The sequence below is a fragment of the Ylistrum balloti genome, unplaced genomic scaffold (genome assembly GCF_031769215.1).
Source record: "Ylistrum balloti isolate Yb309-2 unplaced genomic scaffold, AGI_CSIRO_Ybal_v1 Utg369962, whole genome shotgun sequence".
Classification (NCBI taxonomy): domain Eukaryota; kingdom Metazoa; phylum Mollusca; class Bivalvia; order Pectinida; family Pectinidae; genus Ylistrum; species Ylistrum balloti.
In genome coordinates this window covers 136,293-202,500 of record NW_026782059.1, presented here as the reverse complement: position 1 = coordinate 202,500, position 66,208 = coordinate 136,293, and the positions used below count along the sequence as shown (strand labels likewise).

At 36.7% G+C, this 66,208-nt stretch overlaps 2 protein-coding genes across 2 annotated transcripts; both read right to left on the bottom strand.

The window, feature by feature from the left end:
- Positions 1–30,007: 30,007 nt before the first annotated feature.
- Positions 30,008–31,802, bottom strand: LOC132547561 (uncharacterized). Its single transcript, XM_060211335.1, has 2 exons — positions 30,289–31,802; positions 30,008–30,041 (listed from the first exon to the last, which is right to left on the bottom strand). Exons 1-2 carry the CDS (start codon positions 31,800–31,802, stop codon positions 30,008–30,010), a joined length of 1,548 nt encoding a protein of 515 aa, XP_060067318.1.
- Positions 31,803–38,221: 6,419 nt separating this feature from the next.
- LOC132547560 (uncharacterized) lies at positions 38,222–40,016 on the bottom strand. Its single transcript, XM_060211333.1, has 2 exons — positions 38,503–40,016; positions 38,222–38,255 (listed from the first exon to the last, which is right to left on the bottom strand). The coding sequence occupies exons 1-2, from the start codon at positions 40,014–40,016 to the stop codon at positions 38,222–38,224; spliced, it is 1,548 nt and encodes a 515-aa protein (XP_060067316.1).
- Positions 40,017–66,208: the final 26,192 nt, after the last annotated feature.

Here is a 66,208-nt window from a genome sequence, read left to right as displayed (position 1 = left end):
GTATATTCTCTTTAGTTAAATGTATGTTATCTCTTTTAGAAATAAATGTGTTATATTCTCTTTATAAATGTATGGTATATTCTCTTTAGAATAGAAATAAATGTATGTTTTAATCTCTTTAGAATAGAAATAAATGTGTTATATTATTTTTAGAATAGAAATAAATGTATGTTATAATCTCTTTAGAATAGAAATAAATGTATGGTATATTCTCTTTAGAATAGAAATAAATGTATGTTATATCCTCTTTAGAATAGAAATAATTGTATGGTATATTCTCTTTTGAATAGAAATAAATGTATGTTTTATTCTCTTTAGAATAGAAATAAGTGTATATTTCAGTGCTAGTTAGCGATTCAGAAACAAACAGAGTCCTGAGAGACAGGATTAGCTGGTTAACCAGAGTGTGGTAATACATAAGCTTTAAATGAGTTATAAGACCTCTGTCTGTCTGTCTGTCCAGCCGTCCGTCTGTCTCTCCGTCTGTCTCTCCGTCTGTCTGCCATGGATGGATAAATGTAATCTTACGTGAGACAGCAGCCATGGTGTATTGCCTTGTCTAGAGGGATATCTTCGTCATACATCTTCTGTTTAAAGTCATCCACAAAATAGCCAGGGAATCTCTGCAAAAGACTTAAAGTAGCAAAGGAAGTCAATTAATAAAAACCGTGAAAGGGGCATTGATTTGACAATTTGTCTTCTTCGAAAATGCGAACAATATAAGAAGAATAATCTTCAAGTATGAGATTTACGATGTAAAAGATCGTACTGAAACACACACAAGTTCATAGCACCTTTCGATAGAAATTTGGAACTGGATACAAAAGAGCTAAATAACGAATGGTACTTCATCGTGTAGCTGTTTTGTCCTACTACAACTCGTCCATAATGTTAATGGTCTAAATTTTGAGACTTAAGAAGACCTACAAGTATCGTATTTAATGTCTTAAAGTTTACACAATAGACACAAAAAGGGAGATAAGCAGATTTCATTGAAATTATTAATACAGAGAAGCAGTGAAACATTGAAATAAACTACGCATTACAGCTATTTTGTCCTTCCTAGACTAGTCAGTGATTATGACAATGGTAATTCTGAGATATCAGAGGAACAAGCCCAAATTAATGTCAAATTTTGATCGGGATGTGCACCAGCCTTATGTTTCTGATAATTTCAGATGAATGCAAGTACATGTGTATATTCTGAGAAGTGTCATGCAGGTTACAGAAAACCTTAGCAGTGTATGTCGTGCAAATGACAATTGAAATATTATATAATATATTTATCTTAAATAATAAAGGATACTTAAATCTTATCAAGGTAGAGATTGTATAAAAAAACTATGATACGAAAACAACAACGCTATGTTAGTTTTTACATTGCAAAGAAATTAAAGATTGCACAAAAAACTTAGAAAAAAATCGTTATTGACTAAATCATCGCTCTCCACCAGACATCATTTTTGATATTACAGACTATTATCGATATTGTGATCCTAATCTATGTTTTACATACACTGTTATCTTTAAAAACATCACAGACTAAATGATACGGGTGTAAGATATAACATATGCATCCTATCTGTTAAAACATTCAGTAAAAAACAACATCTTAATTACTTTGTTATGATGCAATTTAATATAAATGTTTATGTAATTCAGTGCTTGCGACTTTGCGATTGGCTGCATCACTTCCGGTTTACTAGTCTTATCACCAAGACAGAGAGGTATATCACGGTTATTTTTACTCTTTTATAAATATTGATTCATACTTGCAGTCATCCGGCAAATCCCCGTGAATGTCCTGCAGTTTGTAAAACGCAACTACGTTCATCGACAATATAGCTGCCAAAGATAGGTACATGCCTCCAAACTACAATAAGACATTGAAAAGTCACCATAAACAAAAGAATATATACTGAAAGGATAACGAAACGCAACTTCTTTAATTTTTAAATATTCTGTACAGTTGTCTAAACAGCAAGAGGAATATCATGGCACCTTGCCTAATCCCCCAAATGAATGTTAGAATTCGTCATTCGTGACAAAAAATATACCACATCCGGTACTCCTAAATTACCAAAATACTATTATTGTACAAATCAGTGCTTTCTTTTCAGTTCTATCTAGTGTTGATTTCCTTATCATCACCAAGACGCGTGATCGCCAAAATATATTAAGAATTGTTTTCACAAATATGCCACCGCTATCACAACTTCACAGAGGCCGGGCTACTGCAATGCCCATGAGAGGTAACATTCAACGGCAGGTCGCTACTTAGCTCGGAGTCATAAATCGATTAGTTTTTACGTCTCAGTGACAAGAGAGCTGATAACAAACCGAGGTCCGAATGTCCAAGTGTGACGTCACAACGTCAAATCGTTTCAATAGGCTTGCGTGACAAGAGATTGACAGCGGCCAAAACGACACGAAATACAATTGGTAATTCAAAGCGTCGAATCCACCCAAAACTGTGTGAAAGTACAAAGAAATCTCATTGACAAATACTCTATTACTTAGTGCGATATGAAGCTGGACGTCTTCGGTGCTCGTTAGTTTGAACACCGTTGTCGTACACCGTGTTCTCATTTGAAACTCGGCATTACTTACTTTATTGACCAAGATTTACACGGCGGGTGTCGTCAATGAAGTAGAATACGCTTATTCTTCTGGAACAGCTGGTCTAATTCTCCTTGTACTCTGTGTAATGTTTTCGTTTGGTATATAAGCTTCTTCTACTTCATTGACGACACCCGGCGTGTAAATCATGGAATTTGTGTTTGGATTATGATTATGTTAATATGTCTATATTTTCCTGTTTTTTTTTTGTTTTTTTTTGCCACTGACACTATTGAGATGTGATCCTACAGTGTCATGTTGTGCCTTTCATTAGGAATACATGTTTATACATAAGACTCGAATATATTTGTTATGTACAATGTAGCAAAAATGCCACGAAACCCTTCACTATCAACACTAGTCTTAACGAAATAAAATGGCGACGAAATAAGTTTCGCTTATATAAACCGCCGACTTGGAGATCAAATAAAATATGCTTTTACAGTATCATATCGGAAGACTTGCATTTGCTTGTATCAATCATAACTTACGACAACGAGGAGCAAACGTCGTCCAAGACAGTTGGTCGATGTTCCAGCAGTCATCTCGAACGTCTGTGTTTCCTATTTTTAACTGTAAAAAAATATGATATGTTTTACTGTAATCAAGTAAAATGCAACAGACAATATCAAATGTTAAAGGTGAGGATTCAGTCATTAAGAAAACGTTTGGTAGCAAATAAAATAAAAAAAATCAGTATGGAACAAATAGAATCGAAAATTTCATTTAGGAGGTTTACAACTTTGGTAGCAAAACGAATAGAAAATTTCATTTAGGAGGTTTACAACTTTGGTAGCAGAACGACTAGAAAATTTCAATCACTAGGTTTACGACTGTGGTAGTAAATAGAATAGGAAATATCAATTAAAAAGATGTCTACTGTGGTAAACCTTTAACATGTGATTCTTATTCCGTTCGCTTTAGTTTGATATAATTTCAGTGCTTTCTCATCATGAGATGCTTACATACAGCGGTTTATATGGCAGTTGCTTTTTATTATCAATAACATCAATGATATGTGCCGTGTTAATTTCAAACGGAAAAAATCTCACAACACGGTACTTCGTTTTAATTAGTTGGATCGTCTTAGCTTTTTTTTTATTATAGTGTGTTCGGCAAATGTTCTAATTCTCGTTGTTATAGCAACATTGATGAATCGATGTGTCTTAGTATTCGTTGGTTTCGTAGTACTTGACCTGAGTAGTGCCATATTTTTCGTCAATCTTTCCGAAGATAATATTTTACCGTCTTTGTTATTTTGTATTTGAATCGCTGTGTTCCCTACATGTATGTTGTATTCTCTGACGATAAAACAGCTGGAATGAGCGAAACGATGGCATCATTATCTTATAAGAGTTACCTCCCTTACACCACATTCTTGTAATACTTGTATGCATGCGTGTACATCCGGTAGCATTCAATAGCCATTAATACAACGATTTTGTTGAAGTTACTTTAGATTTCTTACTACGAAACAACTAATGTTATAATGTAAACTTAATTTGCTGATTTGAAATATTTGCTATCATTTTTTTTACTCCAAAAAATCATTTAAACCATCATCAATTTTCACAATACTAATTTCTTACTGCTGTCTCGTTCTGTTTTTTTGATCGATCTAGATCTAGCTGATGAAAATGGTGTATGGTATGTGAAAACCAGTTTAAGATATATCTTCAGATGTATGAGAGTATACTTCAAGTAATGTAGATAAATACAGGTTAATCAAGAACAGAGTATAACTACTGTCACAACGTTACTGCATCTAGCTTTTTTTTCAAAAAGTGGGAGAAATGACTTTCCGATGTCTACCCTTGAATGACGTCAGACTAGACCTGGAATCACGCATGTTCACGGTATCAGATTCGTTTTACTAAATATACATATTCCAGCTCAAAACCCAAATAATAAACATTCGTAAATACTAGTATATCATGGCTTAGGGCTTTCAACTCTAACGCACCTTTGGAGGAGAGCGGATTAATCAAAGTCTTCAAAAATAATCAATAACATTTTTGTCGGGAAGTTGACTTCCACTCTATCAACATTTGAAACAAACGGAAAGACACGTGATCACAACTATTAGAATGTCGCTGTAACACAGAACTATGACAGAACTTTTTTTTACAGTTGTTGATATGTTGAATCATCTGCCTACACAAAGTGTGAACGTAAATACAGTTAGATCATTGGAACATCTGCTGACTATACACTACCAAGAAATCATATATGAATTCTGAAACTATAACTATTTTGAGTTGCGAGTCATTGATATTATAGATATTTATTTGATACGAACGCAAATGCGTTCACCCCAACGTCCTTAATTTTACTATGTGATTATTGAAAATTTCAATAATACACAAGTTTTTACTAGTTATTCACTAATCTCGGTAGTGTATAGTCAAATGAAGGAATAGCGACAGTACGGACAAGCGAATGGTAATATTTTCGCGGCAACCCGCCCCTTTATCAAGTCACAAATATTACATAAATTACATCACATACATAGAACATAAAACAAATACAAAGTTATAAATCTAAATCGAAAGCGGTGGTGTAAATTTATGTGTCTCGATAATCCCTTCGGCCGATGGACGCCGTAGGCCCTTTATAACAGACAAAAAGCAATCCCAAGTTGTTGTGTGGAAGGTTGTGATTAAAATGGCTCATTCTCCGAACACCAACTCCGCCAACTTGAAAGGAAGGTGTTTATATAGGGAACCTTTGAAGCTAAAGTTATAGTCTGTTTCAACTAAGAATGTCAACTTATTTTGTAAATAGGATACTTACATATCAATTATGAAATAGATAAAGTTTCTGTTTGTTTTATATAATTGTAACACAATTTTTAGCATATAAGAATATTATAAAATATCTATTAAATATTAATATTTAATATCATTATTCATTAGTTAATGATTAAATAAGGAAAGATAATGTTAAATAAATAAATATCATCAAGTCACATTGATATACTAATGTCAGCAATTAAATTGAATTTATATTTATACATGCAAGAGTTAATCAATACGTACATTTTAGCACTAAAATAAACTTATTTAAGATAAACAGTAAACCCTTAAATGAAGCTGAATTAACACTGACTAGTTTAACTATGACAATACATTATCCACTTAATCTGTATTTCAAGTCCTTTTGCAACCTTTGATAGTCAATTACTACACAAGTCTCTACTAGAAAACACAAAACACTCTATCCAAGATGGAGAAGCTCGGATGCTGAATCAGCATAGGTCATCAGGTCGATCGTCCCAGTCTGATAACGTTCATCAATGTGGCCAGGCGTCTGTCAGTGTTCGCGTATTTCTTCTTCCGGGTTGAATGGGGCCTCCTGCACATCTCTGAACCCGGTTGATGTCATTCATGTTCTGTCCTTCAGTGTCTGGATGATGGTGTAGATGTTGGGGTGGGCATGCAGTACCTTCTTCAGTTTCCCGTTCCAAGCTTCAAGATGGTTAGTAGTCCGGGGTTCTTCTTCCAGGTGGTTCGATCTCCCTCTTTCCATTGCTCTGTGACGTAATCTGTGAATGACAACACGGGATGTGGGATGTCAGCATCATCAGCTTCTTCAAGGGTTTGTAACCAGACGTCCTCAATGCGGTTTAATAGGATGAGTGACAGAACAGCAGCTCGGCGTAATGTAGTTTGACGTCATCGTTGTCACGGTACATGGATAAATCTGGTGAAACATAGTTCGATAGGTACAGAATGTGCCACCACAGAAGAATATGTCAGATGCTGCAAGTTCGGCCAGGTTCTCTGATGTAGCGAATGCGACCATCCTGTTGTTCTGTTCAACGTCGTCAAAGAGGAGAAATGGTTCGCCTGTAGATGTTTCTGCCCATCTTCCATCCAAGGTGATGTCGGCCAAAGTCTTTGGTAGTGGAGGAGTCTGCTTGCGGCGAGCACGGTAGAGAGACGCTGTGTAGAATGTTGGCAGTCCTGGACCACGGCCTTGGAAGTGTCATCCCATCGTTGTCTCGGAGTTGGTTGAGCTCCTCCTCAAAGATGAACGGAATGGGTTGGACAGATTCTACGCATTTACTGGTAATATGGTTAATGATCTGTTTGACTACAACACTGGCTGGGTCTGAGGGGTTAGCTGGTATGTTGGCTACTGTCGAGAGGGATGCTGAACATCCCCAGAATGTCCTGTTGCCGTTCCTTCGAATCTGTCTGTAGATGAATCCATTATGCGAAAGGTTCTGTCCGCCTCTTCTGTTGGCAATGAACTTAACGTTGATCTGAGCGTTAGCCATCCTGTACTTTTATCAAACCACACACATAATATCACTCAAATTAAACACACTTTACACTACGCTGAAAAAAGTACAACATTAACTTACATAGGTGAAGTAATAAATCAAGCAATGAGATGTTGATGCTTCAAAGCGCAGATTGAAATATGATAATTCTCCAAAATGTAATGGGCCTTTATTTTTCCTATTGAACAGCTTGGGATTGGAACAGTTTTGTATTTGATTCCTTTATTGCACAGTTATGAACAGATTTCTGAACAGTTATCAGAACTTGATTATCCGATCTACCTGTACAAGTTATATGATCTCGCTTTTAATGTACGCGGACGATATCGCGCTACTAGCAGCGGATGAACTCTCTCTTCAACGGATGCTCCAGTGCCTAAATCACTGGTGTAGAAAGTGGCGACTACTGATCAACAAGGATAAAACTAAAGTGATCCATTTCAGAAATCCTTCATCTCAACGTTCTCTCTTCAAATTTAAGTGTGGCGATATCGATATTGATTATATTGATCGGTACCGATACTTGGGATTCTGGTTTACAGAGCACCTGGATTTGTCGATATCTGTGCGCGAACTAGCCAAATCAGCAAATAGATCATTAAGTGCAGTTATAACGAAATCAAAATTCGCAGGAGGGATGTCACTAGCAGTTTTTAGACAACTTTACAAGTCACTTGTGGAACCTGTACTCTTCTATTGTAGTGCGATATGGGGACATAACAAATGTCGCTTCGTTCAAACAGTTCAAAACCGAGCGTGTAGATATTTCCTCGGAACTGGGAAAAACGGTTCTAACATCGCCGCACGAGGCGACCTTGGGTGGAACTCTTGTGAAGTGAACCAAACTGTTGAAGTCTGTAGACTGTGGATAAATTTAAAAATTCTTGGATGAGGTTAGATTACCCAAGAAAATACATATTTGGTCTGTTTCTGTCAATCGCAGCTGGGAGAACAGAGTTATTAAACTCCTAAGGGACAATAACTTATATAATCTACTTACATGTTCTACAATATTTGCCAAAGAATGTATAAAGGCAGTCAAGAATCATTTTATAAATGTTGATAATCGTAATTGGTATAGAGAACTATATGATGACCGTAGGTGTAATAACGACAATAAGCTAAGAACGTATAGGTTATTTAAAGCTAGTAATTATACGGAAAAGTATGTCTCTAGTATTATGGATTTCAGATATAGACAGGCTCTAGCGAGACTTCGTAGGGGTAATTTAAAGCTTAATATTGAAACAGGTCGGTATTCTCGTCCTAAAATACCATTAGAAAATAGAACTTGTACATTGTGCGATTTAAATTGTATTGAGGACGAATGCCATTTTTTAGTTGTATGTGATTTTTATTCAGATATCAGAGTTCATCTTCTTACAATAGCTGAACTGCTCAATGTTTTAATGAATAAACCCAATTTGCAATACCTTGTAGCAAGTACTGTACACAAGATGTATCGTAGAAGAATGTACTTTTAATACTTTGTTTTCTTACGATATTCATGTAGCTATACATTGTACTAGTTTAGCCATGTTGGTACCATATTTCATACTATACGGTGTCTCATAAGTCTTAATAGGCTGGGTGTCAATTTCATCAATGTCGTTAATTTTAGATGCTATTTGTTTTATTTTATATGTGATGTGAATTGACATGTGACACTTCTTTATAAAATAGTATTGTATTGTATTATTGTAGTTACCTGTACAACAATTCTGCACCAGACTATAACTCACTATCATCACAACTGACTTCCTACGTAAACATGTTGTCATAGGCAGAGTTGGTGTTCAGGGAAGACCCCATTAAAATATCAAAAAATTTTGTATCAATCTCGGTATGTTTTGCACTCTAGACACTGAGTGTATATGTGATCGCAACGAAAACAATTGCACGTCACACTCTGAGGAAAGTAGTCTACCGCTACATCTCGGCCACATTCTAAATGAGGAATTGTTTTATTAAAAATAAGAAAATTTATTGAAAAAAAAAGATAAATGTTTGTGTAGTTACAATAAAAAGTAATTCGATAAAAAAAAAAACCCACCAGCTAAATGTACAAATATGTATATAAATATATTATTTTGCATATAGTCAAATAGTCCCCAGATTCGTCAAATTACCCAAAGTATATACAGTTGTATACTGTAGAAATACGACCTTTTCTATGTGCGTACATAACAGGTTAGCCATATGCGCATCCTCTCAGACACTATGTAGAAGGCAAAGAAAGATATAGAAAAGATATAGAAAACAATGCACAAAAACATTTTTCTTTAAAACAGAGAAAAAAGATATCACCAGTTTCGAGTTTTATTAATATGCTCAGATAAACTTCCTACCACCTAGACCCAGAAATACCAGAGAATAACTACAACGAGCTGTCACTAAACTCATTGACTTTTACTAGCTGTTCAACAAGTGATACTTACCTTTTGTATGCTTGAATCGTCTGCCTGTTCCTTCTTACGCAGCTCTGTTCATCTATCTCTACGAACGGTGCATTTTCCACCCGTTTAAATATCGCACACATGAATAAAACTGCCATGCGCAGAAGGTAACATTCCAGAAGAACAATATAGCACCGTATGTTGTAAAAATGAGAATCGTGTTTCGTAATTTTATTCGTTTTTTTATCTACTTTCATGTGAATTAGAACGGTTGGTTACGCACGGCTGCATCAGCAAGAAGTATATTTAGGTCATTTAAATTCACCTTTTTTTACAAAGTAAAATATTGTGTACAAGACTTACAGGTGAAAAACTTCTTTCAAGGAACTCAAATGCATCTTACAGCTGATTCGTCCTTACACTAGTTAGTGATGCGAAGGGCCTAGACTGAGAAAAATAATTGATCAAACGTGATTTAGAAATCTATTTAGGGAGGTACTTAACACAGATCATGTAATACATGTCCTAATGTTCATATATCTGATCGTTTTGAATGAACGCTAACAATTCTAAGGTATGCCACTATTTGAATGAATTAAGACGTGGCATGCAGGTGCAAAGTATGGATTATCAGTGGTTGGGGATTTTTTATTGAGTTTTTCTTTTATTATTTCTTTTTGAAATTTGGGGAAAACAGAAAAAAAATTATCGTTTGTTTTCGCGCTAATAGATGTATCGAGGGGACAATTAGTGAAAGTTACTAATTTTTAAAACATAGATAAGTAACTGCAGCTTTATCTAACTACATAAAGATAATTTATTTAAAGACTTCATATTATAACGAAAACAATAATGGATTTTATATTACATAAAATGTTTCAATCTGTGAGTTTCAAAAACATGTTAAATGTTTATACCTGTCTTTGTTACACCCGTCACGTTAAAGTTATTTTAGGGGGTACCTACATCCGTTACTGTCAAATATCTGTTAGCAAGACTTAATATAATACACGGAAGTTGTAACGCTATCGCCCTCTCTACGATTGGTTATCTTACCAGGAAGGACAAATACCTTCAACGCATGACAGCAGTAGGCGTTGGGTTGACATGAAGCTATACCTAACCTTGTGAGAACAATATACATTTGTTTATCGTAAAAGGGTAATTCCGGATCAGTCTATTTCTGTCGCAGGGCGGAACAAACCCCGGAGGTTTAAATTACTCTCACGCTGTTTCCTAATTCACATGGTTTTTGTGATCACTGAAGCGACACGAAATTTTAATACTGAACTAAAGTTTTATTACTTCGGCTCAAGTTTACACATATCTTTCGCATCTTTATTCGTCACTCCAGTGATGAATTTGATAGCACCTGTTTATTTACAAACACTTAACACTGTATCAATGAATTAATTAAGAGATCTGTTTTAACTTAAAACCGTCCTATTTTGTTTCTTATAAAGAAGATTCTGGTTTAAACAGCATGTTAGGTAAATGCTGAAAAAAAAGTTTATCATTAACATCGAAGGACACCATTGGAGTTATATCTATCACAGCCACACTGTTGTCCTGGTTAATATAGAGGTATATCTATCACAGTCACACTGTTGTCCTGGGTTATATAGAGGTATATCTATCACAGCCACACTGTTGTCCTGGGTTATATAGAGGTATATCTATCACAGTCACATTGTTGTCCTGGGTTATATACAGGTATGTCTATCACAGTCACACTGTTGTCCTGGGTTATATAGAGGTATATCTATCACAGTCACACTGTTGTCCTGGGTGATATAGAGGTATATCTATCACAGTCACATTGTTGTCCTGGGTTATATACAGGTATGTCTATCACAGTCACACTGTTGTCCTGGGTTATATAGAGGTATGTCACAGTCACACTGTTGTCCTGGGTTATACAGAGGTATATCTATCACAGTCACACTGTTGTCCTGGGTTATATAAAGGTATATCTATCACAGTCACACTGTTGTCCTGGGTTATATAGAGGTATATCTATCACAGTCACACTGTTGTCCTGGGTTATATAGAGGTATATCTATCACAGTCACACTGTTGTCCTGGGTGATATAGAGGTATATCTATCACAGTCACATGTTGTCCTGGGTTATATAGAGGTATATCTATCAGAGCCACGCTGTTGTCCTGGGTTATACAGAGGTATGTCACAGTCACACTGTTGTCCTGGGTTATACAGAGGTATATCTATCACAGTCACACTGTTGTCCTGGGTTATATAAAGGTATATCTATCACAGTCACACTGTTGTCCTGGGTTATATAGAGGTATATCTATCACAGTCACACTGTTGTCCTGGGTTATATAGAGGTATATCTATCACAGTCACATTGTTGTCCTGGGTTATATACAGGTATGTCTATCACAGTCACACTGTTGTCCTGGGTTATATAGAGGTATATCTATCACAGTCACATTGTTGTCCTGGGTTATATACAGGTATGTCTATCACAGTCACACTGTTGTCCTGGGTTATATAGAGGTATGTCACAGTCACACTGTTGTCCTGGGTTATATAGAGGTATATCTATCACAGTCACACTGTTGTCCTGGGTTATATAAAGGTATATCTATCACAGTCACACTGTTGTCCTGGGTTATATAGAGGTATATCTATCACAGTCACACTGTTGTCCTGGGTTATATAGAGGTATATCTATCACAGTCACATTGTTGTCCTGGGTTATATACAGGTATGTCTATCACAGTCACACTGTTGTCCTGGGTTATATAGAGGTATATCTATCACAGTCACACTGTTGTCCTGGGTTATATAAAGGTATATCTATCACAGTCACATTGTTGTCCTGGGTTATATACAGGTATGTCTATCACAGTCACACTGTTGTCCTGGGTTATATAGAGGTATATCTATCACAGTCACACTGTTGTCCTGGGTGATATAGAGGTATATCTATCACAGTCACATTGTTGTCCTGGGTTATATACAGGTATGTCTATCACAGTCACACTGTTGTCCTGGGTTATATAGAGGTATGTCACAGTCACACTGTTGTCCTGGGTTATATAGAGGTATATCTATCACAGTCACACTGTTGTCCTGGGTTATATAAAGGTATATCTATCACAGTCACACTGTTGTCCTGGGTTATATAGAGGTATATCTATCACAGTCACACTGTTGTCCTGGGTTATATAGAGGTATATCTATCACAGTCACATTGTTGTCCTGGGTTATATACAGGTATGTCTATCACAGTCACACTGTTGTCCTGGATTATATAGAGGTATGCCACAGTCACACTGTTGTCCTGGGTTATATAGAGGTATATCTATCACAGTCACACTGTTGTCCTGGGTTATATAGAGGTATATCTATCACAGTCACACTGTTGTCCTGGGTTATATAGAGGTATATCTATCACAGTCACACTGTTGTCCGGTAATATTGTGAGGTGTGATAGATTACAAATGACTAGTTTCTAGGTTTATGATGATAGTTTACTTGTATTGTGCCTAAGTTATTATTAACCCTCCACTCAGATCAAAAGACTTTTTCATCTTTTGATTTCTTGAAGGCGAGAGGAACGCGAGTCATGTTTAATATGATTTTTTTTACATATGTTTTTTTTTTCGTTTTACAAAATGAATAGATCCGCATGCCACATTTATCACTATTTTTGTTTTCAGATGTTTTCAGATAAGATAATTTGTTACCAGCAAATGATTTTTCGGTTGTATACACGAGCAGTTAATTTCTGCATTATATTAATGATCAACTGTGGTCTTGATGTAAATACACACGATGACCTTCGAAGACTCGCATCTAAAAACCCTTGTCACAATGTTGCCTAGTACTAGTATATATGTAAACATATTTTTTTTGTTTTTGTTTCATCTTTGTATGTTTTTGTACTTTCCATACATAATGATATTGAAGCATTTTTGACATGAACTGGTTTGTAAACAATATCTGAGATTATCCGATAAAAGCAAAATTTGATCTCAGTGGCTAGAATTGATTTGGAATTGGTACAATGAATATAACGTACGACCAGAAAATTATGAAACAAACAAGTAGATTGGCGAAGCGGTAACACAAACACCTTTCATTTTAACATTTACGGTTCGATTACACGAGTAATTCAGTTTCCTGACAATAAGACGTGCTTATATCCGGGTCAACAAGAGTTAATAGTAAAAGGTGGATAACTTGTTTCGCATTGTTGTACAAGAATATTTTTGTACTTTTCTTTGTGCAGTATAATGACATAATCTTTTAACGTTGAAAGGTAACTTCGAAAGGTAGCCCGCACTCATGCAAGTTGTTAGTATGAGAAAGCCATCTTGTTGAATGACATGTTTATGCTGAACAGTTTAACTTCTTCAATTTTGACCGTAATTGTTCAGTATGAAAGCCATAGCAGATTTGGACGGACAGACGTCTGTAAGTTACGAGATTAAAATGACGAGTCATGGTGTTTCAGACAAACGTCCGTCCTGATGAGTGAATGAGAAAACATGGGTGTGGCACAACTATGTACATGACCATTTCTGCCATTTTCTATGATGTGGTGTATTGTGGCCACGACATCCGAGACAACAAAAGACAAACAGCAATTCTCTTGTCTGTTGTCATCTTTGTGTAATATGTGCTAAGCCATAATAACAACAAACGACGGCGGCAACAATAACAACACCTCCAACTCTATCTCAATAAGCCGCTTATACAGAACACTGTACAAATACTCCAGCACTACCTCCTACCTTCCGCTTCCTCGTAACAACCGAAAGACATTACCTATTATATACAGCCTATCCACAGGCATGCACTCCGCCATCGCATCTCTCCCAAACCAATGATGTCCATCAAATATCTCTTCGTCAAGACCCAGAGACTTGTAGAATCTAACAGGGGTAGCGCTACCCCGTTGTGAGTAGAGTCATAGCGCGCGCGCCAGCTGTCTCTCCTTACTCCTGAATTACCCCATGTCTAGCAGACACGTGGTCATCCTTTGAAGTATGTGAGAAAGTGTTGAGAACCACCCGTGACTTTGCACCGCCGTTTTCATCACTGATTGCTTGATTGTGAGCTTACAGCCAAAGAAAACTTCCAAAATGACCTTTGACGTGACGTGACGTGACATGACGTGACGTGACGAAAGACGCCATTTAAACTTCTATTGTTTTTTTTTCTTTGTTGTTGTTTTGTGTTCTTCTTTTCTTTCTCTGTATTCCTTATTTTAACAGGTATGAACATTTAATACAACAGAGCGTAAGAAGAAGTCTTTTTTTTTCTTTTCAAATATTGATATTGATTTTTTTACCTTGAAAATTACCTCTGGTCGTATTGTGATCTGTGTGCACTGTTTTTAGTTCCTTCTATTTTTTTCGATGTTTTAAACTCATACGGAGTCACTGGCGTCGGAAATGTTCAATCCAGTCATGAAGGAGGCAATGCTCAATATGGCAATGCTTAATCTAGCCATGTATCCTCTGTTTCTGGGAACAACTGACTGACCGCAGAGATTGGTTCTCAATCTCATGCTACTTGCCATAACTGGTATTCAGTGATTATCGTTGTTACTCGTGGACGGGTCACCAAACGGTTTTGGTAAATAAGTGTGGATCAGGAAGTTACTTCAACAACCGGACATGTAGGCGTGACCTACCTACCAGCTCATTATAGTACGATTCAGCACCAGATAACATATACAGCTAGGTATGAGATAATGTTTACGGTATGGTATATTCTCTTACCTACAAATTCAACGAACAAACATCAGAATATTTAAAACAGGAGTGATTCGATCTAGCCCCATTTTGACTTTATACTATACAGCACTATAATGCTGAACATATTTGATGCTCAGTCGTTTGCTTCTTGGTTTCGTTGCTGTAAACATTGTGAGCTTAAGTACTTACTTATAAGCCTTGCATGCAGTTACCCTGTATATAATGTCTTATTTCTGACGATACGATTCAGAATAGAGTTAAATGTTATTGAAACATAAATCAACAGCGGTGTTGAGTTAGTACAGCTCTAGTTCAGTGCGAAATATCTGTTTAAAATTTTGATTTTCGTGTCTTGTTCATAGATTTGATTAAGGAGTTAATATCATTGACAAGTCCTAGAAGGACACAACAGTAATAGAATTCCAGATTTTCTCTGTACAAAGTAACATATTATATGGCTAAAACATAACTGTGATAATTGGTATCTCAATCATTACTATTGTTATTATTATTATTACAATCTAATTACGGCCCAACAACACATAAAAATGTCATTAGGGCCATCAACCGGTGAAACACACAGCAATACAAAAAACAAATAACATCAAACAAAATAAAAGATAAAAAAAGCAAATGCTGCAAAAATGGTTATTTATCACAAAAGATTAAAATGATAAGTCATGTTTTATAATATAGACCAATATTTTTCAGCTATCTCAAAATAGGGCCTTCTTCATATAGTACACAATGCATAGCTGTACACTTATGGGCATAATGATATTGTGTGTTTTATCGAAGTTACGAATAATGTAAATGATAAACAACAATAAACTTAGACTTGTATCCTTCTGAAATAAACATTCCACTATAGACACTTTCATTTTAAATATCTTAATGTTACTTAATGTTTAAGAAATGAATAAAATGGCCTTCGGGGGATAAAAAGCTATTTGAGAAACACAAAAGTTAGCGTTTGTTTTTTTATTTCATAAACGCTTATCGGTTAACCTAACTGATGTATAGTTTCAGTTTGAGTGCTTTTACGTCTTAGTTCAAATAATATCTATGAAACCCAGTGACATCTTTGATCTTCGTACGAGAACCGGAAGTGGGCGGTGTGGAGCCCCGCTTGAAAATAAATCTCTGATCCGTATATTGTTGAAATTTCATGGCTACAAAACTATGGTTTGTGATTTTGTCACTTACGAGAAAAAAACAATTTTCTTACATTCGACTCGTCTGTTTTATACGATAGATAATAGAATTTAAAGAATGAAACTTTTTGATATACACGTTTTAAAAGAATCAACAAAGAAGGTTTTCTTAATCTGTTTAACCCGTCCCTAAATACACAAAGATTGTGTCGCGACACCTTTTATTGTTTATAACGCTATTAACTCCCCTTATATTTTAACAATGACATTAAGTCACAATGTATTTTGCTATGTAACGTAATACCATCGCCTGGAGATTGCCGCGAGGCCTGAAAATGTTAGCGAATCTATTTGCCATGTCAAGTATTTGATTATATATATATTGTGTTTTACCTATATTTCAAGGGATGACGTACGTGTTGGGGTCACTGTCTCCAATCGTCGACTTGTATAAGTCATTTTCTGTCCACTGATTTACTTTTCCCTTGGAACTTCACGTCATGCTTCTATGGGTAAGTATCTGTCACGTGTTATCATTCAAATGCTTATATATATACAGGTATGTTTATGTTTGTATTGCTTTATATCTAATCCGTTAATGACGTCATAAATACAACGGATCGATCACACAAGTTTTTATTTCATATCTTATTTTGTCGAACGTATCTTATCTTTTTGTTTTCAATTTATCGAACCTCTGGCGAAAATGGAAATAATCTTGAATGAAATGAAACGGATATATGATTATATTTGTCACATACTTAGATATGTTTGTAAACGTTCATGTTTTTTATTATACTGTTACCGAATCTGAATTAGCAGTGATCTTACTATGTATTTTTGGAGATATCATAAAGGCATGTAAAGTCATTATTGAATGTGAGATAAGTTGTTGGAGTTTCTGCCAATCAACGGGTCAGAGGTTCTCAGGCCGCCCTACAACTATTGAAAATGATACAACAGAGTTAAACTAATGGCGCATTAAATACTCCGGGAAACATACATCTGTTTTTCGTATTGATATTACATGTAAATGAAAACATGGAACACAAATACATTACGTAATACGTCATGTATAGTCACCAGAAAATATATTGAAATAGAATATATGTTGATGTTTTCAAAGTTATAGAAATAATTGTAAATACATTTAAGACCTAATTCGACCGTACAGGTTTCACTGGTGAATGGATAGAGAGACGTAACTAGAAATGAAGGGATAGACAGAAGATCATATAGGTCACGTCAATACTCTCTAAGTCAGAATACAGATGAGAATCGTTCTGCGGACATCCTAATATTTTTGTCTCGTTATATATCCTGCAGCACATCTTGTACTTTCATTTTCTCGAGTCTGTTTATAAGTCATCACTTGCAACATTTACATTACATTGCTAAATACATTGTGTTAGGGCAGCTTTTTTCGATAATTCAAATTTTCGCGCCGATGTACTTTCTGGGAAGTCTTGCTAATTTAGGTATTGACACTTGGTTAATGTGAGATATCGGGTCACACTGGTAGAAAGTCAGGTATAAGGACACACTGATTGAATGTCTGGTAACTGGACACACTGGTAGAATAGCAGGTAACTGGTCACAAGGGTAGAATAGCAGGTAACTGGTCACACTGGTAGAATGTCAAGTAACAGGTCACAATGGTACAATGTCAGGTAACAGGTTACACGGGTAGAATGTCAGGTAACAGGTCAGAGTGATAGAATGCCAGGTAACAGGTCACACTGGTAGGATGTCAAGTAACAGGGCACACTGGTAGAATGTCAGGTAACAGGTCACCCTGGTAGAATGTCAGGTAACAGGACACACTGATAGAATGTCAAGTAACTGGTCACACTGGTAGAATGTCTGGTAACAGGTCACACCAGAAGAATGTCAGGTAACAGGTCACACTGAGAGAATTTCAGGTAACATGTCACACTGGTAGGATGTCAGGTAACAGGGCACACTGGTAGAATGTCAGGTAACAGGTCACACTGGTAGAATGTCAGGTAACAGGTCACAATGGTACAATGTCAGGTAACAGGTTACACGGGTAGAATGTCAGGTAACAAGTCAGAGTGATAGAATGCCAGGTAACAGGTCACACTGGTAGGATGTCAAGTAACAGAGCACACTGGTAGAATGTCAGGTAACAGGTCACCCTGGTAGAATGTCAGGTAACAGGACACGCTGATAGAATGTCAAGTAACTGGTCACACTGGTAGAATGTCAGGTAACAGGTCACACAGGTAGAATGTCAAGTAACAGGTCACATTAATAAAATGTCATGTAACAGGTCACACTGGTAGAATGTCAGGTAACAGGTCACTCAGGTAGAATGTCAGATAACATGTCACATTGGTAGGATGTCAGGTAACAGGTCACAATGGTAGAATGTCAGGTAACAGGTCACAATGGTACAATGTCAGGTAACAGGTCACAATGGTACAATGTCAGGTAACAGGTCACAATGGTACAATGTCAGGTAACAGGTTACACGGGTAGAATGTCAGGTAACAAGTCAGAGTGATAGAATGCCAGGTAACAGGTCACACTGGTAGGATGTCAAGTAACAGAGCACACTGGTAGAATGTCAGGTAACAGGTCACCCTGGTAGAATGTCAGGTAACAGGACACGCTGATAGAATGTCAAGTAACTGGTCACACTGGTAGAATGTCAGGTAACAGGTCACACAGGTAGAATGTCAGGTAACAGGTCACATTAATAAAATGTCATGTAACAGGTCACACTGGTAGAATGTCAGGTAACTGGTCACACCAGTAGAATGTCAGATAACATGTCACATTGGTAGGATGTCAAGTAACATGTCACATTGGTAGAATGTCAGGTAACAGGTCACAATGGTACAATGTCAGGTAACAGGTCACCATGGTACAATGTCAGGTAACAGGTCACAATGGTACAATGTCAGGTAACAGGTTACAATGGTACAATGTCAGGTAACAGGTTACACGGGTAGAATGTCAGGTAACATGTCACATTGGTAGAATGTCAGGTAACAGGTCACACTGTTAGAATGTCAGGTAACAGTTCACACTGATAGAATGCCAGGTAACAGGGCACACTGGTAGAATGCCAGGTAAAAGGTCACTTAGAGGTAGGATCACAGGTACAACGAAATAACAGAAATGAACGTCAATGAAGTATATGGTCAGTATGAAAATTACTGTAATTTGTTGCCAACGTCTTCATAAAACAACACTTTCCTTGTTTTTTGTTTTTGTTTTTTAAGGAAAGAAGGTTTTTAAAATGGGCAAAGCAAGAATGCCCCCAGATGCGTATTACTATCAAGATGGTTAATTATCTGTGTTACTCGTCGAAGTTGACGATTCTGTTATCCCGGCCCCACTTTACAAGTAAGAAAAGAATATCTTTAACTCCGTGTTGAGATACGTGTACCATGTTACAGACCCCCTTGGTAATTGAAATTTGATAACATCAGGAGTTCCCTGTCCTTGTATTCGCTTTTTCGTCTCGTTTTATTTCATATCTGTGAATACGGCGTATTAAGCTCGCTCACTTAATTTTCATATCCGCCATCTTGTTTTTTATAGTATATAAATGTATAAGCAGGAGAACATAGAACGGGTGCATTCTTAAAACTAACGGGACCGGGCTCATTATCAGTGGTCAATTTTACACCAGACACCGTTCCGTATTCATTGATATAAAAAATCATTATGTTATTTTTTCGAGGTTCCCATAAGAATCACAAAACTGAAGCGGTAAGCGCTAAATAATATTTGTCGTCATGTTACAAAATGACATGATATCACCGCTTTCGATGACTTCCTATGACATTACTGGGTTGTAATAGACATCATTATTTTTTAAAAAAAAAAAAAAAAAAGCAAACAAAAACACAAATCTCGGCGCTGCGCCCGCAAAGGCATTGTTTGTATATAATATCTTAAATCGAAGAATGATGATGATTTCTCAAGAAAACACTGATTTGATAAAAAAAAAAAAAAAACCCAACGAAACATAACGTGATGTGGAAAAACAGGGCTTCCATATATATAGTGAAAAAATGGAAAAATACTTTTAGATCGGTTGTCGACCTTACTTATGCTACTCTCCGCCAGGGCTGTCAATTACCGGATATACGTCAGAAAACCGGAAATACGTCACGTTGCTTATGACGTCATCTGTTGATATCACGTGTCTTCTCATATCAACGGGAAACACGACTGAGTTCGGTCACGTTAGTTTTCGCTCCCGCATTTTTGTGTTATTTCTCGAGTTCTACGTTCAACAACTTCTCAACTTTTGTCACAGATATAACTTATAAGGTGAGTGACCTGTTTATACACTTTTTGAACATTTTCCCTTTGAAATGTTGCCAAGAAATTTCTTTTTGTGAGAAATTTACTTGGTTTCCTCCGAAAAAAATGGCGACTGGAGGGAGGGGTTATTTTAGCAGGATCATTGTTTTAAATACTTTTCGATAAGTTATTAAACATGTACAAGATTTCAATTCCAATTCTTTTCAAGACATAAATGTACTACACCAATTAGGAAAAGTACAGGTATTAGCCTCAGAACTGGTCTGATCATTAAATTGATTAAAATTGATTAACGACTGATCCCTGACCCTGGTCAATTCTCAACATTTTTGTGACTATCATTAGGGGAATAACATTTATATAAGAGTCATTAATCCTGTGTCATTTATATTCTTTAACAGCGATATACCAGATTTGTTAGGTGTTATTTCAGTGGTTTACAACAAATCATGGTTTACGATTTAATTATTAAATTTGGTTTAGATTGAAGGTCATATTATGGACCAGATACGTACCAAGAAAAGACAATGGCAACCAAACCGGCCAAATGACCACCAACCATTGGAGTGTATTCAGATTCGCTTCACCAATCTGACTGACACTTCGGTGAGTGTAGAAAACGGAAAACTCATTTAATTTCCGTGTAAAGTCAAAATGGATCTTAAACGGATGATTCAGGTTACTTTTTACTTAATCTTCTTTTCTTTTCCATTTTTTATTAGAATCATGATAGTCACCGACGGGTAGTCATTTATAATCAGAGCCAATGGTCAGACTCAAAAACAAAATTGGACAGGACAGGAACAGCCAGACAGGTACGTATGTGAATTATTGATTTACTTGAATTGGAACTGTTAATTATATCACTAAGCTGCAATTATTGAGAAAAACAAATTATTTTGTATCAGACTGAAATTACTGGATTTAAAATTTGAAATCAAATTTAACTTTTTTGAAAAGTTACTGCTTACATTTCTTATATACATTGTAGGTCGCAGTAATATTATGCGATGTACATATAATTTATAGATATGAACAAACTGTTTCATTATTTTGTGTATGTCGTATCTTAATTACTGTCAGTTATTAAACTTTTCAGGTATTTGTTAGCACTAGATGTATAGTGTTAGCAGCAGACAGGGGATATTTTTGACCGTCAATTCTGTGTTATCGATATATTTTTCCTTTTCCGTCAAATTCATAGATTTGTCCGATGTTATTTCAGTGGTCTAAAATGAATTCTGATTTGTGATTTAATTGATTTTGTTTAGATTCAGAATCATCAGATGGACCAGTCACGTACCAAGAAGAGACAGTGGCGACCAAACTGCCCAGCTGATTATAAGCCAGTAGAGCGTGGTCAGCTCCGCTTGACCAGACTACCTACCACTTCGGTGAGTATCTGTATGTATTGGCTAAAGATTCCTAGCTGGACTCTGTTATGACGAGGGGGAGAGCGCTCTAGTTTGAAAGACTCTCCCTTGGTGTTTGAGACAGTAGTGATTTCTAGATGGTTCGCACAAAAGAGAATATGTGTACTGTTCAGTTTTTCATTTCTATTTCGTTTATCTTTTTATTAGAAAAATGACAACTGCCAGCGGAAGGTGATTTCCAGAGATAGCCAGCGGTCATCGTTACATCCGAGACCTACAAAAGTCTTAGACGACAAAATGAATTGTTTAAAAGCAAAACTGGACGAGACAACAACAACGATAGAGGTAAATTGCAAAACTTGAAACTGTAATTTATACATTTGCAAAGCTACAATTGTCGACACAGTCAAATTATTTTATGATGATTGATGAATATTTCAGTTTATAAATCATTGCGTCTTCTTTACATTCTGAAATTTAACCAATGACAATTTGATGTATGGATATGAAATGTACTTGTCTCAATTCCCTAAATAATAACGGACTGACTTGCACAATATCTTAAGAATCACCATTATTCATGAAGGTAACTGTTTTCTTCGAATTATTTTTACCTCGGAAAATGATGTCAATTGCTCCATGGTCTTCCGATTCTCTGAGAAATAAAATCGAATCTGCACAAGGTTGCTGTTAATAATTTTCAAGTCCGTTTTTTCTTTTTTTTCTTTTGTCGGTTCATATTTAAACAGTAATTATCTTCATCAACGACATGTTTTTTGTGTTATTGAAAACGTGACAATTAAACTTAAAACTTTTTTTTCCAATTTCAATTAATGACTTTATACAGAGAAAGATATATAATTGACTTAATCGAAAAAAATAATGCGTTCCTATTGTTTTGTTTAGAAGAATCGGTTTTCCCAAGAAGTTGCTATGCCAACTAAGAAAACAAAACCTACCTGTAATACTTATGATGCTTCTGTGGTTACCGTGACAACCGAAGAACACAACTCCAGTGATACGTACAACAGTACTGTTAAGGTATATAGATTTCTACATTTTCTTGTATTTCATTTTTGTGTCACATGATAAAATCTTTTATATGTCCACTTGCTTTTTTGAGTCTTTCGAAGTTAGTTTCCAATTTCAGCATTCTAAGAAAGACACCTTTTATTCTCTCCATTGCTTTTGTTAGAAGAGCCCTGTTTTTATGTGTTTCTTTCGTCATCTTTTCTTATAAGTCGAGCTCTGGTGTCCAAAGTAGCGTCCGGTCTGATATTAGACACGGAATTGACCTTGGTCCAGACACCAGACCTGTTTGGTAAGAGTCAGAGATGGTATGAGAGATAACATCAAACATACTTGTACTAATGATATGGTAGTTTTATTTCTTTCTTTTAATTTAAACGAGTTTGTACAAAACAGGGAGATTTCTATTTTGTACAAAGTCATAAAAATACAAGTTTGTGTTTCTCTTGGTATTCATACTTTGTATTTCCTTTTGCAGTGAAACAGCTGATAGAAAGTCATTTACACAGATCGATTTCGGCGATGGTTTGGACTGCAGTGTCGATTTTTTGGTGAGTATGATTTTTTCATTGATCTTTCTTATAAATAGTTGGTTTTAGAACCAAACGCGAAGATATTGATTTATTACCTCTTTATTTCCCATCTTAAATGTTCATTAATTCCATTCCAGGATGATGATATACTTGATTTGAACGAGTTCTCCAGCCAATCAACCTCATATTGGCTCAAGACTGACCACAAAACTACCAGTGACAAACAGGTCACTCCGGAAAAGATTAGGACTGACCAGTGTGGTCACGTCCACGTAACATCCAACACCATCAACAACAAACCGGTCAAACATTTCACTCCTAAGGCAGACCTGGACGTTCTCCAAGATAATTCCATTCGTCAGAAATCGCCGGAGGTCAAGGAGTATGATACTATTATGAACAATGAGCGTGCCTACACCTTCAGTAGAAATAACAGACACAGGGGCGCCAAAAGAAAGATGGATTTTGATGATGATGATAATGACGTAGTTCCGTGTAAAAGGTTAAGACTGTATTGATCCTAATCTAGTGATAGAGAATGTGGGTGGTTGTGTGAATGTGTGTGTGGTCGATTTAATATTGACGTGGATAATGCCCCATGCAGGTATGTCACTAAAGCTGGCTTTAAATCTACGTATTAGTGGCCTATCTGTTGCCTGTTTTTTTTTCTTTTCTTTTTTTTTCTGTTTGTGTGTTTAGAAAAATTGTCATATTTGTTTGTCCCGTTACATGGCCAACGGAGCTTGTATCGTTTTGACTGTCGGCACGCTCGCCATTTGACGAAGCTCTTTCTTATCTTTCTATAGTGTGTGATGTATTTTTTTAATCTATTTTCTTGTCTGTCCATTCGTCTGTCTACATGTTGTACTCTCCATTTCAAAGAAAAATGCTTGTGAACGTTTTATTATGGTTGTTATCGACTTTTCTTTATCGTTTTGACTGTCACAACGTTCGTCATTTGACAAAGCACTTCCTTATCTATTTTATATATCCGATATACTTCTATCATGAATGTCTGTCCATTTGTCCGTCTGTTTGTCGCTTGGATGTTTTATTGTTCTGCAGTATGATGTATGTTTTTGTATACCGTATTGTTTTGTTTGTTATGTTTTTAACTTGACATGGTCAAGAGTATTGAGAGTGTGTGATATTGTGGTGTGGTAGTGTTGATTTTGTGTGAAAGCGATCATTTGTTGTATACATTTATCGTCTGCTGTGCTGACAAATTTTTTACACTATTTTGAAATAAAATCTTTGCATTGTTACTTTGTCGTATTTTGTTTTATTTTACACTTAAGTTACACGTGAAGGCTAGTTCGGGAAAGGAGATGTGACGTAAACAAATGTTATTACATTCGTCTGTCTGTTCGTCGTCTGCTTTGTACAAATTGTAGATCCAGTACAAAGGATATATTGCAGAAATTTCGAACAAATATTGTTCTCTAGTCAGGCTTATTATAATGGTCAGAAATAAGTTCAATGTACACAACAGCTTAGCGGAAATATTGAGTGTCCGAATTTGTTTCTTTCCTTTATAATACACTGTTGTCATTTGGTACAATCCTTGGAATATCGTGTTAATTGAGGTATGCAAATAATGATAATAATGTGAAAACCGGGGTGAATTATCTCCCCTGGGTGTCACCGCTGACATACGATGACATTGACATCGCGAGATCTCGTGGAGCTCCTGTGACAGTTTGGCGCGAGACCATCGGACAGCCTTCTCTTGACTCTTGACCATCAAACCGAACGGACGTGATTCACAAAACATGAGTAACCTGACTGTACCATTTGTTGGGTTTGGGAGCTGGAAGCAACCATAGTGGTTCCTGTGTGTTATATACACATTGGACATCACTACAATAATAATAAATATAGGCTCTATGAACGAAAATCACGCGAACTGAATTTCATCTACAACACTCATTTTGTTTAAAACAGGTAATGATTTTAATCACCTGATCAATTATTCGAATAGTATTAAGTATACCGATTTCATAGGATATATCTATTTCCGGAGATACGAAGCTATTTAAGGTCAAGCCTTCTCGTATACTTTAACAAGAACATGAAGATATTGAAATCGAGAAATATACCTATTTATCTTGTAACCGGCGCTGCCTTTGTTGGAATGCTCTAGTCACATATATTTTTACTGTATTCGGCAGTGACGGAAAAACAAGCACGTGTATCAATTCAAAAGAAATGCTCCCTAGATGTACAGTTGTGGCAACGCACAACACACCAAAAACTTCCTGCGCACATCGTGTGCATACATGATTTTGTGCGGTTTGGTAAAAATGGTTGGTTAATATTACAGATTGAAAACTAAACGGAAAATTCGTGAAGTTATAACTAAATTGCGATCACAGGAACATTAAAATTGATCGATGATTATAAAAACACTATTTGATTCGACAATTTTCGAATAACACTGGACTTGCATGAATTAGTGTTATCCTATATAGTTTTAGTGGTGATTAAGTAGTGCCTCGGGCAACAAAAGTTTACCTGTATACGGGTATATATGTGACAGGTCCGGATCCATACTGGTTGGGTCGCCCGTGTAACAAACTCAACACTTAACAGTAACCTGAGATTATATTTTTTGTTGACGAAATTATTGAAAAATGAGAGTAATACAGAAGTAATGAAAATAAAATTTCCTCTCGGACGATATGGTATTCCTTGCTGTGACAAAGAGACGTCCATTTAACATTTATCTCACTAATCATTGTGTATCTGATAAACCTATAAATCCAGACACTCTCTCTCTCTCTCTCTCTCTCTCTCTCTCTCTCTCTCTCTCTCTCTCTCTCTCTCTCTCTCTCTCTCTCTCTCTATCTCTCTCTCTCTCTCTTCATTTCCATATAAGATAGTTTAATAATAAATGGCGTAAATTGCCCTATCGATCTATTGCTTGTATCTATGATGTATTTTCAAGAAAAGTACGGTGATGAAATGTGAAAACTTATGTCCAATTATTTTGTAAATAGATATTTGAGAAGAAATATGTTTAAATCAAATGGTTGTTTTATTAACTTTTTATTCGAAACTGGATCTATACTGACTTTCTTCCACTATCCGAGATATCTAGCTGTATTAGCCGAAAAAACAAATAATTGTCCCGATCGTCAATTTCTCGAGGTTACGTTATATATGTCTGTACAAACCAGTCTGAATGACATAACCCGACATTCATTATAAGGGACACTGGCTCATACAGCATATCGACAGTATGCAATTTACGACAGTTAATTACAAAATTAAATAAACGTATTAGCAGACGGACCTTTGTGGAATTGCACATTTCCTGTAGATCCTCAAGATTGTTTATAAATAAACTCAGCAGACCGTAGCGGACATGCTATCGCCACATTCATAAAAGCGACTAGGAAAGGGGATAAGGAGAGCACTATTTTCGGGAGCTTTGCTCACGTGGCAGCCCGCGCTTGATTGCAAAGTCACACTTGACTTCTTCACGAAGGCATGTTCTGATCTCGCTTTTGTATTCTATATATACAACAGGAAAAAACTTAAACGCGGTGTTTCAAATCTATTCACTTCAAAATACACGGATTTAAGAATACCAACGAAATCAGACATTGAAGTAATGTCGGGCATCACATCTTGTAAATTGTGAAATTAAAGTTCGATCCCTACCTCCACTTACATGATTTTATTTAATATTTTTACCTGATATCCTTTGTGTATCACGGTATAGGTAACGTATATTGAACGTATGTAAAACAGATCCGCTGCACCAGTACCCAATAGCTTCAAAATCTCACACTATTTCATTTTTTTTTCGTAAAAATATTGCTACGTAAAATAACCAAATGGTTATTATAAACAAAAAAACTCTCTCGGTAAGTTTGGTTTTATAAGCTGCATTAAATTTTAAGTGAAACATCACCACGTATGTAAATGAGTGTACACCCACACAGACGACTTCACGAAACCCGTATAAGAAAAACACTAAAGGGTGGATGGTGGGTGTTTTTCCACCTCAAAAGGAGGACTTCAAACATATCTCCAAATATGAAAATTGGATTTCTGTCCATATCTCCGCTTTACGCTTGATCAGGAACAAGGGATTATACAATTAGAATATCCAGTAATAATGAGTCGTTACCAAATAAGTCAATATTTCATTTCAGACGGTGGAAATGGGAGTCAATAGTCGGACCATATATACATGCAACGGTATACTTTTTATTCTGAATCGTAATGTCAAAAATAATAAAATTACCACATTCATCAAATTACAATGATTAGTATATTTAATATTTTTTAATGATATAACAATGCAACGACTTTTTTCCTGTGTGTGAGCAAAAATGGCAATCTAAACCCCATTTATGGGATCCATGCCTTTTCTTACAATAAAATATACAGCTGGTGCAGCTACCTTTGTATTGTTCAGTGATAAACAATACCAGCTCGGGTTAACAACAACTAGATATAAACGCTATGAGCTTGATACTCTGGAATATCGTACGGCACTTCCGCTAACTAGAGAAAATCACTCGATGTATGATACAACGGAAAGTTATTTTACAGTATATCATAAATAATTAGATAGCTTAATAACTGATTACTCGTGTTGCTGTCCAGGGCTAGAATGACACTCTAATTACCTGGTATACACGTGTACATCTTGTGGTCACATTGCGTTGTGCTCGTGCCAAGTACTTTTCTCACCATCATCATCATCATCATCATCATCATCATCATCATCATTTCTTTATTTCCTCCAAATAATGAAGAGTAATTACAATGACAAATATTGTAAATTTAGGTGAAAATTAAAGAAAAAAGTGCAAGAATATATGTATATAAATATTGAACAATGAATGTGAATAACCAATCCATCAATAATGGAGATTTCTAGCAGAACACATCAAACATTAGATAGGAGATGGCCTTTACTGAAAAGTCATATTGTAGGCCTTTTCAGAAAACATTAGACAATCTTTAATAAAAAATGTAAACAAAGATGAATCGTCATAAAATGATTCATAAATGTCCTCACTGGGGGCACCCAACAGAGACGCTATCTGGACATCTCTGTCCGCCTGGTCAAATGATACATACACATTAACTGGATATTTGTCCACAAAACTGGTAAAAAGATTATCTCGCAGAGACGTTAATATGGGCTCTTTGCAGTCAAGTAAACAATGGGCGACTGCGTCTTCAAAAGTGCCTTTACATCGAGCACATAAAAGTTCACAAGTAGGAGGGGCAATCCACATTTTTGCCATAGTTTTACATGTCCTGTTAAAATTTGGATGGCGTTTAGAAAATGACCAGATTACTGCAGGAACCATATCAGGATGAAGAATTTTGAATCTATGAAATTCTAACGAGCTGTTTATACGTAAACGCCAGTCATCAGATTCTTTACACAGAAGGACATTCTTTACAAGATATTTCCAGCCAAGTTTGGATGGAAATTTCCCAGAATTAAGAAAATCAAGTAAGATGCCTCGGAAGTTGTATTTGTGCAAAGCATCCCAAACTTCGTTGATGAAACCTTTCTTAGCGTTATTTACCCCAAGATGTTTTTGATGTAAACGCAACAAAAAGAGTTGCTTTGAAGTACAAGTTGTTTTGATATTACACAAAGCCCCGAAAAAACGAAGCTGACATTGCTCTACGTAAAGATGTATAGAAGATAAACCTAACATTCCCAATGCTACACCAGACCTAGTACGAAGTGGGAAATTTTGTATTAATTTTGCACATAAATGATGGACTGATTCTAGGCGATGCCAATCAGAGTTGGAGAGAGAGTTCCAGAGCTCACAACCAAACATACCTCTAGGGAGTACAACAGACAAATATAGATGGACTCCAGTCAAGGGATTGATACTAGGACCAAATAAATTACAATTTAGTAGAACAAAACACTGACCTCGTAGTTTGTGGATAACATCGTCAACATCAGGCCGACCTGATTTAAATTTATTCAAATTAATACCCACGTGTTTAACATTTGTGCTTTCATTAACAACATTGTCACCTAGATACCAAGTACGATACGATTGTGAGCGAACATTGCTACTTTCATTGAAGACAATAACTACTGATTTGGAGGCATTATATTTAAATCTCCATTTACAACTATACTTGTAGCAAATATCTATAAGCATATCTAAATTGTGTTTGGTAAGTGAAAGAAGACAAATATCATCTGCTTGCGTAGGGCACGTGACATTAACATCAGATATAGCTAGCGAGTATACAGAACTACAAAGATCATTCAATAAATCGTTGATATAAACAGAGTAGAGCCAAGGGGAGATAATACTGCCCTGACGTGTTCCCTGGCTTATCTCGAACACTTCAGACACAAAGTTTTGATACATAACAACACTATACCTATCCTTGTGTAAAGACATAATCATACTAACAATTTTTCTGTCAAAACCCAAATGTGATAGTTTTAAAAACAGACCGTCGAGCCAGACACAATCAAAGGCTTTAGACGCGTCTAAAAAAGAAGTGAACAATTTACTATCATGTTCAGAAGCGTACGCAATTGTTTCTTGCACGATATATGAAGTCATAGAGCTGCTAGCTTGTTTTTGAAAACCATGCTGTAATGAATTTATATGAAAAAGGTTCATGGACTCTAATCTTTTCAAGAGTAGTTTTTCATACACTTTTAGAATAACGGGTAGAAGAGAAATCGCTCTGTAGCTATTTGGGTCATTCTTTGGCTTATTATGACCTTTATATAACGTGCAAATCAAACCATGTTTGAGTGACACAGGTACATATTCAAACCTTATGAAAGCATTAAATAATGTACAAAGACATACATAGAGTGAAGTGCAAGCATACTTTAGGTGTTCGTATACAATAGAGTCAATGCCAGGAGCTTTTCCAAGAGGAAGACTTTTACAGGTAAGGTTAACTTCATCCACTGTAAAAGTTATTTCGGAAGAGCTTGTTGCTGGAGCATCATGGCTTAGGAATTCTGCCAACTCGGATTCGACAGACGACTTAAAGTCATTGTCAAAGAGGCGGTCAGTGTAGTGGGAGTAAATACCGGAGAAATACTCCCCCCAGTGTAACGCTAACGCAGCAGGGTCTCTGACAGTCTGGTTCCCAAACATTACTTCAGCTCCCGCTGAACCACGAGATCCACCACCAGCACGAGATCTCACCAAAGACCAAAACGACTTTTGATTTATATCCGCCGCTTCTTCGATGTCGGAATTCAGAGTAATAAGATGGTTCTCTGATAACTGGCGGCGTTTACGCCGGAACTTACGTTTCGCGTCCTTGTATAAGCAAAAGGACTGGGAGTTAGGATCACGAGGACGACCTTCGTCATCCCAAATGCACCTCAACCGCCACATATCGCGATGTAACTCCTTCAGCTCTCCTTTCCAATAGGGTTTCAAGAATTTATTAAACTTCCTCTTTTGGAGAGACGATAAGGCTGTGTCATGAATACCTTTAGTCAATAGGTCTGTATAACTGTCGATGTCTGAAATATTGTTTAACCGAAAACTGATGAGATTGGACTGCGTTATAAACTGATGAAGGTTATCGTGATAGACTTCAGTACCTGAAGAAGTGCCATCTGAAGGCCACTTGAAAACACTGCGTTCAATCTGAGGAGATTTTACGGCCGATGCGGTGGGAAAAAGAATATCACAGAAAATTGGTCTGTGACTGGATACGTCCAAATAAGGTTGGTCGCCGATATAACAGTTTGATATGAGGTCAGTTTTTGATGAATCGATTATCACATGATCAATAAGAGATGAAATGCCGTGATCAGAGTGTACATAGGTATATAACGGTCCAGAGCAAAAGAAGGAAGTAGTCAGAGCACTCAACTGATATCGGTCTAAACATCGTTGGAGACGGAGACCTCGATAATTTTGATAGTTTGGTATGCGAGGGCCACTGAGGCGAGCGTTAAAATCTCCCATGATGATGACAGAGCCTTGTAGGGAAAACGAGGCACACAAAGAATCTAACTTGTCAACGTAGTCGTTAAAAATATCTGAACCGTATCTCGTGTTAGGTATATACACTTGTATAAGATGCCAAACGCTAGAATTAGAGACCAGCTTCAAGATAACGATATGATCGTCATCTGAGTCAACGACAGTCACACGACTCGAGATGTTCTTTTTCCACAAAAAGGCAACACCACCCTTTCTGGTTTTATGATCAGATAGAGCGTGCGTCGAGAAGTCACAAACTGCGAAATACAAGTAGTTTGGATGTATACTGTTAAGCAGGTGAGCATTTTCGTCAAATAACCAGTGTTCGGAGATTCCACAGATGTCGACATCTTGCTTCTGCAGGGCATCATGAAGGTAGGAGGCTGACGACATGATACCGGTCACATTCCAGGTCATCAGACGTAGAGAAGCCATGAAAAGGACAACTACTCGCAGAAATATCGAAAGATCGCTACTGTTCATCAACAGGTTCAACGTTATTACCGTTCCCATAATATTTGTTATACGAATACCATTTCCTGCAGCGAATACCTTTGGGCCAGAAACGATCTACCTTGATTTTACCAACATCGGACGAAAGAATATTTACACGACTAGAGACGGAATCAGAGTTCCTGCTTTTGAGGATACGGACGAAAGTAGCAGCCACGTTCCTTTGCTCGAGATAAGAACGGATATCATCGGCTGTACAACCGGAGGACATACCACTCAGAAACAGACGTGTGGTCTTTCTCCTAGAAACAGCAACAAAACCGCTAGCATTGTCATCACTCCGTGAATATGAATCCTTAGACAGAATAAGCTTAGGCTGGGGAGCATGATTATCCGGCGCAGTACGTTGATTTCTAGTAACGGTATGCTTATCGGACTGAATTTCCTTAGAGTGTTTTGGAATAATAGTGACAAGTTGATCAGACGGACCAGCGGGGACTGGTGGCACAGACAAAATATCAGCAGAACACACCTTTGCATAGGAGTAGGACGAAGATGATGGACAAGCAGGTGGTTGAGGTGCCGATATAGAAGGGGACGAATCAGGCGAATGTGAAGATAAGTTCACGCCTAGTTTGATAGGAGGCGACGAGGAATATTGGCCATGCATATCAGGGTGATACGTAAGTTGAGAGGTCTTGTGAACAATGGATTTCAGGCCAGATAGTTCTTTGCCTATTTCCTGTCCAAAATCGCGAATAATGGAATCCGTTCTCAAGCGAGACTCCGCCATAGAGTTCACAAAGAGTTCCTCGGAGCTCTGGAGGCTGGAGCGAACCGACTCCTCAAGTGTACTGACTTGGGATAAAATGTTGGACCGAAATTTGTCAATAGACACCATTTTCGAAGAAAGTAGGTGAATACGGTCATTGAAATTCTTTGGTGGGGAACCATTCGAGATTTCATTGACGAAGATTTTGTCGACTGTATCACACGACATTTTAAGTTCTCGTTTAATGTCAGCAACATCTGATTTAAGTTTAGAGTTATCTTCCTTTATCAGTCTAATACTGTCTCTTATTTCATGAACGTTCTTCACAAGTTTAGCAATCTCCAGCAGTATCGACTCGATATCGAGCGAAGGAGCGTGTGCGACGTTAACTTGTTGGGAATCGGGAGGATTCCGTGATTTAAGGGAAACTGCATCACTTAAACAAACATCTGTGTCCCCAGCTATGAACTGTTCGAGTTGATAGCAATCGCGGGCGTACTTACATTCAGCAGTACTTTTTGTGGTAGACTTTCTTGTCACTAGCCTTCCAATAGGACAGCCATGTATCTTACTTGCACGGTCGTATAAATCTGAACGGTACCATTGCAGCTTCGATTCAGACATGTTAGTTATTTTCAATAGTTTGGTCACATATGCATCTTTTGGAAGGGAATTCAAAACTGAGAAGTCAATGTCACTGTTACCTAAGCCATTAGCATCAGGTGTCAGATCTGATAGCGTTGCATCAACAGACCCGAAAGAGTCATTAGAAAACAATTGGCTCGAATCCATAGTAACGTATACGTAAAACAGCACAGTTCATGTATACTCAAAGTTCACCCCTGTATGCAAATAATGATAATAATAATAAATATAGGCTCTATGAACGAAAATCACACGAACTGAATTTCATCTACAACACTCATTTTGTTTAAAACAGGTAATGGCTTTTATCACCTGATCAATTATTCGAATAGTATTAAGTATACCTATTTCATAGGATATATCTCTATTTCCGGAGATACGAAGCTATTTAAGGTCAAGCCTTCTCGTATACTTTAACAAGAACATGAAGATATTGAAATCGAGAAATATACCTATTTATCTTGTAACCGGCGCTGCCTTTGTTGGAATGCTCTAGTCACATATATTTTTACTGTATTCGGCAGTGACGGAAAAACAAGCGCGTGTATCAATTCAAAAGAAATGCTCCCTAGATGTACAGTTGTGGCAACACACAACACACCAAAACCTTCCTGTGCGCATCGTGTGCATACATGATTTTGTGCTGTTTGGTAAAAATGGTTGGTTAATATTACAGATTGAAAACTAAACGGAAAATTCGTGAAGTTATAACTAAATTGCGATCACAGGAACATTAAAATTGATCGATGATTATAAAAACACTATTTGATTCGACAATTTTCGAATAACACTGGACTTGCATGAATTAGTGTTATCCTATATAGTTTTAGTGGTGATTAAGTAGTGCCTCGGGCAACAAAAGTTTACCTGTATACGGGTATATATGTGACAGGTCCGGATCCATACTGGTTGGGTCGCCCGTGTAACAAACTCAACACTTAACAGTAACCTGAGATTATATTTTTTGTTGACGAAATTATTGAAAAATGAGAGTAATACAGAAGTAATGAAAATAAAATTTCCTCTCGGACGATATGGTATTCCTTGCTGTGACAAAGAGACGTCCATTTAACATTTATCTCACTAATCATTGTGTATCTGATAAACCTATAAATCCAGACTCTCTCTCTCTCTCTCTCTCTCTCTCTCTCTCTCTCTCTCTCTCTCTCTCTCTCTCTCTCTCTCTCTCTCTCTCTCTCTCTCTCTCTCTCTCTCTCTCTTCATTTCCATATAAGATAGTTTAATAATAAATGGCGTAAATTGCCCTATCGATCTATTGCTTGTATCTATGATGTATTTTCAAGAAAAGTACGGTGATGAAATGTGAAAACTTATGTCCAATTATTTTGTAAATAGATATTTGAGAAGAAATATGTTTAAATCAAATGGTTGTTTTATTAACTTTTTATTCGAAACTGGATCTATACTGACTTTCTTCCACTATCCGAGATATCTAGCTGTATTAGCCGAAAAAACAAATAATTGTCCCGATCGTCAATTTCTCGAGGTTACGTTATATATGTCTGTACAAACCAGTCTGAATGACATAACCCGACATTCATTATAAGGGACACTGGCTCATACAGCATATCGACAGTATGCAATTTACGACAGTTAATTACAAAATTAAATAAACGTATTAGCAGACGGACCTTTGTGGAATTGCACATTTCCTGTAGATCCTCAAGATTGTTTATAAATAAACTCAGCAGACCGTAGCGGACATGCTATCGCCACATTCATAAAAGCGACTAGGAAAGGGGATAAGGAGAGCACTATTTTCGGGAGCTTTGCTCACGTGGCAGCCCGCGCTTGATTGCAAAGTCACACTTGACTTCTTCACGAAGGCATGTTCTGATCTCGCTTTTGTATTCTATATATACAACAGGAAAAAACTTAAACGCGGTGTTTCAAATCTATTCACTTCAAAATACACGGATTTAAGAATACCAACGAAATCAGACATTGAAGTAATGTCGGGCATCACATCTTGTAAATTGTGAAATTAAAGTTCGATCCCTACCTCCACTTACATGATTTTATTTAATATTTTTACCTGATATCCTTTGTGTATCACGGTATAGGTAACGTATATTGAACGTATGTAAAACAGATCCGCTGCACCAGTACCCAATAGCTTCAAAATCTCACACTATTTCATTTTTTTTCGTAAAAATATTGCTACGTAAAATAACCAAATGGTTATTATAAACAAAAAAACTCTCTCGGTAAGTTTGGTTTTATAAGCTGCATTAAATTTTAAGTGAAACATCACCACGTATGTAAATGAGTGTACACCCACACAGACGACTTCACGAAACCCGTATAAGAAAAACACTAAAGGGTGGATGGTGGGTGTTTTTCCACCTCAAAAGGAGGACTTCAAACATATCTCCAAATATGAAAATTGGATTTCTGTCCATATCTCCGCTTTACGCTTGATCAGGAACAAGGGATTATACAATTAGAATATCCAGTAATAATGAGTCGTTACCAAATAAGTCAATATTTCATTTCAGACGGTGGAAATGGGAGTCAATAGTCGGACCATATATACATGCAAGGGTATACTTTTTATTCTGAATCGTAATGTCAAAAATAATAAAATTACCACATTCATCAAATTACAATGATTAGTATATTTAATATTTTTTAATGATATAACAATGCAACGACTTTTTTCCTGTGTGTGAGCAAAAATGGCAATCTAAACCCCATTTATGGGATCCATGCCTTTTCTTACAATAAAATATACAGCTGGTGCAGCTACCTTTGTATTGTTCAGTGATAAACAATACCAGCTCGGGTTAACAACAACTAGATATAAACGCTATGAGCTTGATACTCTGGAATATCGTACGGCACTTCCGCTAACTAGAGAAAATCACTCGATGTATGATACAACGGAAAGTTATTTTACAGTATATCATAAATAATTAGATAGCTTAATAACTGATTACTCGTGTTGCTGTCCAGGGCTAGAATGACACTCTAATTACCTGGTATACACGTGTACATCTTGTGGTCACATTGCGTTGTGCTCGTGCCAAGTACTTTTCTCACCTTCATCATCATCATCATCATCATCATCATCATCATCATCATCATCATCATTTTTTTATTTCCTCCAAATAATGAAGAGTAATTACAATGACAAATATTGTAAATTTAGGTGAAAATTAAAGAAAAAAGTGCAAGAATATATGTATATAAATATTGAACAATGAATGTGAATAACCAATCCATCAATAATGGAGATTTCTAGCAGAACACATCAAACATTAGATAGGAGATGGCCTTTACTGAAAAGTCATATTGTAGGCCTTTTCAGAAAACATTAGACAATCTTTAATAAAAAATGTAAACAAAGATGAATCGTCATAAAATGATTCATAAATGTCCTCACTGGGGGCACCCAACAGAGACGCTATCTGGACATCTCTGTCCGCCTGGTCAAATGATACATACACATTAACTGGATATTTGTCCACAAAACTGGTAAAAAGATTATCTCGCAGAGACGTTAATATGGGCTCTTTGCAGTCAAGTAAACAATGGGCGACTGCGTCTTCAAAAGTGCCTTTACATCGAGCACATAAAAGTTCACAAGTAGGAGGGGCAATCCACATTTTTGCCATAGTTTTACATGTCCTGTTAAAATTTGGATGGCGTTTAGAAAATGACCAGATTACTGCAGGAACCATATCAGGATGAAGAATTTTGAATCTATGAAATTCTAACGAGCTGTTTATACGTAAACGCCAGTCATCAGATTCTTTACACAGAAGGACATTCTTTACAAGATATTTCCAGCCAAGTTTGGATGGAAATTTCCCAGAATTAAGAAAATCAAGTAAGATGCCTCGGAAGTTGTATTTGTGCAAAGCATCCCAAACTTCGTTGATGAAACCTTTCTTAGCGTTATTTACCCCAAGATGTTTTTGATGTAAACGCAACAAAAAGAGTTGCTTTGAAGTACAAGTTGTTTTGATATTACACAAAGCCCCGAAAAAACGAAGCTGACATTGCTCTACGTAAAGATGTATAGAAGATAAACCTAACATTCCCAATGCTACACCAGACCTAGTACGAAGTGGGAAATTTTGTATTAATTTTGCACATAAATGATGGACTGATTCTAGGCGATGCCAATCAGAGTTGGAGAGAGAGTTCCAGAGCTCACAACCAAACATACCTCTAGGGAGTACAACAGACAAATATAGATGGACTCCAGTCAAGGGATTGATACTAGGACCAAATAAATTACAATTTAGTAGAACAAAACACTGACCTCGTAGTTTGTGGATAACATCGTCAACATCAGGCCGACCTGATTTAAATTTATTCAAATTAATACCCACGTGTTTAACATTTGTGCTTTCATTAACAACATTGTCACCTAGATACCAAGTACGATACGATTGTGAGCGAACATTGCTACTTTCATTGAAGACAATAACTACTGATTTGGAGGCATTATATTTAAATCTCCATTTACAACTATACTTGTAGCAAATATCTATAAGCATATCTAAATTGTGTTTGGTAAGTGAAAGAAGACAAATATCATCTGCTTGCGTAGGGCACGTGACATTAACATCAGATATAGCTAGCGAGTATACAGAACTACAAAGATCATTCAATAAATCGTTGATATAAACAGAGTAGAGCCAAGGGGAGATAATACTGCCCTGACGTGTTCCCTGGCTTATCTCGAACACTTCAGACACAAAGTTTTGATACATAACAACACTATACCTATCCTTGTGTAAAGACATAATCATACTAACAATTTTTCTGTCAAAACCCAAATGTGATAGTTTTAAAAACAGACCGTCGAGCCAGACACAATCAAAGGCTTTAGACGCGTCTAAAAAAGAAGTGAACAATTTACTATCATGTTCAGAAGCGTACGCAATTGTTTCTTGCACGATATATGAAGTCATAGAGCTGCTAGCTTGTTTTTGAAAACCATGCTGTAATGAATTTATATGAAAAAGGTTCATGGACTCTAATCTTTTCAAGAGTAGTTTTTCATACACTTTTAGAATAACGGGTAGAAGAGAAATCGCTCTGTAGCTATTTGGGTCATTCTTTGGCTTATTATGACCTTTATATAACGTGCAAATCAAACCATGTTTGAGTGACACAGGTACATATTCAAACCTTATGAAAGCATTAAATAATGTACAAAGACATACATAGAGTGAAGTGCAAGCATACTTTAGGTGTTCGTATACAATAGAGTCAATGCCAGGAGCTTTTCCAAGAGGAAGACTTTTACAGGTAAGGTTAACTTCATCCACTGTAAAAGTTATTTCGGAAGAGCTTGTTGCTGGAGCATCATGGCTTAGGAATTCTGCCAACTCGGATTCGACAGACGACTTAAAGTCATTGTCAAAGAGGCGGTCAGTGTAGTGGGAGTAAATACCGGAGAAATACTCGCCCCAGTGCAACGCTAACGCAGCAGGGTCTCTGACAGTCTGGTTCCCAAACATTACTTCAGCTCCCGCTGAACCACGAGATCCACCACCAGCACGAGATCTCACCAAAGACCAAAACGACTTTTGATTTATATCCGCCGCTTCTTCGATGTCGGAATTCAGAGTAATAAGATGGTTCTCTGATAACTGGCGGCGTTTACGCCGGAACTTACGTTTCGCGTCCTTGTATAAACAAAAGGACTGGGAGTTAGGATCACGAGGACGACCTTCGTCATCCCAAATGCACCTCAACCGCCACATATCGCGATGTAACTCCTTCAGCTCTCCTTTCCAATAGGGTTTCAAGAATTTATTAAACTTCCTCTTTTGGAGAGACGATAAGGCTGTGTCATGAATACCTTTAGTCAATAGGTCTGTATAACTGTCGATGTCTGAAATATTGTTTAACCGAAAACTGATGAGATTGGACTGCGTTATAAACTGATGAAGGTTATCGTGATAGACTTCAGTACCTGAAGAAGTGCCATCTGAAGGCCACTTGAAAACACTGCGTTCAATCTGAGGAGATTTTACGGCCGATGCGGTGGGAAAAAGAATATCACAGAAAATTGGTCTGTGACTGGATACGTCCAAATAAGGTTGGTCGCCGATATAACAGTTTGATATGAGGTCAGTTTTTGATGAATCGATTATCACATGATCAATAAGAGATGAAATGCCGTCATCAGAGTGTACATAGGTATATAACGGTCCAGAGCAAAAGAAGGAAGTAGTCAGAGCACTCAACTGATATCGGTCTAAACATCGTTGGAGACGGAGACCTCGATAATTTTGATAGTTTGGTATGCGAGGGCCACTGAGGCGAGCGTTAAAATCTCCCATGATGATGACAGAGCCTTGTAGGGAAAACGAGGCACACAAAGAATCTAACTTGTCAACGTAGTCGTTAAAAATATCTGAACCGTATCTCGTGTTAGGTATATACACTTGTATAAGATGCCAAACGCTAGAATTAGAGACCAGCTTCAAGATAACGATATGATCGTCATCTGAGTCAACGACAGTCACACGACTCGAGATGTTCTTTTTCCACAAAAAGGCAACACCACCCTTTCTGGTTTTATGATCAGATAGAGCGTGCGTCGAGAAGTCACAAACTGCGAAATACAAGTAGTTTGGATGTATACTGTTAAGCAGGTGAGCATTTTCGTCAAATAACCAGTGTTCGGAGATTCCACAGATGTCGACATCTTGCTTCTGCAGGGCATCATGAAGGTAGGAGGCTGACGACATGATACCGGTCACATTCCAGGTCATCAGACGTAGAGAAGCCATGAAAAGGACAACTACTCGCAGAAATATCGAAAGATCGCTACTGTTCATCAACAGGTTCAACGTTATTACCGTTCCCATAATATTTGTTATACGAATACCATTTCCTGCAGCGAATACCTTTGGGCCAGAAACGATCTACCTTGATTTTACCAACATCGGACGAAAGAATATTTACACGACTAGAGACGGAATCAGAGTTCCTGCTTTTGAGGATACGGACGAAAGTAGCAGCCACGTTCCTTTGCTCGAGATAAGAACGGATATCATCGGCTGTACAACCGGAGGACATACCACTCAGAAACAGACGTGTGGTCTTTCTCCTAGAAACAGCAACAAAACCGCTAGCATTGTCATCACTCCGTGAATATGAATCCTTAGACAGAATAAGCTTAGGCTGGGGAGCATGATTATCCGGCGCAGTACGTTGATTTCTAGTAACGGTATGCTTATCGGACTGAATTTCCTTAGAGTGTTTTGGAATAATAGTGACAAGTTGATCAGACGGACCAGCGGGGACTGGTGGCACAGACAAAATATCAGCAGAACACACCTTTGCATAGGAGTAGGACGAAGATGATGGACAAGCAGGTGGTTGAGGTGCCGATATAGAAGGGGACGAATCAGGCGAATGTGAAGATAAGTTCACGCCTAGTTTGATAGGAGGCGACGAGGAATATTGGCCATGCATATCAGGGTGATACGTAAGTTGAGAGGTCTTGTGAACAATGGATTTCAGGCCAGATAGTTCTTTGCCTATTTCCTGTCCAAAATCGCGAATAATGGAATCCGTTCTCAAGCGAGACTCCGCCATAGAGTTCACAAAGAGTTCCTCGGAGCTCTGGAGGCTGGAGCGAACCGACTCCTCAAGTGTACTGACTTGGGATAAAATGTTGGACCGAAATTTGTCAATAGACACCATTTTCGAAGAAAGTAGGTGAATACGGTCATTGAAATTCTTTGGTGGGGAACCATTCGAGATTTCATTGACGAAGATTTTGTCGACTGTATCACACGACATTTTAAGTTCTCGTTTAATGTCAGCAACATCTGATTTAAGTTTAGAGTTATCTTCCTTTATCAGTCTAATACTGTCTCTTATTTCATGAACGTTCTTCACAAGTTTAGCAATCTCCAGCAGTATCGACTCGATATCGAGCGAAGGAGCGTGTGCGACTTAACTTGTTGGGAATCGGGAGGATTCCGTGATTTAAGGGAAACTGCATCACTTAAACAAACATCTGTGTCCCCAGCTATGAACTGTTCGAGTTGATAGCAATCGCGGGCGTACTTACATTCAGCAGTACTTTTTGTGGTAGACTTTCTTGTCACTAGCCTTCCAATAGGACAGCCATGTATCTTACTTGCACGGTCGTATAAATCTGAACGGTACCATTGCAGCTTCGATTCAGACATGTTAGTTATTTTCAATAGTTTGGTCACATATGCATCTTTTGGAAGGGAATTCAAAACTGAGAAGTCAATGTCACTGTTACCTAAGCCATTAGCTGTGGCACGCGTACTTATCCATATTGAATTATTGGAAATCACTCGCTAAACTTTATCCTGCAAAGTTTGATATTTACTCCTCCGGAGAGTACATCTTTTTATTGTTCAAATTTCTTGTTTTATTGAATTCAAGTTTGGATTATGATTATATTGACCTCTTAGTATCATTTGCAATAATTTAGGGCATACCGCGTCGCGCATACGCGGATTTCTCGCTCACAGCGAACGACTTTTGTGCTATAGATTACATAGCGGTATTTCTAAAAAATATTAATATATCGTTTTGTAGATAAAATTTACAAAATGCATGCCTTTGAAGAGGACCAGCGACGTTTATGGTTAACGTTAATGAGAGAATGATTATATTGACACATTGGCATCATATGCAGCTATTGAGGACATGACGCGTCGCGCATGCGCTGATTTCTCGCTCCAGGTGAACGATTTTTTTTACAATAGATTACATAGCGGTATTTCAGAAAAAAAACCATTAAGATATCGTTGTGTAGATAAAAAATTCAAAATGTAACCCCTGTTCAGGACCAGCGACGTTTTTAAATGTGGAAGTGTAGAATTGGAGGTAAATGACAAGCAATAATTTCTTGTTAAATCGACTGAAAATGGAAAAAAATGCATATCATGTCCTTCCAGTGAAAATTTTTATAGGGGGAATCCAGAAGTAACGTGGGAGGGTATCGCTGTTGAAGTGATGGAAATGTATACTGGATTTTGTTGTTTGTTTTGTTTTGTCACACCTTACAGAATCTGATATTTTAAAAAAATGTTAATTTTAAAGGCGAAGAGGATAGAGAACAATGATGTATTCATTTATTTAAGGGATTTTACGGTGTTTTAACGGACGGGTGATGACGATGATGATGGCCATGATGATGATGATGATGATGATGATGAAGTGTGTGTATTTGGAAAAACATAAAATAAATAAACAGACACGCGCTCGCGCGCTTGCGCTTGCTTCAGTGAAGCCAAGAATCAAGCAGTTCAAATTGTGTATCGTCGTGATCGACCCCCTCTCGAGTTAAGGCAGAGACTAATCTACATATTACTGATTTCCTTATATAAAAATAAATAAATAGAACCAATTAAACATTCTTATTTCTATAAAAAGAACAAACTCGGCGCTATATTCGTAAAGGCATTGTTTGTTATATAATATTGTAAAGATAATATAAGAATCTAATAATGATGATGAATTCCCAGTGTCTGATAAACATTGAAAAACAAATTGAAAACTACGAAATATGTAGTGGGTAATGACATGAGCGCTTCCATTTATGTATATGGGTAAGAAATGGAAAAAAATGTGTTTACACCGGTTGTCGACCTTACTTATGCTAATCTCCGCCAGGGCTGCCAATTACCGGAAATACGTCATAAAACCGGAAACACGTCATATTGCTTATGACGTCAGATGTTGATATCACGTGTCTTTTCATATCAACGGGAAACACGACTGGGTTCGGTCACGTTAGTTTTCGCTCCCGAATTTTTGTGTGATTTCTCGAGTTTTACGTACAACAACCTATCAACTTTTGTCACAGATTTAAGTTATCAGGTAAGAGAGCTGTTTATACACTTTTTGAACATTATTCCTTTGAAATGTTGTCATAAAATTCCTTTTATGAGAAACTGACTTAGTTTCCTCCGAAAAAAATGGCGACTGGAGGGAGGTTTTTAAATATTAATTGATAACTAATTAAAGATGTACAAAATATAAACTCCAATTCGTTTCAAGACATCAATATAGTACACAATCTAGGAAAAGCACAAGTATCAGCCTCAGAACTGGTCTGGTCATTAAATGGATTAAAATTGATTAATGATTTATCCCTGGTCAATTCTCAACATTTTTGTGACTATCGTTAGGGGAATAGAATCCTCTATAAAGGTCATAAATCCTGTGTCATTCATATTCTTAAGCAGCCGTGTACCAGATTTGCGATTTTAGTATTCATTTTGGTTTAGATTCAAGGTCATATCATGGACTAGATACGTACCAGTAAAAGACAATGGCAACCAAACCGGCAAGATGACCAACAACCGTTTGGATGCATTCAGATTCGCTTGACCAATCTGCCTGACGCTTCGGTAAGTGTAGAAAACAAAAAACTCTCATTTAAGTTCCGTTTTCCATTAAAATGGCTCCAAATGGGATATGTGATTCAGGTAACATCTTGCTTAATCTTCTCTTCTTTTCCATTTTTTTTTATTTCAATCATGATAGTATCCGACAGAGCCAATGGTAACACTGGCAGAATGTAACAGGGTACAAAGGTAAAATGTCAGGTAACAGGTCACACTGGTAGAATGTCAGATAACAGGTCACACTGGTACAATGTCAGGTAACAAGGCACACTGATAGAATGTCAGGTAACAGGTCACACTGGTACAATGTCAGGTAACAGGTCACACTGGTACAATGTCAGATAACAGGTCACACTGGTAGAATGTCAGGTAACAAGGCACACTGATAGAATGTCAGGTAACAGGTCACACTGGTACAATGTCAGGAAACAGGTCACACTGGTACAATGTCAGGTAACAGGTCACACTGGTAGAATGTCAGGAAACTGGTCACACCAGTAGAATGTCAGATAACAGGTCACACTGGTAGGATATCAGGTAACTGGTCACACCAGTAGAATGTCAGATAACAGGTCACAGTGAAAGAATGTCAGGTAACAGGTCACACTGGTAGAATGTCAGGTAACAGGTCACACACAGGTAGGATCACAGGTACAACGAAATAACATACATGAACTCCAGTGAAGCATATGGTTAGTATGAAAATTAGTTTAATTTGTTGCCAATGTCTTAATAAAACAGCACTCTCCTTTTTTATGAAAAGAAGGTTTTTAAAATTAATAACATCAGGAGTCCCCAAACCTTGAGTAACAATGTATTCGCCTTTTCGTCTCGTTTTATTTCATATCTGTGCATACGGCGGATTAAGCTCGCTCACTTAATTTTCATATCCGCCATCTTGTTTTTTATGTTCTATAAATGTATAGCGGGAGAACAGAGGACGGGTGCATTCTTAAAACTAACGGGACCGGGCTCATTTTCACTGGTCATTTTTTACACCCGACACCGTTCCGTATGCATTGATAGCAGGAAACAGTTAATTTGCATTTTTCCTGAAATTATTTGTCATGTTTGAGATATACAGGTATAGCAGATTGGTTATGAAAAATACATCATTACATGTATATAAATCTATAAACTACACAACAATTACATTAACAGTAGAGAGATGAAATTTGTGTAAAAACAATTTCCTCTGATTTCTGACATTTGATTGTCATGGTTACCTACTGAAAATTTACTAAAAATGCAAAAATACTGCAAATTCCAACCTAACACTACAACTTTCTAGAAGAAATTTAATTCTAAACACCTATCTTACAATCAACAACACTGTCATGGTAACAAAGTACTTACATTTCAGCAAATTCCAACTCGAAAATTCTTCATAACATGACCACATGTAAACACTATGAAAATTTCACTTCCTGTAAAGCTTGTTTTTGGTGCGTAGACACAGATTCGAGACTGCCCAAATAGTAATCTCCAACACAAAGCTAAAATATTATCCTGAAAAAAATGAAACCCCACATTGTCCACTTAAATATGACAGGACCAATTTTAGCAAGGATTTTTTTCTTTTCATTTTTAATTAAAATCTTTATAATGGGGAAATCTAATGAGCAAAAAAATCACCCATGGCCACACCGAGAAACTGTGAACTGCTACCATTGATATTAAAAAAATCATTATGTTATTTTTTCGAGGTTCCCATGAGAATCACAAAACTGAAGCGATAAGCGCTAAATAATAGTTGTCGTCATGTTACAAAATGGCATGATATCACCGCTTTCGATGACTTCCTATGACATTACTGGGTTGTGTTAGACATCATTATTAAAAAAAAAGAAAAAAACAAACAAAAACAAAAACACAAATCTCGGCGCTGCGCTCGCAAAGACATCGTTTGTATATAATATCTTACAAATAATCGAAGAATGATGATGATGATTTCTCAAGAAAACACTGATTTGATAAAAAAAAAAAAAAAACCCAACGAAACATAACGTGATGTGGAAAAACAGGGCTTCTATATATATAGAAAAAATGAAAAAAAATACTTTTAGATCGGTTGTCGACCTTACTTATGCTACTCTCCGCCAGGGCTATCAATTACCGGATATACGTCACAAAACCGGAAATACGTCACGTTGCTTATGACGTCATCTGTTGATATCACGTGTCTTCTCATATCAACGGGAAACACGACTGGGTTCGGTCACGTTAGTTTTCGCTCCCGCATTTTTGTGTTATTTCTCGAGTTCTACGTTCAACAACTTCTCAACTTTTGTCACAGATATAACTTATAAGGTGAGTGACCTGTTTATACACTTTTTGAACATTTTCCCTTTGAAATGTTGCCAAGAAATTTCTTTTTGTGAGAAATTTACTTGGTTTCCTCCGAAAAAAATGGCGACTGGAGGGAGGGGTTATTTTAGCAGGATCATTGTTTTAAATACTTTTCGATAAGTTATTAAACATGTACAAGATTTCAATTCCAATTCTTTTCAAGACATAAATGTACTACACCAATTAGGAAAAGTACAGGTATTAGCCTCAGAACTGGTCTGATCGTTAAATTGATCAAAATTGATTAACGACCGATCCCTGACCCTGGTCAATTTTCAACATATTTGTGACTACCATTTGGGGAATAAAATTTCTATAAGAGTCATTAATCCTGTGTCATTTATATTCTTTAACAGCGATATACCAGATTTGTTAGGTGTTATTTCAGTGGTTTACAACAAATGACGGTTTGCGATGTTATTATTGATTTTGGTTTAGATTGAAGGTCATATTATGGACCAGATACGTACCAAGAAAAGACAATGGCAACCAAACCGGTCAAATGACCACCAACCATTGGAGTGTATTCAGATTCGCTTGACCAGTCTGACTGACACTTCGGTAAGTGTATAAAACGGAAAACTCTCATTTAAGTTCCGTGTTAAGTCAAAATGGATCTAAATGGGATATGTGATTCATGTTACATTTTACATAATCTTCTCTTCTTTTCCATTTTTTATTAGAATCATGATAGTCACCGACGGGTGGTCATTTATAATCAGAGCCAATGGTCAGACCCAAAGACAGAATTGGACAGGACAGGAACAGCCAGACAGGTACGTATGTGAATTATTGCTTTACTTGATTTGGAGCTGTTAATTAATTCACAAAACTACAATTATTGAGAAATATAAATTATTTTGTATGAGACTGAAATTACTGGATTTAAAATTTAAGATCAAATTTGATTATCTTAAACTGCTTACATTTCTTATATACATTGTAGGTCGCAGTAATATTATGTGATGTACATGTAATTTATAGATATGAACAAATTGTTTCATTATTTTGTGTATGTCGTATCCTTATTACTGTCAGTTCTTAAACTTTTCAGGTATTTGTTAGCACTAGATGTATAGTGTTAGCAGAAGACAAGGGATATTTTTGACCGTCAATTGTGTGTTATCGATATATTTTTCCTTAACCGTCAAATTAACATATATTTGCTATATGGTCTACAACAAATGCTTATCTGTGATTTTAATTAATTTTGTTTAGATTCAAAATCATCAGATTGACCAGTTACGTACCAAGAAAAGACAGTGGCGACCAAACTGCCCAGCTGATTATCAACCAATAGAGCGTGGTCAGCTCCGCTTGACCAGACTACCTAACTCTTCGGTGAGTATTTGCATTTATACACCTAAGAATCCTAGCTGGACTCTATGTGATGATGAGGGGGAGAGCGCTCTATTTTAAAAGACACTCCCATGTTGTTTGAGTTAGTAAGTTCCAGGCAAAGGCAGTGCGAACAAAAGAGAATATCTGTACTGTTCAGTTTTACTTGGCGAAATGATTCTAGTGTTTCTTACCGATGATGTTACAATGTTGGGTGCTTCGCGGTTCTCCTATATTTGGTCTTGATTATATGTGTTTTGTTTGTTGTTGTTTTTAATGTAACTATTCAGATGGCCTTGCTGGTATCTAACCCTTCTACAATTTTTACAGAAAATTGTTAGACATGTAGTCTTCTTGTTTGGAGTTTGGTAAAACATTTTTGGAAATGGAACCTAGATCTACTTGCATCAGACCATATCACTTTAAACTTAACCTAAAGGGAGTTTATCATTTATTTCTGTATTATTTATCTTTTTATCATTAGAAAAATGACAACTGCCAGCGGAAGGTGATTACCAGAGATAGCCAGCGGTCATCGCTAAATCCGAGACCTACAAAAGTCTTAGACGACAAAATGAATTGTTTAAAAGCAAAACTGGACGAGACAACAACAACGAAAGAGGTAAATTGCAAAACTTGAAGCTGTAATTTATATATTTGCAAAGCTGCAATTGTCGATACAGTCAAATTATTTTATTATAATATTCTGAAATTTAATCAATGATAATTTGATACATGTATAAGAAATATACTTGTCTCGATTTTCTAAATAAAGACGGACTGACTTGCAAATTATCATTAGAATCACAATTATTCGTTAATTGATTAATTAACTTCCAGGATTCGAAGGTACAGACGTGTTCAGGGAAATCGCTACCAAAAGCTGCTACAACTCAGCATTCTGGGTTCTTGGAGGTAAATTCATGTAGATATTTTTCCTTTTCATTTCTCATGAAACATTGTTCGAAGTCAGGAAAGAGCAGACAGATTCAGGCCATTTTTTAAAAATGTTTTCTTTGAATTGTTTCACCTCGGAAAATGATGTCCATTACTCCATGGTCTTCCGACTCTCTGAGATTTTTTTGTTCATATTTTAAGCAGTAATTAGCGGCATATTTTTGAGTTATTGAACACGTGACAATTACACTTACAGTTTTTTTTTTTTTTTTTTTTGCAATTTCATTTAATGACATTAGAGAGAAATATATAATTGATTTAATGGATAAATAATATGTTCCTATTGTTTATTTTGTAGAAGAATCGGTTTTCCCCTGAAGTTTCTATGCCAACAAAGAAAACAAAACCTTCCTGTAATACTGATGCTTCTATGGTTACCGTGACAACCAACGGACACAACTCCAGTGATACGTACAACAGTACCGTTAAGGTATTTAGATTTCTACATATTCTTGTATTTCACTTTTGTGTCACATGATAAAATCTTTTATATGTCCATTTGCGCTTTTTGTGTCTTTCGAAGTTAGTTTCCAATTTCAGCATTCTAAGTTAGACACCTCCTATTCTTCCTGTTGCTTTTGTGTGAAGTGCCCTGTTTTTTTTTTTTTTTTTTTTATATGTTTCCTTCCTCATCTTTTCTTATATTCTTCAAAGTCGAGCTCTGGTGTCCAAAGTAGCGTCCGGTCTGATATTAGACGCGGAACTGACCTTGGTCCAGACACCAGACCTGTTTGGTAAGAGTCAGAGATGGTATGAGAGATAACATCGAACATACTTGTATTAATGATATGGTAGTTGTATCTCTTTCTTTTAATTTAAATGAGTTTGTACAACACAGGGAGTTTTCTATTTTGTACAAAGTCATAAAAATACAAGTTTGTGTTTCTCTTGGTATTCATACCATGTATTTAATTTTGCAGTGAAACAGCTGATAGAAAGTCATTTACACAGATCGATTTCGACGATGGTTTGGACTGCAGTGTCGATTTTTTGGTGAGTATATTTTTTTTTCATTTCTTAGAAATTTTTCGTTTTAGAAAACCAAAGGAAAACCAAACGCGAAGATATTGATTTCATTTATCTCCCATTTTAATTGTGCATTTATTCCATTCCAGGAAGATTACATTCTTGAATTAAACGAGTTCTCTAGGCAATCAAACTCATATCGGTTCAAGACTGACCACAAAACTACCAGTGACAAACAGGTCACTCCGGAAAAGATTATGACTGACCAGTGTGGTCACGTCCACGTGACATCAAACACCATCAACAACAAACCGGTCAAACATTTCACTCCTAAGGCAGACCTGGACGTTCTCCAAGATAATTCCATTCGTCAGAAATCGCCAGAGGTCAAGGAGTATGATACTTTTATGAACAATGAGCATGCCTACACCTTCAGTAGAAATAACAGACATAGGGGCGCCAAAAGAAAGATGGATTTTGATGATGATGATAATGGCGTAGTTCCATGTAAAAGGTTAAGACTGTGTTGATACTTATCGAGTGATAGGGAATGTGGGTGGTTGTGTGAATGTGTGTGTGGTCGATTTCATATTGGTGAGGATAAAACTCTATGCACGTATGTCAGAAGAGCTGATTTTTTTTTTTTTTTTTTTTATGTTTTTTTTTTTTCTGTTTGTTAAGAAAAAAAGTCCTATTTATTTGTCCCATTATATGGCAAAGGAAGAGGCTTGTGGGTGTTTTACAGTGGTTGTTGACAGTGAACGGAGCTTTTATCTTTTTGACTGTCGGCACGTTCGCCATTTGACGAAGCTCTTTCTTATTTCTCTGTAGTGTGCGGTATATTTTTTATTTGATTGCTTGTCTGTCCATTCGTCTGTCTAGATGTTGTACTCTCCATTTTAAAAGAAAGAGCTTTTGAACGTTTTATAGTGGTTATTTTTATCGTTTGACTGTCAAAACGTTCGTCATTTGACAAAATACTTCCTTATCTATTTTATATATACGATATACTTCTATCTTGATTAATGTCTGTCTATTTGTCCGTCAGTTTGTCGCTTGGATGTTTTATTGTTCTGCAGTATGATGTATGTTTTTGTATACCGTATTGTTTTGTTTGTTATGTTTTTAACTTGACATGGTCAAGAGTATTGAGAGTGTGTGATATTGTGGTGTGGTAGTGTTGATTTTGTGTGAAAGCGATCATTTGTTGTATACATTTATCGTCTGCTGTGCTGACACATTTTTTACACTATTTTGAAATAAAATCTTTGCATTGTTATTTTGTCGTCAGTTCTTTATTTAAAACTTAAGTTACACGTGAAGGCTAGTTCGGTACGGAAAGGCGATGTGGAAGACGTATATGCATTTTATTGCATCAGGTCAAGTCTGACATAGATAAATAAACCTATTTATATTGTAACCGGCGGCGGTGCCTTTGTCGGAATTCAATAGCCACATATAGTATTACTGAATTCGGCAGTGTCGGAAAGCCAGCACGTGCATCAATTCAACAGAAATGCTCCCTAAATGTACTTCAATATTACGTTCTTGTGTAATGTAGTGCGATCCGACATCTGTAGTTTAATATTACGTTTGAAAATATATATAACAGTTCAAAGAGTCGACTTTAAATATTGTAATGAATAAGTTACTTATGGAATTTTATGAAACTGCTGTTATATCCGTTGATGTTTGAAACGAAATTTCCGCATGCAGCATTTATTTTATGTCAGGCAACAGTCGACGTAGCGTTAACGTCAGGTAAACATAGATTCAGGAACAACAGACTGATTTTCCTTTTTGACAGTCAGAATTTTCAATCAATATTGGTAGAATGCACGACCATAAGCTGTTTTTTTTTTATATATTTACCAAAACGTCACACGCCTGACATAGCAGCCATATTACAGTCAAAATGTCACGCACCTAGCATAGGAGTCATATACCTGTCAAAACGTCACACACCTGACATAGCAGCCATATTACCGTCAAATTGTCATACGTTAATTAGGGTTAGATATCGAGGGCGAATCAACATATGAATCGGATACTAAAAACTACCCCAACAAACACACATTCTAAAGAAAACACAGAGCTTCAACATATACCACCATCCCCAACATCATAATTGTGTTACAATGTCCAAAATATCAATAAATGAACACAATGCATCATTCACAGTTATGTTGTCGATCCGAAGGTTCCTGATTTGAATAACCTGTCGTAAATTGTACCCGAACTTGATATAAATATATAGAGAATACATGGTCAGAATCTTAAAACATAAGCTGTATTTTGGGGTGGATGAAGAAAGACAAAAGTTGCTGAAGTCAGCATATAAATTCTGATGGACTCTTTTCATTTTTATTTTCAACGAAATTATTTTCCACTATTTTGACAATTAAAAGATAAGGTATTTGAATATCGATTATTTAATCAGATTTCTGTTATACCATCATAAGTACTTTTGCCATAGTGAGTTTAATGATAGCCTAAGTCCTTGAGAGAGAGAGAGAGAGAGAGAGAGAGAGAGAGAGAGAGAGAGAGAGAGAGAGAGAGAGAGAGAGAGAGAGAGAGAGAGAGTGTGTGTGTGTGTGTGTGTGTGTGTCTGGATTTATAGGTTTATCACATACACAATGATTAGTGAGATAAATGTTAATTGGACGTCTCTTTGTCACAGCAAGGAATACCATATCGTCCGAGAGGAAATTTTATTTTCATTACTTCTGTATTACTCTCATTTTTCAATAATTTCGTCAACAAAAAATATAATCTCAGGTTACTGTTAAGTGTTGAGTTTGTTACATGGGCGAGATAACCAGTATGGATCCGGACCTGTCACATATATACCCTATACAGGTAAACTTTTGTTGCTCCGAGGCACTACTTAATCACCACTAAAACTATATAGATAAGAGAGAGAGAGAGAGAGAGAGAGAGAGAGAGAGAGAGAGAGAGAGAGAGAGAGAGAGAGAGAGAGAGAGAGAGAGAGGAATAAGGAAATGCATAAGGAAAGCATTTTGCCAAGAATGGTAAAAATGTGAATGATCTATGATTTTGTTTAAACTGTACTAACAAAATATTTGAATTTTGTATTACTGAAATATTTTTGACTTGCAGATTTTTCTTGGAAAGATCAATATGGGGCTGGTTGTTATGTGGCTTCACGTCCGCAATGGCCACTTATGTGACCACAAGCCAAGCCAAGCAAATTCTTGGAATCAAAGTAGGGCGTCATAACGGCGTTTTCAAGGTCATAAAGGTAATTTTGTAATAATTAGTTCAAAGTCATTACGAAATATCCCTGCAAGTCCTCGCGGCGTCACGACAAATCATATTCTAAGTAAAACTGAAGAGAGATTGAGAGAGAAAATGCCAACAAAGGAAGGTAATGAAAGAGATTAGACAAGAAATATAACTAACCAACTCTCGCCTCAGTTCCAAGTCTGGGCTCAGGCGGCAGTGTTATTACCAACAGGGCTTAAGAGGGTTTAACAGGGAATGCTTTCAGTGATGGTTCGTCGGATGGTAAGATTTTGTAAGTAAGATTACTAGAAATTGTTCAATATCCCAAATGTACATTTTTGCAAGGGTGAGATAAGATTTTATTTGTTGAAGGTATATCATTTTTGAGACGGAATTGCCTTATAAGAAGTGGTGATCATATCAGTTAACATTACATAACAAGCCCGCCGCTTGCTCTCCAGTGCTGTCGTGTTCGTCAATAAGTATAAATAAGTTTTCAATGTCTGAAAGGTTAAAACATATTGATAATGTTAAGAACACAAATTTCAAAAAGAATTTAAGTAACAAAGTATATGCATTTGAGGAATTCGTGGGAAAATATACCACTGAAACTTAATTCCTTGATGATACAGTAAAAAGGATGGGTTTATATGTATCTGTTTCTTAGCAGAACTTATAAGTGGTGTTAAGATGAAGGAACTACTGGATGGAATGATAAAGATGAATTTGAAAATGTTCTGGAAATAGGGACACACAAAATTCATGTTTCTAAAGCGAAGTTTTCCCGGATAACCACCTAGAGCTATTACAATACTACGTCACTTGCTGCACCTATTACGTGGAGAGTTCGTTAGATAACGAAATGCAATCTATTCTAACACAGATGGTAAAGTATTGCTGTCTACTTCAGAATGTGACGTGTCGTTGGAATGTTTGGTTTTAGATGTTTTCTTTAGTCCAGCAGCTAATATGAACAGACAGGTTGCTAAGCCAAGAGCACCGGACACACAGTAAAATGGCGTTGTGTAGGATCCGGTCTGATCAGTTAACAACCCTGTCAAACACAAAGGATGTTTGTATTATTACCTGCTTGTAACTATTATCATAAAGATTAGATAAATCTAAAATACCATTCACAGTTTATATATAATAAGAAAAATGTTCACTTTAAAAAGAAGCCTTATAACTGATTTTAAAGGGTTCTGTGAATGAACATCTTACAAGATCTCTTCTGACATTTATAATATGATAATGATAACTTAGATGTTATTTCATAACACTGCAATAAAGAAAGCAGATATGAAACATTAAATATTTGGAAATTTTAGAGGATTATATATATCTTATTGAAACCATAGAAGTCCGAAGTGGTAAGTGCCAAGAATTAAGATGACGTCGAAGAGCAAAAGTATATGGTCTGTTGTATTCCATGCACAGTCAAAGGAGGCGGCAAAAATGGTCAACCTTCTGACTTTGTGTGGTAGACTTCTTCCGTATCTTCTTTCGAAAGATTGAACAAACCTACACTTGGGATGCTGTTTACTTTATCATTCCGTGCTTCACTTTCCACTCTTTGTATCCCTCCTAACACTTGTCCTGACAATGTGACGTTAACCCCATTAAAACATTGATATGTCATATCCAGTACATGACAACCACATAAACTCTACTATAAGTCTAAATCTGACTGATTCTCTATACCCGCTGCTTCGACAAGGTTCAAATAGGACGAATATTTGGAAGACTTCAAAATAAGGAACGAGAGAAACTAAAGCAAAAATGGCGCCAAATAAGAATGAGATTGGTTTGAATTAGATTGCCTGACGTCCTTTCAGTGGCTATTAACCTCCCCAATATGCATGATGGTGAGTGTAACATTTGGAGAACATAGCCTATTTCGCTAACCTGGCCAGTGGTGCGGCGTCCACTGTCCGTTGAAACGACTTCTTTTCAGTAACTATAATGCAAAACTCATGATATTTGGCTTGAATGTTTCTCTTATAATGCACAATAATTATTGTGGAAGGTAGCGACATTGACCTATAGTCAATCTGACGGGATTGAAATTTGTTTAAAACTTTCAAACGACTAATTCTGCTTGGTAAAAAGTGCAAAAATCATTATATTTGGCTGCAGGGATGAAGGTATGAAAATCAGTGATGAAAATGTATTTGTAAAAAGTCAAAATCAAAGAACCAGGTGACCAAAGCAGGTCAGTTGGATCTCTTTTTTGTTTCCTCTGATTGCACACAATGTAAATACCTCATGTCTTTCCCTTGACTTTTATACTCCGACAACCAACGAGGAAAGGGTTATGAAATAAATGTGTTTTAGTAACTTTCTCTTTGTCACAATAATAAAAATAATTTTTGGAGTACTTACCCGCGATAGGTCCAGCAATACAAGTGCTGATACCCATGAGAGTCATCAGCATTCCCATCCCAGCAGAAAAGTCCTGCAGTCGAACCAGTTTAATAGTTGTTACAGATTTTGTGGCGATACCCACACCATATGTTATTCCATAACAGAACAGGATGACACTAAACTGGCTAAATGTTTCTGCGTGAGGAACGAATGCAGTCGCTGTCGATCCGATTAATGTAAAAAACGCAGGAATTAGGAGAACGCTGGTGTGAGGAATGTACTTCTTACACAATCCGGGTAACAATCTAGACAATGCACTTCCCAGTTGTAAAAAGAAATAAAATAACATTGCCGTTTCAATGTCGAATTCTTTTGTTATCAAAAAATCAATAAGAAAAATCAAAGAGGAAGTTATTGTTGACACTGAACAGCACATTGCAATTACGTATATCAAATAAATTTTGTTAATGAACAATGTATGTAGAGAGTTCATAAAACCGTCCTCTTTTGATGCCTGTTCAGACTCTAAATTTCCGGCTTTAATCGCAGTTATTTTTGAGATTCCAACTGACTGCGGTTTGCATACAGCGAAACAACAAATGACATTTGCCATAAGACCACCTATGATAAGCAGGCAACCCCTCCAACCAAACTCTAAAATAAGGTATCGTAGAATGTATGGAACTATTATAGCACCACACCCTGATCCAAACGAGACGAATGACAACGCCATTAGCCTGGCATTTCCTTCAAAGTATTCACTGACGCTGGTGACTACCGAAATAAACGCTGCTGAGAATCCAAGTCCTGTTCATCATTAAAAAACATATTTCACAATCAAAGCTGAAACATTGTTACTTTGTGTTAAACAACAAATCCTCATCCAACGGAGAAATGATAAAATAACACTATTAAACTCTAATCAGGAACACCCGAAATGCTACTCATGAAAAGACGCACAAGTGAATATTACCTTTTCATAATTTAGAAAAAGATACAGTAGAATGAATTAAATTAGTTTTATTGTCGACTGTTCAGTCCATATTAATAATCCAGATTCCAGCTCAACAAAACTAGGGAAAATTAGAAGAAAATATTCACACAGTATTCCGAAAGAGCAAGCTTCTTTTGTTTTAATGGACGACATCCGCCATGTAAATCTTGGTCATCCCAAGTAGGTCTGGTCACGTTCTCAGATGAGAACAAGGTATACAACAACGGAACCAACTCGCAAAATAACAGCTTCATACTGCATTAAGAAATGAAATATTTTTCATTGATAAATTCGTAATATATTGTTTCAAAATATGCAGATTGATAAAATTTATGGTCGCCATTGTGATCTCATAGACAATTATTCTATTTCTTTGTGCGATATAAAGCTGACATGTTTGATGCTCGTTAGTGTGCCTTTTGATTCCTTTGTTGTGTACATTAATCTCATTTGAGAAAGTGATATTACTTACTTGGACTGACCAAAGTGTATCTTGCGAGTATCGTCGATGAAGCAGAAGACGCTTACTCTTCCAGAACACCTTGTACTTTTTTCAGGAGTCTCCTTGAAAATCTTTCTTTTGTTCATACTACTTTTAAGGCATTCGGATTGTTGTTATTATTGTGTTGATTATGGTGGTATTTTCTTGATTTTTTTTCTTCATTTCAATGTGCCTTGCATCACTAACAACTCATATAGCAGGGTGAGACAGTCAACGAATACCGTTTAATTATTTGACTATACTCCATTTTGCCATTCGATTAAGTCTATAGTATACAATAAGTATTTTTACAATTATGCATTCTCCGTGAAACATCTTCATATAATAATCACTGTTGCGATGAAATCAAAAAGAAAAACCACATTCACTAGAGTATAGTCGTTAGGTGTTCTAAGTGATCACATTATAGAAAACAACAAATAAATCACTCTGGTCCTAAAAGAGAGCGATCAATTTGTCGCTTCATACGGCATGCACTGGGACCCAGAACGTACTGCTTCATATTTCTTTAAGTCCTATTGAGATGCATGGTTATTTAGGAAGGCTCGTTCATTTTTAAAGTAGGTGCACTTTGTTAGTACGTGCAATATCAGAGGCTGCGTTTGTGCTTTTGCGGACCTGAAGGTAAAAGTATTAGTCAAGCCGTATCTAGAATATAAGCATCGATTTCACTTCTTGATCTGCTAATATGAAACGGAATTAACACAAAATATATAATCATATTATTGATTGAAACTCGAGACACCGAAAGAGGGATTTCCTCCCACAGTGAGACCCCACTCTCACTTTAATACGGGCTAACAAAAGTGATTGATATAAGCTGGTTTAAATGTTTTAGCTATAGTAAAACTGCAATATATGTGGCTTCTAATCTTCAATCATGATGTTTCGACGTATAATTTGCATCTAAACTAGAATGTCATAGTATCGATCACTTTAGTAAGTGTTTATGTTACCTGTGGTAAGTCCAAGCGTTGCTATAAGATAGGGAATACTTGTTGCAAAGAAAGAGAGAACCATTCCGAGTGTTGCCATCGTGCTTCCAGTTATCCCAACAATTCTAGCACCATATCTGGCCACAAACCTCCCTAAAACTGCTCCTACATTGATATAGATATAATGTACAATATGACCTTGATTGCAATCTACAACAATAAACAACTATACAGCTTTATATACTGGGCGATCAATGTGATAATTGTCCTAAACTATGTTGTTTATTTATGTATAGATAATAACGTATTTGTGAACATATTTGTAGTCTATATAAGTTCAACTCAACTCGAAATAGAAAATTATTTACCTGCCACATTTAATGTCCCAATCGTAAAAGATTGAACAAGAGCTGTTTCCGCCTTGGTTTTCTCAAACGATCTGAGGAGTTCACTGTTGAGGATAGACATACTGTAGGCAAATCCAGGACAAAGAAACATGACGAAATATCCACACAGCAACACTAACCACTTTCTTCTTCCTGGCGATTCCTCTTTGATAGGATGTGCTATTTTGTCGGATCTGGAATTATATAAATTGAAGAGGAATAAAACACATAATTTGTGAATATGTTTACAACAAATGCTGAAATATTAAAAATTAGAATATAAGCATAATTATCTAGAGCTTCTGTTAGGTCACCTTATTGATCTTATCTAGTCCACCTTCGTGCGTTTTAGTGCATCATCCGTTAATATTATTTTCTTTTTCCTGTCTTCTGTATTGAAAACCGTAACAGTGATTTCAATAGAATTACACAAAAATGTTTCATGGCAAATGACAAAATGTAATCTAGGGGCCTGATGGACAGGGCTGAAACGAGAAGATGTGCATGTATTATAAACATCTCAGCAGACTGAGGTACGGTAGAATCAATTGTTAAAATCTTCATGAAATCTTCATGAAAATGTGTTGTTATGGAAAACCATTTCTGAGCTTGCAGAAAAAGAACACTTTGCATTATTTCCCTCACATTCCCACCAGTTTCCACATCGATCGTGTATACCTGTCAAGAAGGCGGTTTTGGCAGCCATCTTGGATTTAAGATCTGCCCCAAAGATATAAGAACACTTTTAGCATTATTTAAGGATCATCCGTGGCAAGTTTCAGATCAATCCCACTTGAATCAAGCCTTATGAAATTAAAACACTTCATCAATATTTAATTGTTGTATATGATCTGATTTAAAAATTCGAAAACTCAGTTGTCAATATGGTAGCTCTCTTTGACTTTGCAATCAGGTTACACGATTTCAGAATTAGATCCACATCGTACTGCCGGCCAAGCCAAAATAATTATTCACTCACCTCGCGTTAACAACCAGCCGTCATTCAATGCTTATTTTTTAAAATACAAAGCAATACAAAATCAAACCATATCCTTTAACATCCCAACCAAGTGTAGCTTAATTGCATTAGTGGAACAGGACAAATTTGAATGTTTTGAAGATGACATTTTAACATAACTCGGATTTTGAACCGAACAATTTTATAAGGTGCTTCACAGAATCCTTCCAGCCTTTCTCCAGCAAACTTCCAGGACTTGAAATTCAATGCATTAAAGATTCGTTAAGTCTTGAGAAAGATGAAAGACGCATAACGGCGGACAAAAAACCGTAGTTATTAAGCAATCCTACATAAACAATCGTATACTTTTCTTGAGTGTCCATTATTAGGTTTCTCTGTTCCCAAAATAGGTTACTTGTGGTACAGCGAACAGCAGGCCTTTCGTTACAACCAGGTGCCGACAAATACCGGTAATATATATTTATAACTGATAATGATATGACATATCATGGTCGTTGTAAATTTAAAACAAAGAGCACACGAAAGTCTATGCATAATGATTCGATAGAAGTCATACACTGTACAATATAAACACCCGATGTACGTGAGTTTTAGCTGTTTTGCCCATCAGGGATGCCAAGACCTAACTTGTTAAAAAACTTGTTAATTTGATCTTCGATATATTGGATTTGAGAAGTCTCAGAAAAAAAATACTGTTCTTTAAGTGCCAAATCGAAGATGTTCGGCGGCCTTTTTTTTTTTTTGTTCTTTTTATATCACTCCTAAAATCAAAAGGGCTCGGCTATGGGCCAAGTGGAACATACATATGAATTTATAGAAACGATGGTGACAGTCTTTCGTTGTCAAAATGTAACATAGCCGTCTGGCAGCCATATTTTTAACCAGTCCATGAATCTGAATCAAAAGAACACAAATAGGGACCAATAGTGACCTACCTATAAAATATGTTAATCACCCATCTAGTACCTATGAAAAGAAAATAACAACACTTGTTTAAAGACGGACGATTGAGACAGGGTATGCTTAAACGAAATTGGTCTTAAGCGATATCAGATTACAGAAGGGGAATGCCTGTGCAGCAGACCTAGGTTTCAGCAAATACCATGATTTTCAAATATTGTCGTTACATTATATATAGAAATTCGTTTTTTTTTTTTTCTTTTTATGTTTTTGTCGAATTAAAACTAACAAAAATAATCTGCTTGGGCCAGATAGAGCACAAACATATATTCATGTAAAGATCCTATCGACTCGAGTTTAGTTATTCCAGAAAAAGTCTAGGAATATGCAGTAATTACCCTACATGTTCATCCGTCGTTGAAAATAACATGTCGGAATTCAGAGTTATTTGGTATTCATAACAACAACAAGAAAACACAAACATGTGGACATAATCATGATACAAACTCGAATTGATTTAACAAATGAACAAAAGAAAGAAAGAAAGAAAGGAGACTCTTGAAAGAGTGCGAGAATGATAAGTTCCGGAAGAGTTGTCATCAGCAGTTTTTCTACATCTTCTGGAATACTGTGTTATCAGTTTGTTTGTAAGTTGACGACTTTTTGCACGAAAATCTTAATCCAGGTATAGTAAAAAAAAAGGTGAATTGAAATACTAACGTTTATCATACAGCTCGGCGGAAAGCTGTCCGTGTTTATTTCGTTGTAACATAAGCTCATGAAGTCACATGAGGGTCATATTTACATATTCGCTTGATTTAGTATATGACGAGCAATAAATAAATGTAATTAGGTCTGAACATTACAAAAGCCATATACACTAATATAGTTCAGGAAAGGTGTATGAACTTTGTGTATGCAAAACTTAATCCAATTCAATGTCACTTGTCATTTGTTTGTAACACCTTAATCTGACAATAACGAATCTTGTCCATGACGAGGGACACCTGATCAACACTTTACAGCACTTATTTTTGACAAAACTTATTATAACTTATATAGGTCATGTAAACATTCAACCTTATCTATATGCCAAATACGCTATAAGACCTCCACAATTAAACAAGCCATATTGAAATCTTTTTGAAAATGTACAAAACCGATGGCAGGCCAAAGGAAAGAACATAACTATATAATATGTCTTTAAACTATAGAATAATTACAATCCTGTTGTCAGGAATCTCAAACAATTATCCTGAGGTATAATATAATTGACAGCCGATTCTTGGCCTCTACACCTGGAAACAACATGAACATAAATTCAAACAAACGTTACGCCATTTACGGCTTATATATAGCAGCATAATCTTCAAGAAGGACAGACAGTATGTCTTAAAGTGAACTAATAATATCCTATGAAATGCGAAAGTTAAAAAGGATCAGACAATTTCTAGAAATTTGTCTTTGATGGCTTCTTCACTGAGAGGAATGAAAAAACCAACGCTTCAGAAAACAAGAAAGCAGTCCGATACTTCATCCCAGAACCTCTAACGACGCCATCAGGTTTAAACCTGAATACAAATCCGTTAGGAATAGGAATATTTGTTTAAAAGAAACCACGCAACCTGTGAAGGATATCACATTAAACCAGAGAATTTAGTACTGAGAACTGGTCCAAGTGGGACGAATAGTGTTTACAGGCAGAGGACAAATCAATGCATAAATATACTAAAAGGATAAAGAAACGCAGGGTGAACTTTAAACCAGAAATTAAGTACGATATCGGGCTTCATTTAAAACGAAATTTTGTATACTTACAGATGTCTGTATTTTGCATCTGAAAATTGGTTTAGGGGTACTAATGATTAAATTGAATGGACCCATAGGATTTTGAAATCGATATCATCAATATCTTGCGTGTCCGCCGTTTGCTGTGGTCACGGCCCTTATTCTTCTGGTCATAGAGTTCATGAGAGCGTTAATCCGTCTTATGGGGATGTTGTCCCACTCTTCAATCAGAGCTCTGGTAAACTGCTCTCGAGTAGCAGGGGGTGGCTGACGCTTTCGAACCTGTCTATCCAACTGGTCCCAAAGATGCTCGATCGGGGACAAATCAGGGTTATATGGCGGCCAATCTAGTGGTTGAATGCTGTTGTTGGCCAGTAAGACTTGGCAAATCCTTGCTACGTGGGGCCTAGCATTATCCTGCTGGAGGGTTAGATTATGCTGCTGTAAGAAAGGGATAACATGGGGTCGAAGGATCTCATCTCTATACTTAGCTGCTGTTGAATTGCCATCAATAACAACCTATTGTGATTTTAACCCGTGTGAGATTCCTCCCCACACCATTACTGAAACGCCCCCAAACCTATCCCTCTCTACAAGGCAAGCGTCCGTAAAACGTTCGCCACGACGTCGGTAGACACGTTGACGGCCGTCAGATCGATAAAGACAGAATCGAGACTCGTCCGTGAAGAAAACTTGTCTCCACTGCCTCAGTGAAAACCGTCGTGGAGCATGTGCAGCGACCCAGGCCATACGACGCTGACGTCGAGCAGGGGTAAGGTGTGGACCTACGTAGGGGCGACGTGCTCTTACACCAACTTCTCGTAATCGATTAATTACAAGTTTTTGAACTTATAGGACGCCCATGATTTCCACGAACATTAAAGAGATAGTGTACTGCTATTGTATTTTTATATATTTAAAATCCCTTTAAAATTGTAAAACAGCTACAGCAAGAACGAACTCTGAAAAATAAATATTCATCGAGATATTTAACGTTGTTTGAAAAACACACCTGTACGGAATGAGCATTGACCCCGTTTTGAGTACACGCAGATCTGTGACGTCACAAGGTGAACACGATTACCGCGGGTACGTTAGTCAGCCATATTTGTTTACATACAACTGACGGAACCGAGCGATTATATTCCATGTTTGACAGTGTATATGGTGTTTAATTGGGTTTATATAGTTACGAAAAAGTGACAACAGATAATGAAGGACAACGTCTAGAGATTACTAGATTTCGCAATGAACGAAAATAGGAGGCGAATAGTAGGTAACGAAGTACGGCGATGGGTTTGCCCTTCATTTATTACCTACTAATGCCGATCTGTGTAAGATGTGGACAAATTTTGTTCGAAAGAAAAGACAAATGGGACGGTCCAACAAAGTACTCGGCTATGTGTGAAAAACGCTTTGAAGATGGCTCATATCCTGTGAAATACGCCATTCTTCGTTCGATGGGTCAACCCCACCCCCCACAAGAAGAAAGTTCTCAATGCCGACGCTAACCTCACCATACAGACGGCAGTTCAGGCAGAGCCCATGGATGATGTATCCCAACTTGCGTCCACACTGTTTGTATCAACACCAAAACCAAAAAAGTCCAGATGCACCTTCATGAAATGTCATACCAGAAGGGTACGTATTGGGACGAATTGACATATGCATTGTTTGATTCACAGTTATTTAAATCTAGTACATTTAAAGAGTTTCTAAATTTCTAAATGCCTAGGAAATTTGAACAAATTAAATATTAGCAGATCTTGCCATCTACAGATGTACCTATTTATTTTATTTATTATTATTTTTTGTCCTTTTCTTTGTGGGGGTGTGTGTGCTTTGATTGATAAGCTTATGCTTTACATTTCATTCTACATTGACTTTTAATTAAGTATGTATTTAATATATAAGGAAAAGATAATAACAAAACCTAATGCATAAAAATATGTCCTTCAGTCTGTTTTGTTCTGATGGTTTATGTTATGACCATTGGTGCAATTGTATCCAGATCCGATTTTTTGAGACTCTGTCAGATTCAAAATAATATATAAAAAGAAATGTGAATTTGTATTTATCTTATACTATTTTCTACAACCATTTCAACATGTGCCTGTGTACAGGTTTCTTATTGTTCCGGTAGTGACCACCAAACACATTAATTAAAGACAACAATCCATTGAAATGTCTTCCTTTTTTATTACAGATTATGTTCAAGAGCTGCTACAAATAACGGTCAACGTGGCAACAACTACCAGAATGACTAGAACACAAGATGGTCTGGTGGATACACCCCCAGCACTATGCAGCACCTTTGAACGGCCTTCAAAAGTAGGTGTGTCATCAGTTCAGTCACGTTTTGCTTAAAACTAGTCCGACATTCATAATATCTTAATTTACATAAACATTCAGTCTCCATAATTGAAGCTCCTCAATTCTTCATCATCACCAGACGGGAAAGTCTGTCGTATGAGATTTACAGCCCCAGAAAACCCCAGCACCACAAGTTGTCGGTAGGCATTGTAGCTGTTTCACCTGAAAAAGGATAAACAAGAAATACAGATGCATTGTCATTATTTTTTTGATATTCTGAATTATAACAATCTCAGCAATAATCCTTCTATGTTAGGTGGGACACCGGTTGAACTTGGTAAATGATATGTGATATTGGATAGCTGTTACTTACGCTGACTCTGGTATGTTGCCATTATGGTACTGTTTAAAGGTTTGATATGCTGTAAGCAACACATACACATCTAGGCAAACGGAAGCAAATCAAGGGTGCTGTGTCATTTCATTTCAGCTGTGAAACTCATCCTTGATGTGTTGGAGTTGTGCAATTTCAGTGCAACAAAGACATTCAGTGACTGTTAGCATGTCTCAACAGTTTTCACCTTTGCACCTGTAAAATAGTCATCCTGAATTATGTATAACGCATAAGCATTGTTAGAGATGGTTATTGAAAATTACATTTGTTATTGAAAATTATGTTTGTGATTGAAAGTTATATTTGTTATTGAAAGTTCCTGTCTAAAACCAAATAAATTCCTAGAAATACTGAATTTTTGGGTTGTCCTTATTTTCTATTAGATATTCTATGAGTTATTTCATGTGTTCATCGCATCGGTCAAAGGACATTTTTTCAACAGGAATTTTAATATGAAATAAAGTTGATTTTGTGAAGGATTAAATAAAAAAAAAACACTGAAACATAATTTGTGTTTGTCCCTAGCGATTTTTCAGCTTGACCATGCTGCTCTGAAGTTTTAATCTGTGTGCTCCAAGCAGAGTTTAGTAGTTTTGGTACACAGTAACATACCTGGTGGAGATTGAGATCAGGCCTATATTGACATAATGTTTAGTTCATGTACTAATACCACAGCCAAATTATTTCGTGACACTTGCATAATTTCAAAGAAAATGCACATCTAAGGAAATATAACACCATGCAACTGATAATTAATTGTTGGAAAAATACATATTCAGTGTAGATGTTAGGTTTACAACATCGCATATCCTTTATAAGACAAGCCGACAGAGTTCGATATTACCCACCTTGCAATATAGTTCTTTAGTTCTGCAGGTTGCCAGGTTCATTTATGCTATAACATACATAAAGGCGAAGTTGACGGTTCCGTTTAAGAAAAAAAATTAAGGCTCAATAAAAAATACTTCGGCCGTAAAGGCCGTGGGTATGAAGTATTATTATGTTTACCTACCATTCGGTTAAGCCAAAGCGGTCCTCGACTGCCGATTGCGGATTGCCACTTTCTTCATCGTCGTCACTTCCTAGCTCTGGCTCAAAACGATAAAGTCGAATACCTTCAGAATCCTCCACTTCAAAATCAGAAGAAGAATATCCCATGTGAAGGTCGCAATCCGATTAAGAGTCTTCTTGCCCATCGCTGTAGGTATCCATGTTAAATGTGTTCAACTCGTGACGTCACGATTTCATGTGCACTACACTACAGACATATCCGCCGGCTCTGATTTGGCTTTCCCGGGCAGGTGCAAACTGGGATGATTGACAGGCCATATCATCGGTCGGAGTGGATCAATTTTCACGCCGTTTTCGACATTTTCTTATTTAGATTATAACGTCTTTCTTATTTAAATATTGTAGAACGGTACACTATCACTTTAAGTGCACTCTCAACGACAGTATGGCGCCGATTACGCACATGAGAGACGACGATATAGCGATCCTGACGTCGTGACGTTACGCGCGGACGTCCAGACCTAGGTCGATCGGCCAATCGCCCAGTTTCCCGAAGACGTCTTACAAGACGTTCTATGGTGGAAACATTAACAAAGTGCCTAGCAACCTGGTTTTGCAGCTTTCCTTGCATCAGCATCTGAATGGCCTGACCCCTCTGAACTTCTGTGAGTCGTGCCATTCTTAAAACGAATCAAATTCTTAATTAATTTTAGGGAAGCAGTTGGTCTGTATAAAGACTAACGAAGAGTGACTTGACCAACGCTGCATGAGACCAGAACAACACGGTGCACGAAATTCTTGTTTTTTCCTTTTTCCATTTACCAGAGCTGCGCACTGTATCGTGACTAAATTTTCGATACATGACAAGGTGTAATATGACCTAATTACTCAATCCACAAAGTTTCACTTTATTTAGAGAACGCGTTTTCAAAATATCAGAATAAATATTACCCTGCGTTTCTTTATCCTTTCAGTATACCTTGTCCTCTACAACCTACAGTTTTAACTTGATTCTAATTGGATTTGTCGGTCAGGCAGGTATGTAAATTCACGTGTCAATGTCCTATCAAGGAGACAGGGACAAACTAACTTCTCTCTTTCACTTGTTGATAGTTA

Bases quoted from the DNA above. Each gene is read 5' to 3' on its own strand.
- LOC132547561 (XM_060211335.1), bottom strand. From the start codon at position 31,802: ATGTCGTCAGCCTCCTACCTTCATGATGCCCTGCAGAAGCAAGATGTC. The intron at 30,042-30,288 runs GTATGCTTGCAC...AATTCATTACAG, and splicing joins ATTGTATACGAACACCTAAA to CATGGTTTTCAAAAACAAGC.
- LOC132547560 (XM_060211333.1), bottom strand. From the start codon at position 40,016: ATGTCGTCAGCCTCCTACCTTCATGATGCCCTGCAGAAGCAAGATGTC. The intron at 38,256-38,502 runs GTATGCTTGCAC...AATTCATTACAG, and splicing joins ATTGTATACGAACACCTAAA to CATGGTTTTCAAAAACAAGC.